The sequence below is a fragment of the Cupressus sempervirens genome, chromosome 8, assembly GCF_028749045.1.
Source record: "Cupressus sempervirens isolate cs-2001-9-10 chromosome 8, ASM2874904v1, whole genome shotgun sequence".
Taxonomy (NCBI): domain Eukaryota; kingdom Viridiplantae; phylum Streptophyta; class Pinopsida; order Cupressales; family Cupressaceae; genus Cupressus; species Cupressus sempervirens.
In genome coordinates this window covers 116022027-116087699 of record NC_143125.1, presented here as the reverse complement: position 1 = coordinate 116087699, position 65673 = coordinate 116022027, and the positions used below count along the sequence as shown (strand labels likewise).

The 65673-nt window shown below is 33.4% G+C and overlaps 1 pseudogene; it reads right to left on the bottom strand.

Moving 5' to 3' along the window:
* Positions 1–4939: 4939 nt before the first annotated feature.
* LOC149541862 (uncharacterized) lies at positions 4940–62634 on the bottom strand (annotated as a pseudogene).
* Between the last annotated feature and the right edge of the window lie 3039 nt (positions 62635–65673).

Sequence of the window (65673 nt, the reverse complement as noted above, 5' to 3'; positions counted from 1 at the left end):
GAATCTGAATGTGCTGAAACAAAACTTATTGAAATCTAGAAAAAATTGAATGACACCTCTATTCTATTGTGCCAAGGCACTTATTGAAATTTGAAAAATACCTCAAAAACATTGCTTGAGGTGAATCCAATTAACTGGGATTCCCAACTCCTCTCCTTCAAGTGTAGACAAATGGAAAGTATTATGTGGTGTACTACCTGTTATGATATATGGACCAACCTACATGGCATCAAACTTTGTATGCTTCCTAGGCATGGTTTTCAATTCAACCCATTTCAATACTATATCTCCTAGCTAGAAATTCTTGGGAGATGCCTTCTTATCAAATGTTCTCTTCTTTCTCACTTAGATTTTTTGTACATTGTAAATTTTTTTTGTTGATTGTAGGAGTACTTTGTAGCAGAGATTTTTTCAGTTCATTATACAGATTATTGTTCCTTCTCATTGATTCTTTTTTGCAATATTGTGGGTTCTTTTCTTTTATGTCATGCTCATCCTTCATTCAAGCTATATTCCTTATTGCATCTTAGAATCTTGATACTTGTAATTGTAGGTCTTTGTTTGTGTCCTTATTCTTTTTGCATAAAATTGATAAAGCCTAGTTTTTCCTTTCAAAGCAAAAAATTTTGGGTCCTTCCATAGAAATACTTTTGTAATTGCATGTTTGTCTGGGTATTGTGAATCATTTGTATTCTTGATAATTTGTATTGATTTAATTGAAGCTACATACAAATAATTGGTGTATCATCTCATTTAGGTTTAGTATTCATTATTTTCATTCACTTCTTACCCCTTTTCCACATACAATTAAGTTTTAAAGGTAATTACTATATAGGAACTGACCTAGCTCCCAAAGATTCATCTCTCATTTTAAGGACAACCCACCACCCAAGAGAGTTTCCATGCTTCAATAGGATAGCTAGATTTGCATCTCACTATAGGCACAAATCCAATTGACAACACTTCCTTCAGTAAAGTTTATTCCTATTTCTGTGAAGTTTTGGTGTGCTAGATTAAATTTTGTTTGAAAGTACCCTGTCACTAGTTGAGTGAGGGGTTGTTGGAAAAACAAGCCCCTAACTCAAGATTCCATCATGGGAAATTAACAACCATTAAAGAGCTACAAGTAGGGCTAATGTACTTTATTTTCCCTTTGGTAGTTTGCAAGAAAATCTTGTTAATAAATTTTACATGCAAGCCCTAGGCAAGAAAACAACATTATCTGGCTAGGTTCTTGATATAACAATCAATGTAACAAGCGAGAGTGGATTCACTTGTACTAGATAATGGTTGGAGAGTGTTTCCAAGAGTTGCAAGAGGCCATGTGACTAGTTGAAACCACTGATTAAATCCATCTCATTATCCATGTACAAAAAACCTCACTGTCATACTTTGTGCAAGCAAAATAGGCTGTTAGAATTGTTGTTTTTAACTTTGTTATAACTTCTTAACAGTTTTAAGTTAGCTCTCGAGGTAATCTATTTATTCAGTCTTACACATTTTTCATTTGTGTAGATGAAATATGGATACAAAGGTGATAAATTTTTATGCCCTGAAGAGTCTAAAACGAGATTTTAAATTTTTTTCTAAAGAGCGATGTATATATTTTGAGAAACACTTGAAGTTGTAATAAAAAATGTAGCCTATTGGAAACCATTGAATGATTATAAATATTTTGTGTGCATTGGTTTTGGTGATAACATTTTGAAGAGAACTTGTTCGCTTAAGTCTGAAACTGATTTTCAAGGAAGGCAAGTAACTAATTTTAAAGTGAGAATCAGGTATATCAGTTAGAAAATTCCTCTTAAATCTATTTCACTAGTACTCTATTTTAAAAGTGTTTTCAAATCTATACTTACTATAAAGTATGATTATCATTCTATCGAATCCATTAGTAAATTTGTTTTAGTGTATGGAGAGATTTTATTATTTTAGATTGAATTCAGGTTCCAGGAGTTGCATCAATTTATAGCTTGCACATAATTTTGCTATGACACCGTCTCATCATTGGCTTTGTGAAAATACGTTGAAAGAATGTTATATCGAAGAGATTTCTTATTTTTTGAATTCATCACTATTTCTTTGTTAGGTAGAGCTCCCTCTGTGCAATGGAATTCTAGAGGCTCTACTTTAATGTAGAAGTGTTTGTATACATCAACTTCTTTCCCCACATTCTAGTCAACAAAAAATTGATAATCCAACCTTATATTTCCTATGCCCTAGTATTTTCTATGCTAAAGGAAAACAATACATTCCCAAGCATCTTGTGAATAACTTAATTCAACAAGTTTAGTGCAAGTTGAATTCAAAAATAATCCAATTCAATAAACAATGCTTGTGGTTTATTAATGGTTAGATGGTCCCTAAAAAAGTTAAAGAAAAAACAACTTTGAATAAAAGCTATAATGCAATTGTATTATGCTTCCATTTTGAAGTAACTTTCTCTTTAAATTTGAATATGAAGGAGAAAATTCTGCCCCAAAATATTTGAATTTGGCATTTCATAAATTTTTCTTTGCTATTTTAGTAATTTATCTAGGTTTTTTTTATACACTTAAAAAAAAAAAATACAATATTATAATATCACATCTGCTTGTAGATTTTGTATGGGGCTTATTTAGAAGAGAGGAGGATGAACATTTATTATTGCTCTGGTCAACAATTTGATCATACTTTTAATTAACAGGATATGTTCCGCTACAAAACACAATGGTATTGTTCCCCTAGCTCACTTTTTCCCATTGAAGTGTTGGATGAAGCTTGCTATTCTATATTATAGATTAAGGTTTGTATGAATTGGTGGACAGAGAGAGTAGTCATTACTAGCAGTATCAGATATAGAGTTGTAGACAAATTAGACTTGAAACATATAATTCTTATGCACTTGGTTGGTGCGCATCGTATGAATTTGAAAGAAAATTTCTATTGCAATGCCATTTTATTTATCTATTTACTCTTTTTAGTTCTTTCTATTTGGAATTTGATTCATTTTCTTAATCAAAGTTCACCCATAAAAAGGTGCAACCAAGTCACTATGCAGAAATCAATTCATCTGGAGGGAATGCCAGAATCTAATTTTATTTTCTTCAATAGTATTCTAGGGGAAACTTAAAAGCCACATTGTGACTCCATTTTCATTAGGAGAAACCAGAGAGTTAATTACATATTTCACCCTTAGATAAGTTTAACATTGAATCATTTATCTCATTAAAATAAAAAACAAACAAAAAATGATGTTACATGAATAAAAAAAGTCAATCCGAGGACTAGCACATGTAGATGATGCTTTTTGACTTCATCAAATATTCATGCAATCCTTCTACATTCAACATTCTTAGACATAAGCATCCAATATAATAAAACCATTAAGTAGAAAATTGCTATTCAACTTCTAAATCATATAGAGATCACATAGAATGATTCACAACAAAAAAACACATAGCTGAGATAGCCTAATTTCTGACTTCATTAGAACCAAATTTGATAATATTTGAATCTAAGTTGTCATGTTATAGTGCACTTCCAAAAATTGAATTTAGACACAGTAAATTGCAATGCCTCTCAACTAGTGACAATATTGACTTTTTTAACTATCTTGAAAGCCCACAAATCTACTACTGTGCAAGGTTGCTTCAATTGTCCAACCAAGGGGAAATTCCTTCACTGATGAAATGCAACATTTAAAGGTGATGGAAATCAATGTTTCTTGATATTGCAAAGAGTTCGAGAATGCTATTGTGAAAGCCATGGGCTATAGAAAATACCATGCTTAAGGCCCACTTTAGGCCATAAGGAGTCTTCACTAGTCTTCATACCTAATGTTCTTTGCGTAATTAGTGCTCTTTACCTAAAACTTCAAAATGTTGAGGCTAGGTCATGTATGCTTCTTCCTCCAAATAATTGTTGAGCTACAATATCATTTGATTAATAGTGTTCTTAATTAGGGAAAGTTGCAAATTGAAAATATTGATACTAAGATTAATCCAACTAATGCATTGACAAACATAATACCAAGGGAGAATTCAAAATTTCATAGGACTTCTCTTGGAAGTGTCAAGCTCTAACAATATGCCCGAAGTGGGAAAATGTCTTGAAAGGTTTGTGGCAATGGTTATGTTTCAAGTGATAGATTATTAGATAATGAAATCCAAGAGTTCTCAAACTCTAAGGGAAACATAGTGCAATGGTTATTTAACAATAATATGAGTCTTGTAAGTTTGGAATTGTTTGCAGAGGTCAATAGTTTACATAATAATCTCCCTTTAGGAAAAGCACTATGAGGTTGTCAAGATTAGAAATCCATGTAGGTAGCATGCAGTTGTGTCAGTGAAGAATTTCTAGTTGGCTCATGAGAGATAGGTAGTCAAGAAGGAAAATGAGTGTATGATTTATTGATGGCTTAAGCATCACACATTTAAAAGCATAAAGTTGACTTACTTTTTTCAAACTTAATTTCTCATTTAAAATGTGATACTTATGAATGGCCAAAGAAAAACTTCAACATCTCATTGAAGATCCCCTTGATAAGACCTTGGAAATTTCACATGCATTAACTTTGCAATAGACCTTGACAATGATTTGATGGATGTATGTCTCATGTCTAACACCCTCAGACATCTCAAACATCCAAATGCCATATTAATAAGGTAGAATTATGGAATTTAATCTTAAAAGTGAAGAGAATGCATGCCAGGAAACTTTGACCCATCTAGGTAAGAAGCAAGGTACTATGAATCAAGTATACATCTACATCTAGAAATAATCTTTTCCAGTTGGTCCACCCATATCCAAAAATGCACTTATTCATTGGGTGTAAATAAAAAAAAAAATGATGATAAGACAATTTTCTCATGTCACAGACACCATTAAGCTATGTATTGTTCTGATTGATAAGGATAAGACCACCTTTCAAAAAAAGGTAATATACAAATATTTTGATTTAGCATGGGATGTTATCCAATTGATACCCATCCAAATTGAAATCACCATTTGCTAGATCCAACCCTTCCTATTGTTGTGCATTTACATAATCAAACCCCTAGAATTATTAGTACAATAGTTTGACAAACAAAAGAAAAAAAGGTTTCATCAATGACAAAATACCAAATATTGATATATTTCAGTACTATCCCTATCCATAAATAATGGGACCATGATCATTATCTCATTATGCATCATTATTAGTGATTAATTATGTCTAAACCTTTCACACCCATCATTTTCTATCAGTAAAATCATGAGTATGTATATGAATAATCACAAAAAGTGTCTCCATAATACCTTCAACCAAATTCAATTAAGTAACAAAAAGAAACTATTGTTCTATTTCACAAGATCCCCTGTGAAGCATGTGGGAAACTCATGCAATGTCAAGACGCTATCTTTAATATATGAAATGAAAGTGTGAATAAAATCCTTACATAAAAAAAGTAGCCATCATTCCACCATGCAAATGTGGATCCTTTTAAACAAGATCACATGTGTGTATCATAAAGTAAGAGTGTCAACATATTCATTGAAAGTATGGCATACAAAGTGAATACCAATATCATAAAATAATATTGCTACATAATCTAGATGTGTGGATGGCTAAATCCTAACAGAAGCTCAACATACATAAATTTTCCATTAATACTGCAACTTAGAGAATTAATTTCAAATTTCATAATACAAATAAAAATCTTAAAAATAATTTGCACACCTGTCTGAAGAAGAAGCTCATGTAATCATCCGAAGAATATTGCTCAAAATGCATGCTGCTCAATTTTTTTAAATTCAAAGAAAATTCTGATACATCTTTAGCCTTTACTCACAACCCAGTATCGGTCCCTAATAGCTCAATCTAATTTTTTGTGTGATTAAAAATCCTAGGATACCCAGCATTTGAGGCCAATCTGCTTGGAAGACTCTAACTTTTCCCAAAAAATCCAAAACTTCTAACCTATCTTGAATCATGCATCATAGGAGTAGTCAAATCTTAGCTCCCATGAGGAGGAGCCTAGTTATGATGTGGACCCAAGACAACATTAGCCATTTGACTAAAATCAAGGTTAATAGATACATTTTGCATTTGCCAACCTTTACTCCCACTTTGACCAGAATTCTATCTAAGTTCATTTGATGAACCAAAATTAATTGTAGAACTAGTTCATGATGTACTAACTATGGCATTCATGTCACCAAGCCTCTTAATTCCTAAAATGTTCAATCTACTTTTAGTAGCAATAGATGTCAAAGAAGTAACAATTGTAGCATTGGGAATCAAAACATCGGGCTTGAATTTTGTTTAAGCATATGAAGTAACAATTCTTTCAAGTACGCCCGATGCACTAGAGTTAGAAACATCCAAGCCATATTCCATGGTTGACATATGCTTTGATTTCTTCGAACCCAAAACAATGTTATTGCCAATGCTGCTATTGCTATTGCCTAGAGATGGTATAATATTTGACATCCCTTTATTTTCATTTGGAACAGCTTGGGATCCAATAATATTGGGGAATGACATATCCATATTTTGTCCACTCACAAGCTGAGCACCTTGAAGTTGTTCCCTAGGTTGCTTTTGTGCTAGTGGTGTTTGTAACTGTAGTAGTTGTTGTATCAACTACATCACCACAACATTATTTTGATAATTCAATGCTAAATTATTTATCCCATTCACTTGGTCTATAGTACCAAATCCCATAGTTGTACTGAGTTACTATTGTATCATGGAAAATCCTTAGGTTGAATCATTCATGGTTTATTGTATAGTTCCAAAGGAAGGAATATGCTATTGTAGATGAGCGTATTACTTTAATTCTAAACCTCTAGGTAATCCCTGAAGTGGGTTTCCTTAACCATTAATCAACAATTGACCAAATCTTACTCTATTTATAGAATTAGAATTTTCATCACATGAATAAAGATGCCTATGGAATTGTGTAAGGATTTTTCTATAGACTTCTTATAATTTTTGTAAAGACTCATCACTAATTCAAATTTCTAACGGTTCAATGTTCAACATCACAATATACCAAACATAGTTACCATGATTTAGGAAATTACTAGCATGTGAGGTAATATTTTGTAACATCAGGAGATATCTACCAAAGTGGCTATGAACAAATGGTTCTTTAGAACCACATAAAATTTCTTGGTGCTAAAGATTTCTTTGGGTTGTTTCTTGGGTAGTTATCTTCAATTAAGCATCAATACCTTTAGTACACAACTAGCCATATGTAGTTTTTATTTAATATCCCTCATATGCCTCTACAAAATTATCTATTTGAATATCTATTATTTCTACATATCTACATGCATTTCAATTTGAGACACCAAACATTCATTTTTGATTCCTAGGTTAGGTATTCTTATTGACGAGTGCCGATAGATGTCCACAATCCTTGAGATTATTGCAAGCTATTCTAGATTTAATTTTTTAGGTATTTTTGCATCAAGATTTTAGATCATACATCATGATCCATCATCAAGATGAATGATATTTTATCCTTTAGCTCTCTACCATTAAAACTGATTGTGAATCACATAAAGTGATAAAAAACTTTAATGCAAAAATACCTACGTAATTGAATCTAGAAATAGTTTGCAACATTCTTAAGTAATCTTGGATTATGATCTTTTTGGTGATTTAAAGGTATTTATTCTTTCTCAAGTGTGTTAACAAAACACAATTTATTCATTCCATCGTACCATATAGCATAAAGAAATTGATTCTACTAGTTGAGAACTTAATTAGCATGCACCATGTAATCATCAAAAGTATGTTGCTCATCTTGTACTAAATGTAGAATCTTTGCATAATATGTATTAATTTCATAATATCATATATATAGAGCTCAAACTTCTTAGTGTACTATGTTTTTAATAAAGGAACTTATTTAGTTGAATATGAGACCCAATGTATTGATTTATCTATCATGATTCTATTTAATTTTGATCCTTGTATTATGAGTAGGCATTTGTTGAAAGGAAATATTATGGTTTACATGGTGATCACGTTAGAAAGGCATGTAGTGGATACCTTTTTTGAGGGGGTTACATGTTATTAAGAGAGTTACCTTCAAGTTCTCTTAGACTCAAATTTTATCACTTTGAATTTGCCTTAACATGAATAAGATTATACTTGAAAAATAGTTCTCAACCTTATTTGTGTTTAATTAAATGATAAAAAAATTCACTCCTATTGAAGTGGGAATGCTTCTTTGGTTTATTTGCTAATACTATTCAAGAAACTAAAAAATGTAACTAAAATTTATGCAATTCCATCATAATTATTTTAATGAGAGTTATTTTAGGCACAAGAACAAAAATGACATAGTTGATTCTACCAAACGAGAAATTGAGGTGGATAATATGTACTGATTAGTTCCCCACAACTATCAATTTATTGATAATAAAATGTCATCCAACTTGTTACTCCATGCTTGGGATGAACTCAAAAGATAAGAAAGACAATGTAGAATGTTACACATTATATGATCATTCTTTAAAGGGTGCTAGCTCAATGGAAGAGCACCTACTTTACAAGCAGATGGATGGTGGTTTGATTCCATCGTGCCCTATTATGACGAAATACACTATTAAAAATACTACTAAATATTTGATCAAATATACTACTAGATATGCTACTAAATATACCACTAAACATGTGACTAAATGTACTAAATATGTGACCAAATATAAGATTAAATATGCTACTAGATATATTGCTAAATATGTGACTAAATCAACTATCAATATATATAACTAAATATGTGATTAAATATACTACTAAATCAACTACTAAATTAGTTACTAGATATACTACTAAATATACCACTATATATACTACTAAATATACCACTAAATCAGTGATCAAATAAATGACTAAAATTTCTTGTAAATTCAGTAGTGTTATAAATGACTAGATATTAACTACTATTAGTCATGTGACTAAGTTTAGTACATATATACAAGTTTTAGTGGTTTTTTAGTCACATATTGTTGATTTTATACTAGTGAACTCCAAGGCGATAACTCCAAACTCTATGTGCAATTAGGACAAGGTTGTCCAATATGTCCCAACACATCCCCAACCATGCGAACCATAACTCCACAAATTCAAGCTCGAAGCCCTTGCATACATGATTGCTAACTTCCATAGGATCCTCCTACATCAAACACCTAAGGTGAGAAGAAAATATGCTCTTAATAGATGGAAGAACATCTTTCAGGATTCAAAACATAAACCCCAAATTAGTTCTTCACATACATGTCCTCCAAGTCTTCAACTTGCACACTCTTGCCTTTTTTCTTCTTCTGCAACTTCTTTTCGGCAACTATCATCTTCACATCTATCTTTGGTGCATGATAAGTTTTCTTTTCACACTGATCTCTAGCCTTTTCAAAATATCGCAACTTAACTTAGCTACCAAAACTCAAGTTCTTATTGAGCTCTTCATTCTACAAAGGAATTAGAGAATGCTTCCTGCATCCTTCTCAACAGCAAAAAAAATCTTGACATAATCATGCATAACTCTACAATCATACTACCAAGGTCTACTAAGTAATATGTGACAACAACTCATGTCCACAATATCATACAACACTTGATCCTTATATAGCCCAATCTGGAAATCAACAAGACATTTCTCCCTCACTTCCAAAGCATGTTCATCTTGTAACTAGGCATACCTATAAGGACAAGGATGTCTTACACTCTTCAAAATTTCTTCGGCAACTAGGTTATTAGTACTACCACCATCCACAATCACACTTAATATTTTACCTTTAGACTTTCAACGAGTCTTGAAAAAATTCCTCCTTTGACAAGGTTCCAATGTCCTCTTTCCATGAAACACTCTACGAATCAACAAACTATCTCCATTCATTTTAGGTTAATTTACTAAGTTTTCAATATCTTGCACCACGCCAGTTCTTCTATCACCAGTCTTAGGACATTCAAAAGATTTGTGACCTTATTCACCACATCTATAGAAAGTACCCTTAAATGCACCTTTGTCTATCCTCTTCTTCTATTCAAAAAATTTTGGTTCATCTTTGGTAATCTATTTATTCTTCATTAAGTTATCCTACTTCTCCTTCCCTCGAGGATTACCTTGATGTCTCCTCTTCAACTTCTCTTATGCTCTCAAATCATATTGATAATCATCCTCAACATAAGAAATATTTAACATACCAATCTTATCCTGAGTATTAAATCTCAAGCTATTAATATATCTAGCCACCTTTTCCTTAGGTAGTTCTCTATGTTCAGACTGAATAGTCAACTTGAAGAATTCCTAGTATAATCTTTCACAAACAAATCCTTTTGTTTTAGATTCTACAATCTCTTAAACAACTCAAGTTCATAATTAGCATAAATAAACTTAGCCTTCAATTTAGTCACCATCAATCTCCATCTAGTGATCTTCATTTCACCTTCTTCTTCTCTATCTCACTGTAATTCTTTCCTTCATAAAGAAGCATTTCCTTTCCACTTAGTTTGTGCCAACCTCACTCTGAGCAGATCTTCAATATCATCTAGCTCAAAGTAGTCTTCTAGTTTTCCAATCCAATCAATCAGGTCTTGAGGATTCAAAGTACCTGAGAAATTATAAATCTCCATCTTATGCTTCAACTTCAACTGAGATTCAAATCTATCAAACTAATCAACCTTATTTTCCATAGGTCTCTTAACTCAATCAACTCTAGCTTCACCACTTGATCCAACAACTTCAAAGTCTTCAAAAACTTCCTCATAACTATCTTTGCTACCTAGATGTTAAGGCACACCATCTATAGCACTTATGATCTCAATGATCATATAACTCTTCATCAATGTCATCTCGGATTTGAATTCTACTTTAATCTTCTCTGAGATCCTTTGGTGCAGGGGCCCTAGGTCCTGAATAAGGTGGTCAAACACCAAGGAGGAAAATATTGAAGGTAAATAAGTGTCCAAGATGACATAAGTTAGTTGAGGCATTCTTATTATGCATTTAGGTAATTTGATTTCATGTTATGCTAGGTTACAACGAAAGTCAAAGAGTGGTCAACAATTGGTCAAAAATGGGGAGTTGACTAAAAATCATCATTTTTAAAAGTTTCATAAAGATTTTTCATGTGTTTAGTATATTTGGGTAGCCTTTGTGATGTTTTTGTGTTAAGATTTTGGAAAAAATGTAAAATTGTAAAAATTGTAATAAAAGTTGTCATGCAACTTTTTTGCAACTTTTCTTGCAAAATTCTGGAAGCTCAATAATCAGAGCTTTTTTTGGATTAAAAATGGGTAGGTGAAGTTGTAAGGTCATAGAAAAGGATATTTATATTGTTTATCTTCCACTTGGAAGAGGTTAATGTGAGATGTACAGATTTGGAATGATAATATACAATTTTTGGGAGTAAATTATGCACAGTCAACAAATAACTTTTTTTATTCAATTGCAGGGTGATAGTAAGTGACTAAGCCATTCTTAGAAATTTTTTATCTTGTTCTTAAATGAAGGGAATGCTTTTTTTTTTTCAAATTTGAATAAGCAATAGTTAGTTTTGGTTTATTCTTTACTTGTTGTTTACCCAAGTCTAGGTTAGGGTTTTGTATGTACATATTGCTTTTCTCTTAATACCCATAGTGAAACTTTTTGGTACTCAATGAGAAGGAAGGTTTGGATATGTAGATGACATATAGGGTGAAGCTATTGATGCCCTTTATTAGACTGAGATACAATAGCCACATGCAAGAGTTGTGGAGTTTGGAGCTTTGGTGGAAAATAAGAAAGTATGATGCCAATGTTGTTGGGAGAGAAAAAATTATCATGGGTTTTGAGGTTGTGAACCTACAATACTAAACAAAAATTTCAAGCCATAAAGCCAAGAAACTAGGGCTCGAGAGGAAAGGGCCTTATATTTGAGATCTCAAACCCATATTTGGGATTTAGATATGTTTTTTCATGTGCTAAGAGATTCTACAATTTTTTTGGGTGATTGTTTAGAAGTTTATGGAGTTTAGTATTATTTTGGGTAAAACAGGGCTATAAGGATTGAGCCCCTTTTAGGCCTCCTAGTGTAACTTGTAGTTTTGGGGTAGTGGGAAGCCCTAGACCTATAAATTGGTGAAGAATATTTGTAGAATAGTGGATAATGATTGTTAAGGTATATATAAGCTTAAGATCCTAGAGGATGCAGGTGAATTGAGGTGTGTGTGTGTGGTTTTTGCTTTGGGGAAGGTTCTAGACTACTTGGAAGATAGGTTAAATTGATAGGTGAAGTTAATAAGTGTATAAAAGACCATTTCACATCTACCCTAGTCTTGAGTAGGTATTAGGAAGGGATTGTGGGCTATCCTTTGGAGTATAGTTCAGCTTGGAGCTTGTAGTTTGGATGTTTGTACCTAATTAATGTTCTACATTAGGGATTAAAAAAATGGTGATAAATGTGGAATTGGCCAAGGAACTACAAGAGTAGAAAGATGAGAATCATAAGTTGAAGGATATATTATTGTAGTTGGAAAGTGAGATAGTAGTAGTGGAAAGAGTTATTGAGAACATTGAGTAAGACCTCAATAAAGGTGAAGAAGAGACAAAAAAAGAAGAAGAACAATATGTTGATGATGAGTATAACCACATGCCTGTAGAATACGTAACATTTGTAAAGGTTCTAGAGACTTCAAAGAATAAATCAATTAATACTCCTATTTTTGGAGGGAAGATGGACCTAGATTCTATTATGGGTTGGATGGAGGCTCTTGAGAGTCACTTTGCATGTCATGGAATTTCAGAAGGGAAGAAGGTGAGGCTAGCTCAATCAAGGATGAAAGGGGCAACACTTACCTAGAGGAATTTTATTTAGGAAGAAAGAGTTAAGGAAGGCAAGAACAAAATTACCTCTTGGAAGGTAATGTCTAACATGATCAGAGATACCTATATTCCAAAGGGCTGTGAAGTCCAATTGCACATGAGGAGGCAAAATATAAGGCAAAGGGAGTTAACTATAAGTGTATACATAGAGGAGCTTCATAGGCTTTGCATCAGGTCAAGAATGGTGGAGCCAAATAGTGTGGAGGTGGCTAGATATCTGACTGGTCTGAGATATAACATATAGGAGGAAGTTTCCATCCTATGCCCAAACATAATAGAAAAGTGTTTTTAGTTAGCAGTTAAGGTGGAAGAGAAGATAAAGAGGAGACAAGAAAGTTCTAGTAGGGGCAGAGGAGGAAGAACTAATCAACAAAGGGGAAGATGAAATTTCCAAAGGGGATCAAAAGACAATCAACAAAGTGGTAAAATTAGTAGTTGAGGTGAAAGTTCACAAAGAGGAAACCAAGGATTTAGAGGGAAAAGGAGGTCATTTAATAGAGGTAGAGGTTATGAAGGTGGAAAAGGTAGGGCTCATGGATCCATCAAGTGTTACTCACATAGACAACTAGGGCACAAAATGACTTAATATCCACTCAAGAACACAAATTCCTCTAATCAGAAAAAATATAGGAGAAATTAGTTTGTAAGAGCTAATGAAACTTGTTGTAGGAGTAGTTCCACACTAGTTCAGAGTGCAACACCAGTATTTGATGGAGAAAGTATGATGTTGAGGAGGACTATGCTAAAATTACCTTTGAAGACAGAGCCACAATAAAGACAATCTTTGTTTAGAACTCAAGGTAAGGTATATGGCAAGTTATGCAAGATAATTGTTGACTCTGTATCAAAATAAAATGTTGTATCCTTAGAGATGGATAAGAAGTGCAAACTCAATAGGTTACCTCATGTGGCTCCCCACAAAATCTCATGGTTAAACAAAAACCATAGTTTCACAATTGAAGAACAAGCATGGGTAGAGTTTGAACTTGGAGAGTATAAGGATAGAGTCCTATGTGAGATCATTCCTATGGATACCTGTAATGTGATCCTAGGAAGACCATGGCAGTTTGATGTAAGGGCACAACATAATGGTGAAAATAACACATATTTGATAGAGAAGAATGAAAGACAATTCAAGATGGAACCTTTGCCTGATCATATGGTGAAAGACCAAGATGATAGTGCAGTCAAGCTAATCAGAGGTAAAGAGTTCTTACAATTAACTAGAGAAGATAATTTTCAAGGGTATGCTTTGTTTGCTAAGCCAATGGAGGAATTCAGAAGTAAATAACCAATACCTATAGAGGTGGTTGAATTACTAAAACAACACCCTTCCATATTTTCAGAGGAGAAGCCATAATCTTTACCACTAGTTAGAAGCATAAGTCATAAGATTGACTTAGTGCCTGGTGAAACCTTGCCCAACAAGCCTGCCTACAAGCTCACACCACAGTAGAATGTAGAGGTAAGTAGACAAGTTGTAGATTTGCTAAATAAAGGGTTAGTGAGGAAAATTTTAAGTCCATGAGCATGTGCATTAGTTATAATACCCAAGAAAGATGGAAAATGAAGGCTTTGTGTTGATTCAAGGGAAATTAACAAAATCACAATCACATATAGGTTTCCCATTCCTAGGATTGAAGATCTAATGGATTTTATAGGATAATCATGTGTTTATTCTAAATTGGATTTGAAATTAGGATATCACCAAATTAGGATCAAACAAGGAGATGAGTGGAAAACAAACTTTAAGACTAATGAGGGACTATATGAGTGGCTAGTGATGTCATTTGGCTTGAGCAATGCACCTAGCACATTCATGAGATTAATGAATGAAGTGTTGGTATAATTCATTGGAAAATTTGTAATAGTATATTTAAATGATATTCTAATTTTTAGTAGGAATATAGAATAGCACTTGGAGCATCTTGAAATGGTGATGAAAAAGTTGCATGAGGAGAAGCTACTTATCAATTTGGAAAAATGTGAGTTCTTTAAATTTGAGTTAGTTTATCTTGGTTTTTTTATTTCCAAAGGATGCCTTAAAATGGATCCTAGCAAGGTAGAAGTTATTTTGAATTGGCCAAGTCCTAAGTTAGTAGGGGATGTGAGAAGTTTTCATGGCCTAGATACCTTATATAGGAAATTCATTAGAGGTTCCAGTGGGATAGTAGCTCCTATACTTGATACCATAAAAAGAGGAGTCAAATGTTAGTTTAGGTTGACTAAAATAACAGAGAAGAGTTTTTAGTTTTTGAAGAAGAAAGTGGTAGAATTACCTACCTTAATGCTACCTAGTTTTGACAAAGTGTTTACTGTGGAGTGTGATGCTAGCAAGTATGCCATAGGAGCAATTCTTAACCAAGAGAATCATCCCATTGCATTTTTTTCACAAATAATGAATGAGGCAAAGCAAAAATATTCTACCTATGACCTTTAACTATACTCTATGGTTTAGACATTAAAGAAATGGAAGCACTACCCCATTCCCAAGGAATTCATAGTGTATACTAATAACCATGCCCTCAGTTTCCTAAATAGGCAAGATAAACTCAACTATAGACATGTTAAGTGGGTGGAGTAGATTAAGGCATTTACATTTTCAATCAAGCATAAAAAGGGAACAACTGACAAAGTAGAAGATGCTTTGAGTAGGAGGGTACTAGAAGTCCAAGAAGTCAAACTACAAAGTGTGGGATTGCAATAGATCAAAGATATGTATAAAGAAGACTCAAATTTTAGAGAAGCCTACAAGATTTGTTTGGAACATGCTAACACATTTCATGGTGAATTTGTTGATTATGTTTCCTAGGATGGTTTATTGTTTAAGGGTAGTAGGTTATGTATACCTAAGTCATCTGTGAGGGAAAATATCATCAAGGAAAAACACAATGGGGCTGTTGGAGGACATTTTGGAGTAGATAAAACATTAGAACAAGTTGCAAGGTTCTACTATTGGCTTGGATTATAGATTGAAGTTAGGAGATATGTGGAAAGTTGTCTAATTTTCCAAAGAGCCAAAGACACATTTTCTAATGTAGGCTTATATCAGCCTTTGCCAATACCTACAAAACTTTGGGAAATCATAAGCACATGCCTTAGGTTACCTAAAATGGCTAGAGGAGTTGACATAGTTTTTGTAGTAGTTGATAGGTTCACAAAAATGGTTCATTTTATACCTTGCAAGAGCAACCATGATGCATATTAGATTACAAACCTTTTCTTCAAAGAAGTAGTTAGAATTCATGGTCTTCCCATGACAATAGTGACTGATAGACACCAAATTCATTGGGCATTTTTGGAGAAAATTGTGGAAGAAACTTGGAACACATTTGGCTTATTCATCAACTTATCACCCTCAAACTGATGGCCAAACTGAGGTGGTGATTAGATTGTTGGGAATTCTACTTAGATGTCTCACAAAATAACATGGTTTGGTTTGGGATTAGGTAATTAGTCAAGCTAAATATGCATATAATATTTTGGTTAATAGATCAAATGGAAGAACACCTTTTGAAGCAATATATGGTTTCCATCCAAGAGGACTCTTGGAACTAAGAGATTTGCAAGACATGAAGTCTAGAAGTGCCACAGGGGAGACACTTGTTGAATTGATAAAGACAATACATGATCAAGTCAAGGATCATTTGGAGAAATCAGTAACTAAATACAAGGACAAGGTAGATCAAAAGAAAAAGAAGATTCATTTTAAGGTTGGTGACCTAATGATGACTTTCCCAAACAAGGATAGGTTACCTAAAGGACCAGACATCAAACTACAGATAAAAAAGATAGGTCTTTGCAATATTTTACATAAATATGGGAACAATGCTTATGAATTAGAACTACCACAAGGGATTGGCATATCACCCATTTTAAATTATGCTGCAGACCTAAAATTATACAAAGGGGACAACAAAACATGGATTCTTATGACAATAGCAAGGTAGATACTGAGGTAGAATGGATAAAGGATCTCTCACCAAAAAAACCATTAAAGTTGGAATGTATTTTAGAAACCAAGACTATTAAGAAGACTAGGAAAAAGACATACAAGGAGTATTTGGTGAACTGGAAGGGCCTACCTAAGGTGTAAGAAACATGGATGACTAAGGGAGACATTATCAAGCATGGCACAACTCTTCAACATTTGGCAACTTAAGGGACTTGAGTTTCTCAAATGACGGGAGTATGGTGCAGGGGCCCTAGATCCTGAATGAGGTGGTAAACACCAAGGAGGAGAATATTGAAGGTAAATAAGTGTCCAAGATGATACAAGTTAGTTTAGGCATTCTTATAATGCATTTAGGCAATTTGATTTTATGTTATGCTAGGTTACAAGCAAAGTCAAAGGGTGGTCAATAATTAGTCAAACATGGGGAGTTGACCAAAAATCATCATTTTTTAAGTTTCTTAAACCTTTTTCATGTTTTGATATATTTGAGTAGCCTTTGTGAAGTTTTCGTGTTAATATTTTGGAAAAAATATAAAATTGCAAAAATTGCAATAAAAGTTGTCATGCAACTTTTTTGCAATTTTTCTTGCAAAATTTTGGAAGCTCATCAGTCAAAGCTTTGTTTGGATTAAAAATGGTTAGGTTAAGTTGTAAGCTCATAGAAAAGGATATTTATATTGTTTATCTTCCACTTGGAAGAGGTTAATGTGAGATGCACAAATTTGGAATGATAATATACAGTTTTTGGGAGTAAATTTATGCACAATCAACAAGTAACTTTCCTTATTCAATTGTAGGGTGATATTAAGTGACTAAGCCATTCTTAGAAAGTTTTTATCTTATTCTTAAATGAAGGAAATGATTTTTTTTTTTCAAATTTGAATAAGCAATAGTTAGTTTTGGTTTATTCTTTACCTGTTGTTTACCCTAGTCTAGGTTAGGGGTTTGTATGTACATATTGCTTTTCTCTTAATACCCATGATGAAACATCCTAGTACTTAGTGAGAAGGAAGGTTTGGATTTTTAGATGACATATGTGGTGAATTTATTTATGTCTTTTATCAGATAGAGATACAAATATCCACATGCAGGGACTGTGTTATTTGTTTCTAAAATGTTGATTGACGAAGAACATAGTACAGAGGTTGTTTTATGAGCTATGGATGTTACAGATTTGGTGGAAAACAAGAAATTATGATTCCAATGGTGTTGGGAGAGAAAAATATATCATGGGTTCTGAGGTTGTGAACCTACAAGACCAAACAATAATTTCAAGCCATAAAGCCTAGAAATTAGGGCTTGAGAGGAAAGAGCCTTAGAGTTGAGATCCAAAACCCATATTTGGGATTTAGATATGGTTTTTTGTGTGATAAGAGATTGTGTAAATTTTTTGGATGATTTTTAGGAATTTTTTGGAGTTTATTATTATTTTGGTTAAAACATGGCTACAAGGATTGAGCTCCTTTTAGGCCTCCTAGTGTAACTTGTAGTTTTGGGGCACTGGGAAGCCCTAGACCTATCGTTTGGTCAAGAATATTTGTATAATAGTGAAGAATGATGTGTTAAGGTATATTGAAGCTTAAGATCCTAGAGAATTTAGGTGAAGCGAGGTGTGTGTGTGTGGTTTTTGCTTTGGGGAAGGTTCTAGATTACTTGGAAGATAGGGCAAATTGAGGAAGTGAAGTTGGTAAGTGTATAAAAGACCATTTCACATCTACCCTAGTCTTGATTAGGTCTTAGGAAGGGATTTTGGGATATCTTTTGGAGTCTATACCTCTTACTTGCATCATCCTTGCTTCCACAAAATCACAAAGATCTTCAATCACCCTAGGGTCCAACTGTCTCTGAGGCATCTTCCAAGATGTTTGCAAACCTTCTGCAAAAAAAAAACCAAATCCAACCTTCGCTCTAACACCACATGACATAGTGCAAGGTAGGAGAATATCAAAAGAAGATGTCCTAGCCCCCAACAAACAACCACATAGAAGAATATAAACAATAACATAGAGATTTAGATCCACATAAAATGCCAATTCTCATAATAATATTTTCTTCCAACATGCCTGGTTGTAAGGCCTTCTAGGTTATGGCCAAATACATCAATAGTTATAATAAACATTCAAAAAGATCTTGCAAGATCCAAACCACTAGCTAGCCCAAATCTGCAACCTGGTAGAGAACTCTAAGAAGAATCACAACTTGTGCTCGCAAGCCACCAAGCAACCTTCTTGTTTCGCAAACCACACTTAGCTACTAGCTCTGCTCAAATTTTGCTCCTCTCAACTACTCCTTCTCTATGTTGAATGAACATGTTTCTACACTCCACAAGACCATCTATTTATAATAAATCAAGCCACAAGTTGGCCTAGCATAATAGACATTAAATAAATACTCACATTAAATACACCCTAAAGCCACAAGTTGGTTTAGATACAAACATTAAATACATAACATAAATTAAATACTTTGAACATGCCCCAAGTTTGCAATACATAACTAACTCATAAGACCACATAATAATACACACACTTAGATATAGGTCCACATACCATCCAATAAACTAAATCTAAGAATGCACATGCCAACTCCCACATATTGAAATTGATGAATGCAATCTCCAAAGTCTACCAGTAAATCAGGAACACGTGACCAACAGACACCAAAAAGGCTCTAACTCTAAGAAGATAACTAAAAACTCTACGTGTACTTAGGAAAAGGTTGCCTAATATGTCCCAAACAGATCTCCAACTACACAAACCATAACTCCACAAATCCAAGCCTAAAGCCCCCAAATACAAGATTGTTGAATTCTCTAGGATGCTCCTACATCAAGATTCAACTTTCTCCTAAAAAATTCTCCTATTTTTCTCTTTCCATATATCCCAAATTTTTATCAATGGGATAATAATCCTAACACTAGCCAACATATTCCTCATCCTCATCTTAGGCTAAGAAACAAAAAAATCCTTTAAAGTGTGCACTCATGACCCCTGTTACCCCAAATTGTTCTACACTTTTCTCCAGCAAGCAGACACAATCTCACAGTTCAACAACATGTGATCCATTGATTCTTCCTCATTGTTACAAATCACACACTTTGAGGGTCCCTAAAAACCTATTCTTTTCCTTCTCTCTTTTATAAGAATTCTTCCTTGCACTTCTAGCCATACAAAGGATCCCACTTTCAGTAAAACATCCTTATGCCAACATAAAACCCATGCCTCAAATGCAGTTTCCTCTCTTTGGACCAATAAGGCATATTCTATCATTGAGTACTCTCCTAATATAGAAGCACACCATCTAACTATATCCTCTTATTCAGTTAAAATAACTTTCCTAGCATAAAATAAAGCTTTTAGAGAAAGTTGTTGTTGATGGGAAAAACCCTCCACTCTCTATTCCTTCCAAATACATTCCTTTTCCAATGTTCCTTGAGATTCTTGCATATAATCTCTAACCTTTGAGCTCCATTTTTTACACAAAACTTGTTAGAATTATTTAGAATAACTAAGAGGGGGGAGGGGGGAGGGTGAATTAGTTACTCAAGGTCAATATGTACCACTTGAACAATAAACACTTCACTATTTGGCTTATCTTGTTGTTGCTCAATCTCTACTATAAAACTATCATAAACATAACTTGCATTGAATAATGAAAACATTATCAAATGTAAATACATGTAAAACATTCATCACAGTTATGACACTAGGATTTTACATGGAAACCCAATTTGGGAAAAACCACTAGCAACATGTCACTCTTTTTCATTCTTTCAAAGTGTGCCTTGTTAGGAGCCAACCTTGTTAAAGGTTACAAAACAAACTGTTAAATTTGACATGGTTAGAGGATTCAATAACCCTATTAGGAGTGGCCTTGTAAGAGGACATTGATCATTCCATTTAGAATGTCACCTAGTTAAAGGATTTACATAGACTATTAAGTCTTCAAATGACTATTAGGTCAACCTCTATTAAAGGGATTTCAATACAAATTGCTTGCAATGATAAGAAAGAAAACAATAGGTTTTGATTTGTGATTACAACTCACTTTTGCAATTTCATATCTATGTTCAATCCTTATGTTGGTTTAGTGATAGGCCTTCCATTAATATCTCTGATCTTGATTTTCTTGGACACCCTTCAAGTAATCAATCTACTCTTCTCAACAACACTTAAGCCTTCTACTCTGATTCACTTATCACTAACAACATAATATTTGCAAGCTTTCTCCTTTAGCTTTGCATTCACTCACACTCTTGTGCAATTCTAATCTATCTCTGTATATATATGCCTTGCACTAGCACTTCTCTAATCTCCTAATTTTTTGATTGATCTCCTCAATAATTTTTTCAACTTTGTACCTCTTTAAATAGGCAATTCTTTCTTTACCATTTTTCATTTCCTTCATAAATCTTAGGGTTTATGATTAGGTTCAACTTGATTCAATGTATCTATCCACCTTCTTGATCATCCTCTAGAAACTTCTCTAGAATCTATCTATTAGGTATTTACCTAATCTTATCCTTGAATTTAATGATCCAACTCATCAATCTTATCTTCAACATGATTTACATCTCCCAAGAAATCAACTGAGTCAGCTAGATCTTACGATTTCCTTGAATTTATTCTCTTACTGTCATTCAACAATCTCTAAATTTTGACACTCGATCATCATTGAAATACTCAATCACTATAAATCTTTCTAGCTTGGCATTAACTAACTTGCTCAATTAAAACTAATTCTTGATCAACACTAGATTTTCTTAGCACTAACTATGGCTCAGTTGACAATAGCATTACTCGACACTCCTTAGTATTTTACTCTTATGCTCATCTTGGCTTATCTTTCTTGACATAAAAAAATACTTTGCTTTATCAAAATCTATCTATAAAATGTCCATTGTAACTCCTTTTTCATAACTTCAACCTTTTTATGATCAACTTCTCAAATCCTCTTTATTAATAAAATAGATATGACATCTAGATTAGGTAGCACTATGTCTCATTAATAGATTCAACATCAATGACATAACAACAATTATTCCAATTGTAAGTTTCCAATGAAGCCATATTTATCTCTCCATCATGATATTCCTCATTCAAAACCTTATATCCTTTCCAAAAATCATCCCAAAAGTTTCTTCCATCTCCAATCCTCCAAGAAACATAATCTAAAATAACTTTCCCAGAAGAGACAATAAAATTCCATATTGTTGATCCAGTTATTGGGTTCTTAATTGTTAAAATTCTCTCCTCATTGTTTGAATCCAAATATTTTTCCCTCAAAATATTTATCCATAACTGCTCTGAGTTATTATAAACTTTTCACACTAAATTTGTGCCTAAAGCAATAGTCATAATATTCCAATCCCTTAAACTTGCTCCCCCCAACTTTAGGAAGACAAATTTTGTCCTAGGTTAGTAAAGGGATTTTGTTATTCTCCCCAGACCGACTCTAGAAAAACTTCCTCATTTGTTGTTCCATGATTTTTATTACCTTCTTTAGGATATTTAAACACATCATTTAAAAAATAAGGACAACAAACACAATAGACTTTAACATTAAAATTTGTCCTACAAAAGTTAACCACCTTCCTTTCCACCCTTCCATATTATTCATACACTTTTCTACTAATCCTTTCCATACATCCACCTTATTTTTCCCTTGAAATAGAGGAATCCCTAGAAACCTACTTGGCAAAGTCCCCTTATTAATATTTATGATCTTCCAAATTGCTTTTTGTTTACTAGAGGGAGTATTGAATAAGAAAATTTCAGATTTACTCCAATTTATCTTCTATCTCAACACCTCTCCATAAACATCCAAAATATTTTTCCTAACTCACACCTCCCTTTCTAAGGCTTCCACAACCAAAAAGGTATCATCAACAAACTATTGATGTGATACCACATCAACCTGATCAACAAGTTTTGCCCCTTTCCATTGCCCTCCCTTCTTCTCTCTATAATTAGAGCTTTTAACGCCTCTACCAAGATAATAAAGAGAAGGGAGAAAGTGGGTCCCCTTTTCTTAAACCTTTACCCAACTCAAAAAAATCTTGGGGGCTCCCATTCACTAAGACTTAGAAATGGGTTAGATGCATCCCTGCACCCATTTTATCTATTTTGACTTGAATCCAAATTTTCCCAAGACTTTAAGCAAAAACTCCCTATCCACTTCATCATAAGTCATCTTGATATCCAATTTAACTATCATTTTATTCATCTTTTTCAACCTTAAATAGTGTACCATTTCATGAGCAATAATGACACGTTCATAAATATATCTTCTTGGGCAAAAACCACTCTATTCTATAGAGATCACCAAATTTAAACCCTCTTTAATCTAGTTACAATCACTTTTGAAATAATCTTGTATATTGTATTACATAAAGCTATAGGCCTAAAATCCTCAAAAAATTCACAAGCCTCCTTTTTTGGCACTAATGCAATATAGGTGTTATTTAAATCCTTCAAAACAAACCCACCTTTCCTTGACTCTTCCACTACCTCCCATATCTCATTTTCAAGATAATCCCAAAAGGATCTGAAAAACCTAGTCGAAAAACCATCTAGCCCTAGAATTTTATCCCTACCCACTCCTTTAATTGCATGAAGCACTTCCTCTTTTTACACATCTGTATAAAACATTTTATTTTGTTCATCTATGACAAATTTTGGGATGCAAGCTAAAACTAGAGGCGGGTCTACTACTTCACTTTGATCTACCAGACCTTTCCATTGAAAGAAGGATAGTGCCTCCTCATTAATCTGCCCCATATCTTTCAATAAGAATCCCTCACTATTTTCAATAGAAAATATTTTATTATGAGCTCATCTCACTTTGACAGAATTGTGAAAAAAAATTGTATTTATATCCCCCTCATTTAACTATGTTTCCCTTTATTTTTGGTGCCAAAAAACCTCTTCTTTGGTCAAAACCTCATCATATCCTTCACTTAACCTCTTCTCTTCTCTAAAGTCATTTTACATCATCCCATGTTGTATCACTTTATCATTTAAAATTTTTAAATATTCTTCTAAGTCCATTTTCTTCTTTAAAATGTTCTAAAAAGACTCTCTATTCCAAATCTTCATCTGCTCTTTTAGGAATCAAAAATTTTTAAAGAACACAAAGGCTATATTTCCTTTAAAACATGGAGCATTTTTCCACCATTTCTTCACCAAATCCTTAAAACCATCAACCCTAAGCCACATTGATTCAAATTTAAAAGGAAATATGTCTAGAGAGAATTCCTGTTGAAGTAGAAGCCCATTTGGGAAGTGATCTAGCCCATAAATAGGTAAGATTTTAGTTTCCCCATCCAATTTACACTAGACCAATCTCCCCCATAAAAAATCTATCCAATTTCTCTATAATATTAACAAAACCTGGTCTCCTATTTGTCCATGTAAACTCTCCTTTTTAAAAAGCAAGAGAAGTCTTCTCTTCCTAATTAACAGATCTCAGTCATTTCCCCCCTCTTTTTTCTTTAAGATGAAGAATAGCATTAAAGTCTTCCGCTAACACAACCATTTCATATTACATAACCTCCATCACTTTTTTTTAAAAGTTTGCCACAACAGTTTCTTTCCCCTAATTGGTGTCGGTCCATAGATATTTATCACATTGAATTCTACCTCTAGTTGCTTTGATCTTATTTTTAACTATTTCCAATTTCCCCCTTGTTGCATAACCAAAACTATCATTAAATCCTCCTTCCACATCACCTCAAGCCCCTTAGGCATTCCTATTGCCTCAACCCATTCACTCTTCCATCTACCAAACCTTTTTTTAACACATACTATACCCTCTATTTGTATCTTTGTTTCCTTAAACAATAAAAAATATGGTCTCACTTGATCAAGTGGAATTTTTTAGTGGCATTACAACCCATAACAGTCCACAAAAGGAACCTCATCTTCTTTAGGAAGAGGCACACCTTCTTCTCAATTTTAGCTTTCTTTGTCCATTCACACTTCCTGCTATTTGAATCAGAGCATTTGTAGTCCTTCTTCCCCACTTTTGGCTTTCCCTCACCTTTATTTTTTTAATTTTTTCCTTTCTAACTGAGATAGTGTTCTCTTTTCCTTTAAAAAAAATATTATTAGACAACCCAAAAAAATCCTCCTCACCCTTTGCCTGTTCATCCTTTTCACTTTCTCCCTCCTCAATGTCCTCCTCAGAGCTACCTTCTTTATTAAAGGATCCTTCTAAGTTCCTAAAGGGGATATATCTGTATCCTTTATTTTTTCATCATTCAACCCATAAGAAATTTCTTCTTGAACCAATTTGGGACTTAGTTCCTCTGAACAGGAAAAAGCATCCATATCTAGTTTCTCCATTATGTCCTTCAAACATATCTCCTTCCCTTGCTCTATTGTTGATGCCTTTTTCCTTCAGAAACATCTCCTCCTAAGGTTCAAAGTACTCATACCCCACATCCCTTCCTCCATCTCCAAGCATTACTTTTTCATGACAATCCCCATTTTCCTCCTACATATTGTTCATCCTTGCATTTAGGATCAATTCACTTTCTTTTTTAGCCAACATAGCTAATATCTCCCCACTTTTTCCCTATTGAGGCAAAGTGAAATATGACAATTGAATAACCCTATTTAACAATAGTTCATCTTCTTTTCCCTTCAAGTGTCTCTCCATCAAACATTCCTTTGAATCATGGCCTTCACTTAGACAAGATTCACAAACCAATAACTCTTCTTCTATACCAAAGCATGTCTCCCAACTCCTTTATTAGAGTACAACTCTATCATCTCTAGAAGTGGGTGAGAATCATTTCATATTATGCAAATTCGGGGAAATATTTGACATGTTATCTTATCAACTATTTCTATAGCTTTAACAAATGTTCCAAGTTTATCATTTGACAACAATCATTCATCTAATATTCTTTGGGAATATTTCTCAATCCTATCCATGAAGGGAAATATTTTATAACCTCCTTTGTTGGGTAAAAATTTGGGACCCATGGCTTCATATAAAAACATATCCCCTCAATAAAATAAGGGCCTCCATTCAATATCTAATCCCTATCATGGGCACTATCCATTATTATAATACAAAACCATTTTCTAAAGTTTTGAAATCTTTTAATTGACCCCATTTTTCATTACACCACCTCTTGAGATTCCCAATAGGTGGCCAAGAACCCCCCCCCATTTTAAGAAACTTACCGACTCCTTCTAGGGATTCAACTCAACCTTTACTTTCTCCACAATGCAGCTTTCCATGTCTAGATCCTCAATCTTTTGCTTCTCTTTATTTTCTACCACCTTAGGTCTCCTCAGTCTTTGAGCTATAGAAATAAAATCCACATTGCCTCCTAAATTTTTTGAAATAAACCTCTACATTGGATAGGGTGAACTCAGATAGTTTATGGTCTACCCATTCCCATTTTGGATCTTGTTCAGTTCCATAGGCCTTGACACATTTCCCCCCTTTCTAATTTCCTTCCATTATTCTTTTGATCCTCCATTCCTCTCAGTAAATGGCCAACATTTTTTCCACTAAGTTGTGTAGGTAAAACTCGCATGCCTTTACAATTGTTCATTTCTTCTTTGTTGTAAACCTTGTCATCCATCACCTCTAAACTTTCCACCATTCTATTGGAAATGTAAGAGGAGTAACTAAGAGGGGAGGGGTGAATAAGTTACCACAAAAAAAAATCCAAGATCCGTTAAGATGTCAATACAAAAAAAAATCAAACTCTTTTGAATACGCTTTTGTAACTCGGTTACCATTGAAACACTTGGTTAACATAGTAACTTAGTTTACACTAACAACCACTATCACTCGGTAAACACTTAGTTAATACTGAATAAATGCATTATTACTTTGTTAATATTTAATATGCATATCGTATGATATTAAGTGTGATTAACCTTAAATGATTTAGTTTCATAATCATAAAGAAAATAACATGAAAACAAGGGACACAAAGATTTAACATAGAAACCCAATTTGGGAAAAACTACCAATTGCAACTAGTTACCATTTTTCACTCTTCTGAAGTGAGCCCTATTAGGAGCCAACCCTATTAAAGGTTATAAAACACACTGTTAGGTGTGACCTTGTTAAAAAATTTACTTCACTCTATTAGGAGTGACCTTGTTAGAGGTCTTTAGAAACTTCAATCTAGAAATGCCACCTTGTTAGAGGATTTGGAAAGTAACTGTTAAGCTAACTCTATTAAGAGATTTGATTCACTACTACAATTATTAGTGAGTAATAATGATATGACTTGATTGTTGATGCAAACTATATTTGCTAATTTTATATCTTTTTTCTGGCTTGAATACTTGATCCTCCTTGATTAGAATTTTCTTTGCAGTTCGCTCAACTCACGTCCTTAATTTATCTTTTCAATCCCATGCTTATTCTTCTCATTCTCATAATTCAGTCCTCAAATTGACTTTATACTTATATGTTTTGCCTTGTCAAGTTAGTTTGAATACAATTTCAAACAAATGAAATTCATCCCATGAGTCGGCTAGAACTAACCAACAAAACAAATACAGGAAAATCCTTCGTTAGCCAACCCAACTTGGTCAACACTAACTTAGAATGATTTTCTTTTAGAATTCCTTTGGTAATCGAGTGAGCTAAGTTAATATTGGTTTGATGCCAATTTTTCTTTGGCTACTAAGTGAACTTGGTAGACCCTATCTTCCTACAAAATCCCTTTGGTAGCCAAGTGAGCTAGGATAACACTCGCTCTGAACTTGGTTAACACTAAGACATTTGTCATACTCTGCAACCTCCTTTGACTCCTAAGTGAGTTTTTTATATATTGATTTCTTGATACATACTCAACATTTTTGTAACATCAAAGACAACATACAATTAAATGATTGTATCCAAAAATCTCCCTCTTTGGCATTGATGGCAACACAACATGTCATGATACATAGAAATTTTAGAGAAAAATAGAAGTAAAGAAAATATTCTTAGTTTCATTCTAATTCTCATCCATGAGAATTCCCTCTATTAATGTGAACTCCCTTTGTCATCAATCTCTGATTATAATGATTGTAATATCAAAATCTCCCTCTTTGATTATCAACTAAAGTTCATTCTCCCTCTTTGACATCTCAAACATTCACAAAAATTTCTTTGATATATGACAACAAACTCTCCATATCAGACATAAAATTTCTCTAAATAAAAATTCTCTAAGGTATGATAACAAACACTCCCTCTTTGACATCTTATCCTAAAGACAACAATCAATATAGTTTTCATGTACCTTGGTGTACAGATTCATATGCAATCTTCTCTAACAATACTCCATCAACTTGTTTGATCTTCAACATGCTTGATTGATGCATCACTAAAATTTGATTAGTGAGCTTTAGATAGGGGAATGACCCCTAGATTACCTCTTAGGTACAAAAATGCATCCGTAGGCAATGGCTTGGTGAATTCACATATTCCAACCTCACCTCTTTGTCCTACACCAATTCTCTCAAGAAATGATATTTTATTGCAATGTGTTTGGTGTTGGTATGCATCATTGGATTCTTGGATATGTTGATTGCACTTGTGTTATCATAGAAGGTAACAACTGGGTCCTTGATCTCCTCCTTCATACCTAACACAGTTACTTGAATCACACAATGTTGGAACAATTGATTGTTGCAACAACATATTTTGCTTCTGTTGTAGACTAAGAGATACATTTATTCTTCTTGCTTGTCCAAGATACCAGCCTCTTTCCAAGAAAAAGTGCTCCACCAGTAGTGTTCTTCCTGTCATCAACACTTCCTACCAGATTTGCATCAGTGAATGCCTTCAAATCAAAGTTTTCTCCTTTCTTATAGCACAAACCATAATCTTCAATACCTTTCATATACCTCTTGATTCTTTTGATTGCCATCATATGATTTTCTTTGGGATTAGCAAAGAATCTAGCCACCATACCAACTATTAATGCTATATCAAGTCTTGTGTCTACTAAGTATTGAAGCTTTCCAATCATTGATATATATGTAGTATAATCTACCTCCTTGGAATCATTATTTTTGGAAAGCTTATGTCTAGTAGAGATAGGTGTTCCTATTGGTCTAAAATCCTCCATTCCAAATTTCTTCAGTATCTCCTTGATGTATTTTGATTGAGTAATACAGATACCATCCTTCATCTATTGAATTTGTAAGCCAAAAAATAATTTGATCTCTCCAAACATTGACATTTAAAATTCCTTACTCATTTCCACATTATTTTTTTTGCACAAATCATCATTTCTAGTAAATAATTTATCATCCACAAAGATTTCTAACACAATCTTCTTATCTGGTCCTTCTTTGATATTTAGGTTGTTGTTATCATTAGTTCTTTGAAAACCAATATTTATGATATAATTATGTAACCTTTCATGCCATGCTTTGGGGGCTTGTTTGAGACCATACAAAGTTTTGTGTAGTTAGCATACCATGTCCCTTTTTCTAGGATCAATGAAACTTTCTGGTTGCTCAATGTAGACTTCCTCTTCTAAGATTCCATTCAAGAATGCTGATTTCACATTCACCTAATATACTTTGAATCCTTTGTGTCTTGTGTATGCAAGGAGTATTCTAACACCTTCTAGTCTAGCAATAGGAGAAAAAGTTTCTCCATAGTCAATACCTTCCTCTTGAGCATAACCCTTACAAACTAATCTTGCCTTGTTTCTTGAAACTTCTTTAGTCTCATTCAACTTATTTTTGAATACCCATTTTGTGCCAATTGCATTCTTGTTCTTGGGTCTAGGAACAAGAGTCCAAGTTTTATTCCTTTCAAAATGATCAATCTCGTCATTCATTGCCTCTATCTAGCTTTCATTTTCTAATGCATCTTTGACAGTTCTAGGTTCAAATTCAATAAGAAAACATGTACCTTTTAATTTTTTCCTCATGATTGTACCATTTGACCAATTTCCAATTATTTTCTTAGGTGCATGATGCCTTCTGACATATCCAAGAAGTCTGGGCTCCTTCTTTTTGAATTAACTAGGTTCACCATGATCTTCTGAATCATGCTTGGGTCCCACTATTTGTGACTTGGGTTCATCATATGAATCAATTTGTACTTGTTGAAACTCAGGTCCTTCTAATTGTGACTTAGGTCCTTTAGACTATGACTTAGGTTGTAATGGCTGCAACTCAAGTTGAACTAGGGATTTGGGGACTCGGTTGGTGAAGACTGTTGACTGCAATTTTCTTGAACTTCAGGTAAAATATCAAGATCATAGTAAACAAAGTTTCTGTAGACTTTAGGTTCCTTCCTACTTTGTTCTTCAAACTCTTCTACAAACTCATCGATCTTTACATGTGCACTTTCTATAACTTTGTGAGTAGATAGATTCAAACATTTGTATGCTTTACACTTATTGGAGTATCCCAAGAATATACCTTCATCACTTTTTACATCAAATTTTCCTTTTCTTGACTCCTTCAAAATATAACATTTACTTCCAAATATTTTGAAATAACACACATTAGGTTTATAGCCATACCATAATTTAAAATGTGTTTGATTTGAGTCCTTCTTCAATTGAACTCAGTTCAAGGTATGAACTATAGTATTGATTGCTTCTTTCTAGTATTTGATAGCAACATTCTTCTCTATCATCAACATCCTTGCACAATTCATGATTGATCTATTCCTTCTCTTAGAAATGCCATTCTTCTAAGGTGTACCAAGTGTAGATACTTGTCTTTTAATTCCTCTCTCATGCATAATTGATTGAATTCATTTAAAGAGATGAATTCACCTCCTCTATCTAATCGTAAACATTTCAATTTCTTTCATGTTTCCTTCTCAACTCTAGCTAGATACCATTTGAAAATTTGAAAATCTTTTGATTTGTGCTTAAATACATAACTGTCATCATCCTAGAGTAATCATCACCAAACAAAATAAAGTACTTATCTCTAGTGTAGCTTTTTATTCCAATAGGTCCACAAAGGTCTGTATGAATTAGCTCTAGTACTTCTTTAGAATGATAGTTTTTTCTTTTAAAACTTGTCTTTCCCATCTTTCCAATTTGACAATTCTTGTACATGCCCATATCAGGTTTCTTCAGGCTTTGAATACCTCTAACCCTTTTGTTCTTGCTTATGTTGACCAGGTTATCAAAATTCACATAACAAAACCTTTTATGCCATAACCATCTTTCTTCTACCTAAGCTATGAAACATGAATTTATAGTTAGATCTAGGTAAAATAGATTACCTCTTGTTTGATTACTCGTCCCAACTAGATTTCCATCTCCATCCAGCAGCTTGGCTTTCCTATTCATGAATTCAACCTTGAATCCAATGTTATTCAATTTTGCCACATTAAGCAGATTATGCTTTAGTCCTTCAACCTAATGAGCATTGTCACATCTGAGATCATTGGTTAGTGCAATACAACCTTGTCCTTTCACATAACATGGTTCATCATTTCCAAATCTGATACTCCCACCATCATACTATTCTAAGTGCTAAAATTTAGATTTATCACCAGTCATGTGGTGAGAACAACCACTATCAATAATCCATGTATCATTCTTACTAACATTTGAGATAAGGGCCATCTTTTCATTCTCATCATTTGATTCATCCTTGACAACAATATAAACCATTTCATCTTCTTCACTACTATTACAATCTGTTTCCATGTAATAAGATTTCTTACCTTTGTCCTTGTAGTCTTTGTAGCTTTTGAAATCTTTCTTGCCTTTGTACTTTTCATGTTTTTTTCTTCCTTTTCTTCTCTATTTGGACACCTTGCAGCAATGTGACCAACTTCTTCACAAGAAAAGTAGATTAGAGGAATTTTGCCTTTGTATTTACCTTTGCCTTTGGGAATCTTCTTACTAGCAATGTTTTAATGAATTCAAGATCATCATTAGAACCATCTTCATCTTCACTGTCAGACTTTTTTCTTTTAGACTTTACAATCTTCTTCTTGAGTGATAGCTTTTCCTTGAATGCAGACTCAAAGTTACTAGAGTTAGTAACATAATTATCAAAATTATCTAACTCAAATGATGTCAACCTTCCCACTAGTGCATCCAAGGTTATATCATTCTTAGGATCACATCTCATTTCTTGAACATATGACATTCTAATTACATAAATTGGAAGAAGGGTTCTGAGTACCTTGCTTACCACTGTTACATCATCAATTTTCCCACCTGAGGCTCTGATTGCACACACTAGCTTTAATTCTTTCACTATACTCTACAATGTTCCCATCTTCTCTCATCTTCATCTAATCAAATTATCCTCTAAGACTTTCAGCCTTAGCTCTCCTCACATTATCATGACCTCTGTAGATAGCTTTCAATTTGATCCACATCTCATAAGTAGTAGCACAATATTTTACCTCATCAAATTCAACATAATTGAGAGTGGAAGTAATGTTAATCATCATAATGTTATGATTCTTCTTTTCTATAATTTCTTCCACAGTCATAATTCTAGGAGGTGCAACATACTTGGTGTTCAGATACTTTAGGTTTGAGCCTCTAATTTTTTCCAAATGCAACTTCATGAGTTCCAACCATGCTTGGAAGTTATATCTGTTTAGCTTAGGAATCTCCCTTCTGTAAGACATCTTGATCTTTAGCTTAGGTCCTTGAAACCTTCTCTATAAGCAACAAAAGCTCTAATACCAATTGTTGGAAATGTAAGAGGAGTAACTGAAAGGGGAGGGGTGAATCAATTACCACAAAAAAAAATCCTAGATCCCTTAAGATGTCAACACAAAACAAAATCAAACTTTGCTAAATATGTTGTTGTAATTGGTCAACATTGAAACACTTGGTTAACATGGTAACTCAGTTTACACTAATAATCACTATCACTATGTAAACACTCGGTTAATACTAAATATATGCACTGTTACTTTTTTAATATTGAATATGTAGATCTTATAATATTAAGTATGATCAACCTTAATTAACTTAGTTGCATAATCATAAAGCTAATAACATGAACACAAGAGACACCAAGATTTAACAGGGAAACCCAATTTGGGAAAAACCATCAATTACTACTAGTTACTATTTTCACTCTTTCGAAGTGAGCCTTGTTAGGATCCAACCCTATTAAAGGTTACAAAACACACTATTAAGTGTGTCCTTGTTAAAGGATTTAGTTCACCCTATTAGAAGTTTCCTTGTTAGAGGTCTTTAGACACTTAAATCTAGAAATGCCACCTTGTTAGAGGATTTGGAAAATAGTTGTTAAGCTAACTCTGTTAAGAGATTTGATTCACTACTACATGTTATCCAAATTTTCACCAAGGCTCAATTCAGATGCAAATCACGGAAAGAGAGTTTATGAGTGTCACGAGCCCGTGCTTGAACCTCATAAAATTTTCTTTTGAATATTATAGAAAGAGATAACTCAGCATTCAGAGGTTGTGACTTGCTGCAGGAAGGCTGCATGAAAGTTACGACTTGTTGCAGGAAGGTTGTGACTTGCTGCAGGAAGGCTGTGACACGCCGCAGGAAAGTTAAAACTCATTGCAAGAAGGTTTTATGACTTGCTGCAAGAAGGTTATACGTGGAAAGCAAAAACACTTTTTTCACCTTTTGCTCAATACTTAGTGTTTTTTTAAAATTTTTTTGCAAAGATTATATTTTTATTTAATTCTTTTAAAGGGTTTTAAAATTAAACATTTATTTCTTGCAAAAATAATTTATTATAATATAGTTTATTTTTGTTATTTTAAGTAAATATTGATTATTCTGATAAAATGTTGAGTGATTAAATATTATCACTTAATATTTTATATAAAATAATTAATATTTATAAAACAAAAAGAATAAACTATATTATAATAAATTATTATTTAATAAATATTAAATGCCTTATATTTTGTTTACAAAATATAAATCATTTAATAATTATTATTGTGCAAAGAAATAAATGTTTACTTTTCTTTTAAAAGGTTAAAAATAGATATTTTGTAAATCATTATGACTAAGTGTTGAGTCAAAAAGGTTAAAATAGATATTTTGCTGAGTCAAAAAGGTTAAAACAGATATTTTGCTGAGTCAAAAAGTTAAAAGCAGATATTTTGCAAATCATTCTAACTAAATGCTGAGTCAAAAAGGTTAAAACAAATATTTTGCTGAGTCAAAAAGGTTAAAACAGATATTTTGCTGAGTCAAAAAGTTAAAAGTAGATATTTTGCAAATCACTATGACTGAGTGTTGAGTCATAAGGGTGAGGATTTTTGTCTTTAAAGTGAAGTTATTGCAATTTGGAGATCTTTTGGAGTCTATTGGGAGATGTGACTGCATTTATGAGGGGTAGTTGTGAAGATATTTTAGGCCATGCCTTTTGGGGGATTTTGTACACCTTTTGGAGTTTTTTCAAAGACTTAATTTTGGCCTTTGGGGGCTTAATTCAACCTAGCATTTATGGCTTTCAAAATGCAGTTGGGTGAAAGGTGGATAAGTATGAGTTGAAGGCTCATTTTGTAGAGGTTCTTCTTTTTCTCTGTCTTGCTGTTTTGTAAGTTTTCAGACTTCTTGACAGTAGTAGAGATCTTTTTGTAACCCATTATTCAAAGAGATATACAGATTTGCAACACTTTTGGACAGTGATTTTAGCTTGTGCCTTCTCTTTTTTCTATAATTGTGTGTCATGTTGATGCCTTCTACAAGATTTTGTCAGTCTTTTGCAGGTTGAAAGTTGTGTTACAGAGCAGTTTTAGATCATGAGTAATTTATTCTCCTTTAGAAACTATTATTTTAGCCTTCTTATCAGTTATTGCTACAGGGATTCTGATTATTGAGTCGTGCAAAGGAGTTTTGTTGTTACCGTTTTACTATGTGCTGGTTATATGTTAGATCTCAAAGGATACTTTTCTGGTGCATCACCTTTAGGATTTAGAATTTTATTTACTGTTATCCTTCTTCCCTTTTTCTCCATAAAAAAAATTAATTTCAGGCAGTGTAAAGTGATTTACTAGATAGGAAGCCGACCTAGAATCCAAAGATTCATTCCATCCACAGTTCACCCACAACCTTGGAATGTTTCCATGTTACTCCAAAAGGTTAAGTTTTCTACAAACTTAATAGGGTGTAATTTTGGTAGATAACACTACAAATATGAGAGAGTAACAATTATATGACTTAATTGTTGATGCAAGCTGTATTTTATCATTCCAAATCTCTTTTTTGTCTTGAATACTTGATCCTCCTTGATTAGAATGTTCTTTGCAGCTCGGTCAATTTACTTCCTTGATTTATCTTTTCAATTCCATGCTTCTTCTTCTTCTCATTCTCATAATTCAATCCTTGACTTTATACTTATATATTTTACCTTGTCAAGTCAACTTGAATACAATTTCAAACAAATGAAATATCATCCCATGAGTGAGCTAGAACTAACCAAAAAAAAAGATATAAGAAAATCTTTTGTTAGCCAACCCAACTTGGTCAATACTAACTCAGAAATGATTTTCTTTTAGACTTCCTTTGGTAACTATGTGTGCTCAGTTAACACTCGTCTGAACTCGATAGGCACTATCTTCTTGCAAACTCCCTTTGGTAGTCGAGTGAGCTCGGTTAACACTCACTCTAGACTTGGTTAAAATTGAGATGCTTTTCATACACTGTAACTTCTTTTAACTCCTGAGTAAGCTCACCATACATTGATTGCTCAGTATATACTTGAAATTTGTGTAACATTTGGCATATACTTGACATTTGATTTATTATTAAAAAAGAAAGTAATCTTTTTTTTATTATTAGTGAATGAGAAAAGCCTTATAAATTATATTGATAAAGTAAAGTTACAAGTATCTCATGTATCTCCATTCAAATGGGTACTAGTAGGAAAGAACAAAGAAAAAAACCTCCAATCTTGCCTAGGACCAATGTCCTATATTATTACATAAATGAAAGGGGCATACCCCAATTACAATGTTTTCATGGGAGATTCCACTTGTATTAGATGATAGTTATTTTTTTAGAAGAATAAAAATTTAGAGTAAATATTTATTTAATTTTTAATATAAAAAAATATTAAATTTACTATTCAAAGTTTTGAAGATATTATTAAAATTTCTTTTCTTTAAATGTTACCATTGCATTTATATATATTTTATTTTATTCATTCAAGAATATTATTATTTTTAATTAATAAAAAATAAAAAATTTTAATAATTATTTTAATGGTTTAATAATTTTTTAAGTTTTTTTTTGCTCAAAAATAATTAAACGAAAGAAATAATAAACTTGTCATACTATAACCAATTTCAATGTTACAATATTAATTTTAATTTTAGAATAGCTTTGCCTAGCAAAAATGACAAAAAAGTTGAAAAAAGCATGAAACACGATTAATCCTAAATGTAGGCCTCCCGCAATCTACAATGCAAATAAAAAAAAAATTATTAGAGGGAGTGGTCTATAGGTCAAAAATCAATTTGAAGTACTCTTAGTAGTTCAGGAAAAACAACAAATCATCAAACCATTAGAAAGGGAAAACAATTTTGAAACCCTAATCTGGCTTCACGTAGAATGGAATGAAACCATTCACAAATATTAGAATTGCAACAACTAACATGGGTGGAAGATCATCCAAAATAGAAAAAATAGAAAGTATGGTGGGAAAAAATAGATCTCAAAAAAATATACCAGAACCAAAGGATCAACGCTTGAAAAATCAAGAGGTCTTCTTTAAAAAAACCAAATATAATAGCAAAGAAGAAAATAATAACCAGTCATTGTCGAAACAAAGATTAGAAAGCACTCAAATTTCTCAACCTATCCAGATCGTAGAACCTAATAACATACCTCTAGGTTCTTTGAAACCACATCCATCACAATCATCTATCCCAGTAGAAAAGCATAAACCATTTGTATCAATATAGAAAAACTTTATTGATAAACCTACTCAGAAGGCAATAAAGACATTTGCAGTATTGACATATATTTCTCCCAATCGAAAAAAGTAGTTTGACTCAAATAAAAGAAGTAAAGCTACAAACCCTAATCAAAGTACCACAACCAATGTTGAAAACATTGAAACAATCATCATCAACAACAAACATAGTAAATAAAAATGGTAGGAATGTTTAGATCTAGGTATCCATGCAATTTGGAACAGTCCAACAAAATACAAAAACACTTTGGAATGGAACCTAGAAAAAATCTATGGAGCAAAGGTAAGTAATATTACTCCTCATACAAATCAATATTGGTATTTGCAATGTTAGGATACTAAATCTAGGAATGAATTATTAGAATTATCCAATTATTTTTATAAAGGGCATCCTTTTTTTTAGCATGGCAGCCCAATTTTAATGAATATTATAATAAATAGAAGCATGTATTTAAATGGATGGAATGTGAAAACATTCCATCAGGATTAAATGATATCAACATAATTAGAAGAATAGGACAATCTTTAGGAATTTTAATAGGATTTGAGGTTAATAAATTTAAAACAAGTAGGATAAGATTCTTATTAAAAATAGATCAAAGTGAATCCATAAATAGAAAAATCATAAGAAACAAATCTATATATAGATTAACCTTTATAGAATATACAGGGGAAATAAATAAAATCATAGGAACAAACTTTAATAATATAAACATAAAAAATAACCTAAAGAAAATATTAAGAGGGAGGAAAAGGAAGAAGGAAACATGGATAAAAGAATTTTAGAGAATAAAGGAAATCAAGACCTAAAGGAATCAGAGATAGCCCAAGAAGATCAAAATGAAAATGCTGGAAAAGAGGAAGAAATAAAACATAGATGGAGGATAAATACGGATTTCCAACATTCAATAGAGAAATACAGAAACTGTACAGACTATAGAATGGAAAAGGAAACACTAAAAGAGATAGAGATCAATGTTAAAAAATTAAATATGCTTTACCATGAGGTTATGCTCCTACAAAATGACTTGGAAGACCAATTCATTGTAGCAGATATTAGACATCAAGAACATAAAGATAAGGCTGCCTTGAAGTTAGACTCAGAAAATGAAATAGGAAAAGGAGGTAATATAAAGTTAAAATCAATGGAAGAAGAAATAAATATGGAACAGAATGGAGAAAATTGGAACAAATAGTTAGAGATAGAGGTCCCCATAGAAATGGAATCCAAGGAAGAAGTGATTCAAGAACAAAATCATATAAGGAAAGGAGAAGAATCATTGGAGAGAAATGATCAAAGCTTTAATATCCTGCCAACAAAATCAACTCAATGGAGTAATGTCACTACTAGGAAAAAATCAAAGAAGAGAAGTTACAAATTTTGGAAGACACTGAGCAATGAGAAGGATGTGTTTGGTTTGGATAAAGAAGAGTTGAGAAGGGCAAAAGACAGAGGTGAGAAAGAGGTTTTAATGTCGATAGAAATAGAAAAAATATACATAGGAACATAATAGAATAGGGAACAAACAAGCAAGCGGGGAGAAGAATAATGACCAAAGAGAAGAATACCCAACATGGGAAGATTTTGGAACCATGGTAGAAAATCCCATTTGGGAGGAAAGATCAAGAAAAGATAGAGTGGAAGGTCAAGGAGAAAATTTAGAAGCAGAAGAAGAACCAATAAACAACTTACTAATTAAAGAACTCTTAACAGAAGAAGATTAGGAAACAAAAGAATAAAAAATTGCAACAAGAGTAAGAAATCAACTATATTTGGAGAAAATGTGTATAGCCATTAATCTAGAAGGTCTGAAGACATCTAGTTGTGGAAAAAAAAAATAGAAATAGGGAAGAAAATCACTCAAAGAGCTTAGGGAGGCAACATGACAAGCAAAGGAACAAACTAAGATTATATAGAAATTCTACAAGGCGGGAAGGGGAAGAACCTTCCCAAGGAACAATGAGAATCACCACATGGAATGATAGGGGCCTAAATGCCCATAGTAAGAAATGCTTGTTGAAGTGTAATCTGACATTATTTGACACAGATATTCTATTAATGTAAGAAACAAAATTAAACAAAGAAGAAGGCAATAAGTTAGGACAGAAACTAGGAACATGGAAATCATAATTCAACACATCAAATAGTACTTCAAGAGGTCTAGGAATAATATGGAACCAATGAAAAATCAATCTAGAAATTATATCCTCTAATTCAAATTGGATGGATAGCAAAGTCTCAAGTATAAAAAATGATCTCTAGATAGTTGTAATAAATGTCTATGGGCCCACACAAACAACAAACAAATTAGTAGTATGGAATGAGATCAACATATTTCTTAGGACATTACAGAATGAGAATATGATCATTGGAGGATATTTTAATGCAATATTAAAAAGAGATGAAAAAAATGGATGGATTCAGGCAATATCAAGAGCCACAAAAGATTTGAGAAATTGGACAGAAAGAAATTCTCTTATAGATATTTTAACAAAAAATGGAATATACACATGCAATAATAGAAGAAAAGACTTTAGCTACATAGCAAAAAGATTGGACATATTCTTCTTTAAAGGATTACTAAGTAATTTGGAAAGAGAAATCAATGCATAATTTCTACCATTGGCATGATTAGATCATTTCTCGGTAAAGATAAAAATCAAGGAACCTTCCAAACCAAGCAAAAACCCTTTTAAATGTGAGAAAATGTGGTTCATGGATGAAAATTTCATGAATAACATAAAAAATTGGTGGCAAGAGGATAAATTTCAAGGCTAAAAAATGTTCTGCTTTGTATCCAAATTAAAAACAATAGAAGAAAAAATATTAAAATGGAATAAAGTACAATTCAAAAATATATTTAAAGAAAATTTAGATATAGAAGAAAAACTAGAAAAATTAAATAAAGAAGTTATCAAAAAAGGAATGAATAATGAAAACTATCAGTTCGAAAAAGAATACCTACTAAAGCAAGAAGAAATTTTAGCTAAAGAAGAGGTGTTCTAGAAGCAAAAATCTAAGGAGAAATGGCTGGCAGAAGGAGATCGCAATACAAAATTCTTTCATACTAGTACCCTACAACATATAGCCCATAATAACATAGTAAAAGTCAAGAACTCACAAGGTGAGTTAATAGATAATCTAGATATAGCAACAAAAAATTTTGTTGATTATTTCAAAGATATCCTTAAAAATTATGAAACTTCTAACAAAATAGAATAAGAGGAAATGCTGAAGGCAATACCAAAGGTTATTACAATAGATGATAATAAATTCTCAATAAACCATTCACATTGCAAGAAATCAAAATAAGTCTCTTTAATATTAATCTGGATAAATCACCAGGACCGGATGGATTCCAAGCATTCTTCTTCCAAAAATGTTGGAAATAATTGGAGTAGACCTATGGAAAGAAGTTGAAGCATCAAGGAATGGGGGAACACTCCTAGCAAAAATTAATCACACATTCCTAACTCTAATTCCTAAGAAAAATAAGCCTGAAGTACTAGGGGACTTCAGATCTATAGCACTATGCAATACTATCTATAAAAATTTCTCAAAAGCTCTAGCTAACCAACTTAAAAATTATCTCCTGAAACTAATATCAAAAGAACAAATAGGATTTGTAATAGGGAGATCTATTCTAGATGATACATCAATCATTCAAGAAATAATTCATTCAACATCAAAAAATAAAGAAGCATGCATGCTATTAAAACTTGACATACAAAAGGCATATGATAAAGTAGACTAGAGATTCCTATGTAAAACACTTGAAGCCTTTGGATTCTCAAATCAATGGATCAACATTATTTTCCAATGCATCTCAACCCCTAAAATCTTGCTTCTTCTTAATGGAACTCCAAAAGGATTTTTTAGTATATCTAGGGGGCTCCGACATGGTGATCCAATCTCTCCCTTCCTATTCATCATCATGGCAGAAACTTTTGAGAGATCAATAAAATTAGCACATCTTCAAAAAAAAATTAAAGGTATAAAAGTCACTAAAAATGTGGCTAATACCAAACATCAAAAATTTGTCGATGATACAATTCTAGCTAGAGCAAGCACTAAAAAAGAGACAGACTACATTAAAATATTCTATACACTTATACAAAAGCATCAGGCCAAAAAATCAATGTAGCAAAATCTGAAACATTTTTCTTAACTACAAAAGTAGATAGGGAAGAATATATATGCAATGCACTAGGACATAAGAAAGGGACCTTCCCATGTAAATATTTGGGAATATATCTAGATAAAGGAAATACAAATAATCAAGGCTGGGAGCAAGCATTGGATAAAATAGATTATCAGACAGAAACCTGGAAAGGAAAATGGCTAACCAAAGCTGGGAAAGCAACCAAAATCAGATCCGTTGTATTAGCTATACCTACTTATCAACTACCATGTTCACAATTACCAAAGAATATCAATTATAAAATTGAAAAGAAGTTGAGAAACTTCTTCTGGAATGATATAGAAGACAATAAGAAGGCAACATTAATAAGATGGGGAAAAATATGCAAGCCAAAAGAAGCAGGAGGACTAGGAATAAAACATCTTCACTAGTAGAATGAAGCACTAGGAACAAAATGAATATGGAGATTGTATCAAGAAAGAGATAGCAAATGGGCTAGGATTTGTATAACAAATATCTTAATGCATCCGACAGTACATCACTATTTAGAACCAGCAACCCTCCAAGAGATTCAACAACATGGAATTTCTTATTAAAATATCATCCCCTAATAACCATATATACAACATGAGATAGAGGAAAAGAGGATAAAGCTCTATTTTGAGAATATTCCTAGAATGGATTTCCCCCTATTGACCTTTTAGATTTAACCCATAATGCAAAAACTCATTTACAAACAATCTAGGGTACTAAGGTAGCATATTACATTCAATTGGATCAATCTAATGAGGAAACAACTTGGAAGTGGAAATCTTTAGCAAACTGTGGTCTCAATCAGGTAGATTAGGAGATCCTAGAAGATATCCTCTAAGAGTGCCCAATTAACTTCAAAAATAGAGAGGACAAACTAATATAGGTAGCTACTAAAGATGGTATATATAAAGTTAATAAGGGTTACAATCAAATTATAAATTCACAAAGATGGGAAGTAATAAATATCCTAAATAACCTATGTTGGGATTCAACAGGTCTTCCAAAGGTAGGTATCTTTCTATGGGCAACCTTCCAAAAAAAATCCTAATAGTAGATAGAATTAGGAAGATGGGATTTGAAGGTCCATCAAGATGCACTCTCTATAAAGAAGAATCAAAAACCACAAAACATCTTCTTTACCAATGTAAATTTACAAAGGAATGCTGGTTATGGCTCAAATTGAAACTAAATTAGACAACTCCTCTACTAGAAAATGGCAAGACCATTTGATAGGATGGCCAAAGATAGAAAACAAGAAAGTTTATGGAAATCTCTAGAATATCACTTTAGTAATCTTAGTTTTGGTAATATGGAAGGAAAAAACTAGATGAATCTTTATGAATGAAGAATTGCATCTTCCAACTCTTTGCAACAAAATTGAGGCTAGCATTGTAGAAGTCATCAACTGTCATCTTAGGAAAACACCAAAAGAAGAAGGCTCCTTCTCAGAATGGGATGCTGAAATAAAAATAAATTGGAAACATCTAATCAACTCACCCCTTAGTTATAAAAAAAGTAGTAGTGCAGCTAGAAAAGAATGCAAATGAGAACCTCCACTGAGAGCCTAAAAGAAACTCAACTTCGATGGAGATTCTAGAGGTAACCCCAAAATTGTAGGATTAGGACGTGTAATCAGAGATGAATTAGGAAACTAGCTCACAAAAAGAGCAAAGCCTCTAGGAATACACTCTAACAATATGGCAAAACTAGAAGCAGTAGAAGAAGGAATAAAACTCTGTATTAAACTTAAAATCAAAAAAGTTATAATCGAAGGAGACTCACAAATTTTCCAAAATGCACTCAGGAAAGGAAGAACTCCTAATTGGATATTAAATTCTAGACTAGAAAAAACCATAAGATTACAAGAAGAATTTGAAGAAATTAGATTAACACATATATTTAGAGAAGGCAATATTGAAGTAGACAATTTAGAAAACAAAGGTATAGATGGAGAAAACATAGTAATTGTTAATCATAGTTAGTAAAGGATAATTATTTTAAGATCTAGTCCCTTCATGCAATCTCCCTCGATACTTGGATTTATAATTATCTCCATTGATGCAAATATTGGCTCACGTATCTGCACAAAATTGAATATACCTCTTAGATATCGTGACTATTGGCATCATATTAATTATGATCTCAAGTGGAGGAATAATTAACTAGTGTCATGGAGATGGCATCACCACCTGACTCTCTAGATGCTTCCCTTTTGTTATTTTATAAATGTGGGCCAAATTTACTGTGCTCCATATTCTCCTTACCTCATCTAAATTAGGTTTTGTATCACCCCCAATTTAATGGATACCAATATTTGTTTGTATGATATGTCTAAAAATAGAACCTTGGCCTTTTGTGGTTTGGTTAAACCCGAAAGATGGAACCAGTTACTTAGGCCCATAGATGACATGAGTAGGGTAGCGGTCAATAGGGTTTTGGGCGAAGGTGTTTTCAACTATGACTATTCATGGCACACCAATAGTAACATCCTGGGTTCATGGATTGGATTCCTAGCTAGGGCTAGAGTAGAGAAGTGGGATATTATCAGACTTTGTTATAATCTATTTGATCTGAGCTAGTTAGTAGGTGTAGAAGAAGTGGTCTTTAGCATTGATGAAAAACTCAAAATCCTGTTGCTAGAAGCCTACATGGCTCACCAACCGGGTAGCTTTGAACTTGCTATTGTCCCTAAGCACCCCTACTTGGTAGTTAGAGATAACATTCTTTTCTTTTGAGAATGGCTGAGGATGGATGCCAGTTTGAAATTCCTACTATGATGGAGAGGCATTAAAGAGGACCCAGCAAGGGAGTGGCTTATGACTTATCTGTAGGCCTTTGACGCATATATTTACCTAGATATGGACTTCTTTGACCTAGAAGCTGTTGAGTTCTACCTCCACAACTTCAAAAAATCAAGAAAAATGAGGAATACCTACAAGTTGCCTCCTAGCTCTAGGGATAAAAACATCTAGGAAGACTAAGAGATCATTATGGTATTCAGGAAGTAGACTCATGAAGATTAGTTAGGATTTTGGGCATGCTTTATTTTTTTCCTCTACTATGGCTTTGGTCTTGAATCCTAGATATATAAGTTTAAGTTTATATTTGGTTTTGTCCTACTACATTTTCCCTAGGTAGCTAGTAGAATATATATAGTCTAGGGTTATAATAGGAGTTGACTTGTTGCATTTTATCTAGGCAACAAGTAGAATATATATAGTCTAGGGCTTTCTCAGAATTTGACAGATTATGGCTTGCTTACTTATGTAAAATTCTATTCATATTAATAGTAAACCTTTATCTTATGTAAATTTTTTTCAAAATTGATGGGCCTAGGATTAGTCCTTTGTATGTAATCATCCTTTATGCCTATATATGGTCATTAAATCTGATTAAATAACCAAATCAAATCTTTCTCCTACTTTATTTATATACTTAAAGATTCATTTAGTTTACATTCACTTGTAATTCATTAATTTAGAATCTCAACACAATGGATGAAAGGGACAAATTTAGCTCTGGCATTCTCATCTATCACCCCATTATTGATAATCAATTCTTAAATTTCAAAGGGTTGCTGAGGCTTATATGGATTTTCAATAAATATCATATTGAATTAGCTATTAACAAAAAAATTATTAATAAAGTTAAATTTCAAAATTTGTAAAGAATAAAAATAGGCATAATTACATCAATACAAATCTTAAACTGGATAAAACTTAAATTCAGCCTGGAGTCATTAATTATTTAATCCAGAACTATTCACTAATCCATTGAGATAAGGTACTTCTCATTTATTAGAAAAATAATTTGGATGCCTTTATCTCCTAACAAGTTTATCCTAAATTAGGTTTATGCTTCGATCCTTTTATTTGATTAATGTTTAACCCTTTTGGCTGTTAGTTTTGCTGCTGTTCTTTTCTTCTCGGTAGGATTCTTGCTCCTCCCCAAGGAATGTATATTATTTGGTGCTCATGGATCCTTTCTTCTCAAGGATTATCTATTGGATAATGTTTTCCTTGATGTCACACAAATGTCATATCAGTCATTAGTCTCAAGTTCACCGAGCTCAGACAGTTTTCAATGCAATCTACAGTACCAACCGAGCTCACTCGATCATCGAAGGAAATGTGGAAGACAGTGTTAACCAAGCTAACTCGGTCAACAAAGGAAAGGTGAAAGACAGTGTTCACCAAGCTCACTCGGTCAATGAAGGAAATGTGGAAGTCAGTTTTAACCGAGCTTCACTCGATCTCCAAAGGGTAGTTTCCACCAAGCTCACTCGATCATCAAAGGAATCATGGAGAAGTCAGTGTTAACCGAGCTTCACTCGATCTCCAAAGGGTAGTTTCCACCAAGCTCACTCAGTTATCTCAGGAAACTCAGTACTTACCGAGTTCTCCAGGCGATTGAAGGATTGTCACGAAGTTCATTGTATTAATCGAGCTCAGTCGGTTAACATAAGAATTATTTTCTAAATAAAGTTCACCGTGCAAGGTCGGCCAATATAGGGATTTGCTAATTAATTACTTCTACCCGATTGTTGTAATTGTTTGTTTAGTCAGTGATTTGAGCCGACTAAGATAATCTAAAAGGTATATATGGTCATTCAAGTTATGAATTAAAAGGTGTGTGTGATTGTGAAAAAGAAGTTATGAATGCGAATTATAGTATGAAATGAAAAGGCGAATGTTGAGAAAAGTCTAATGAAGGATCATATGTGTTGAAGTAGCTATAAAGTTGTATTTGATCAGTAAGGATCCAGTCAAGCATAACAAAGATCTATAATCAACAAAGATAAGTTGCACATTATATCAGGTCACTTCATTGTTGCTTTCTAACCATTATAACAGTGAATTCAAAATCTCTTAATAGAGTTGGTTTAAAAACCATTCAATAAATCCTCTAACAAGGTGATAGTTCAGTTGAATTGTTCTAAAGACCTCTAGCAAGGCCACTCCTAACAGGGTGATTAAATCCTTTAAAAGGGTCACACCTAACAGTGTGTTTTTGTAACCTTTAACTGGGTTGGCTCCTAACAGGGCTCACTTCAGAAGAGTGAAAAATAGTATCTAGTTACATTGATGGTTTTTCCCATATTGGGTTTCCACGTTAAAACTGGTGTCTCTTGTGTTCTTAATTGCTGAATTGCTTTGTGCATGATAACATATCAGTTCTTAATATTTATCATTTGTTGCATTATCAAGTTTCAACATTTTATATTAATAAGATCAAGGGTATATTCAGACATCTTAGGGACTGTGGAAAGTTTTGTAGTAACTGATTCACCCCTCCCTCCTCTCAGTTACTCTATTCTCATTTCCAACAATTGGTATTAGAGCTTTTGGTGCTTGCAAGAAAAGATTTCAAGGATCTAAGCCAAAGATCAAGATGTCTTACAAAAGAGAAATTCCAAAACTCAAAAGAGATAACTTCTCCACATGGCAAGGATTGATGAGACTTCATCTGGCTACTGTTGGTAATACTGGACTGAAATACCTTGAAGAAAAATATGAAGAACCTTCTGGCACATTGTCTGTCAATGACATTGCTGAAAAGAAGACTCACAACAATATGATGATAGACATAGCATCTACTCCTAGTTATGAAGAATTTGATGACATTAAGGACTGCAAAACTGCCTTTGAGATGTGGAACAAGCTAAAAGAGATCTATGGAGGAGATGATAATGTGAGAAGAGCAAAAGCAGAAAGTCTAAGAGGACAATTTGATCAAATGAGGATGAGAGAGGATGAAAACATTGCAAAGTATGTTGAAAGAGTTAAAGCATGTGTGAGTGCAATCAGAGCATCTGGAGGTGATATCAAAGGAGAAACAGTTATAAGCAAAGTTCTTAGAACCTTGCTTCCCATTTATGCAATCAAAGTTTCCGTAATTCAAGAAAGAAGGTGTGAAGCAAATCACCAGATAAATCTTGAGGCCATAGTTGGAAGACTGACTGCATTTGAACTAGATAACTTTGACAACTATGTTCCAGCCTCCAAGAACATTGAATCAGCATTTCAAGCCAAGCTCTCACTCAAGGAGAAAAAAAAAAGGAGAAGGAATCTCAGTCAGAAAGTGAAAATGAATCAAGCCAAAGTTCAGACAGTGACCTCAAAGTGATTGAAGCTCTACTAGCAAGGAGATATTCTAGAGGCAGAGGAAAATACAAAGGTAAAGTTCCTCTAATCTATTTTTCTTGTGAAGAAATTGGTCATGTTGCAGCAAGGTGTCCAAACAAGCAAAACAATGATGAAAAGAAAGATTACAAATGGAATGGCAAGAAAGACTTCAAATCATACAAGAACAAAGGTAAGAAATCATGCTTCATGGCTGAAAATTCTAAAGATTCTGATAATAGTGAGGATGAAATTGTTTATATTGCCGTTAAAGATGATTTTGACAGTGATGACGAAGATAAAATGACACTTGTTTCTCATATAAGTAAGAATGATACATGGATTATAGACAGTGGTTACTCACATCATATGACTGGTGATAAAACTAAGTTTGATCAGTTTGAAGACTATGATGGTGGCAGTGTAAGGTTTGGTAATAATGAAACTCATTTCATAAAAGGAAGAGGAAGAATCTGTCTAACCAAAGAATTTGTATGTAATAATGCCTATTGGGTTGAAGGTCTTAAACATAATTTGCTAAGTGTGGCACAGTTACTCAATACTGGATTCAAGGTGGAATTCATGCATGGAAAGGCAAGACTGTTGAATGAGCAAGGAAAGCTGATAGGATCTGGCACCCAAACTAAAGGTAACTTGCTCTATCTAGAACTTGGTGAATGCTCATGTTTTATTGCTCAAATTGAAGAAAGTTGGTTATGGCATAAAAGGTTGTGTCATGTCAATTTTAATAATCTCGTAAAAATAAGCAAATTCAAGAAAGTAAGAGGCATTCCTAACATTAAGAAACCTGAGGTTGGTGTATGCAAGAATTGTCAGATTGGTAAAATGGGAAAGACTAGTTTTAAGGGTAAGAACTATCAGTCTGAAGATATATTAGAAATTGTGCATACTGATTTATGTGGACCCATTGGAATAGAAAGCTATACTAGAGAAAAGTTTTTCATTTTTTTTGTTGATGACTACTCAAGAATGATGACTGTCATGTATCTAGGGAATAAATCAGAAGCATTTGAGAAATTCAAATGGTATTTGTAAAGAGTAGAAAAAGAAACAGGAAAAAGACTAAAATGGTTAAGGTCAGATAAAGGTGGTGAATTCATCTCACATGAATTCAACAACTTCTGCATTGAAAAAGGTATTAAAAGACAAGTCTCAGCACCAGGAACTCCTAAACAAAATAGAATAGATAAAAGAAGAAATAGATCCATCATGGATTGTGCAAAAACCCTGATGATAGAAAAGAACATTGCTATCAAATACTGGAAGGAAGCCATCAGCACTGCAGTTCATACCTTAAACCGAGTACAGTTGAAGAAGGACTCATTCAAAACTCCCTATGAATTATGGTATGGCTACAAACCCAATGTAAGTTATCTGAAAGTATTTGGAAGAAAATGTTATATTTTGAAAGAATCTAGAAAAGGAAAATTTGATGTAAAAGGTGATGAAGGAATATTGTTAGGATATTCTTGCAAAAGCAAAGCATATAGATGTTTAAATCTATCCACTCACAAAGTCATAGAAAGTGCACATGTCAAAGTTGATGAGTTTGCAGACAAATCTGAAGAAGAAAGCAAAAAGGTACCTGAAGATTATAGAAGATTTGTTTACATTGAACTAGATACTATACCAAGCATACTATTCACTCAAGAATCCTCAAGTCCTGAGTCATCAGTAATCGAGTTGCAAAAAGTTCAAACTGAGCCACAACAACATTCAAACTTTACCGAGTAAGTGTCTACCAAGTTTGAAGTGCTTGAGCCAATTCTTACCGAGCGAGAACAACCTGAACATGAAATTGGAGCACAAGGAGATAGAAATGAAACTCATTCAAGAGGCAAAGAACCTGTATTAGCTAAATATGTCAGAAGAAATCATGCATTAGATCAAATCATTGGAGACAAATCTGAAGGAACCTTGACAAGAAGCAAGCTGAAAAATACTTGTTTACTTGCTGATTTTGAACCTAGAAGCATTAAAGATGCATTGGAAAATGATAGTTGGATTGAGGCAATGAACGAGGAAATAGAACAGATAGAGAAGAACAAGACATGGACTCTTGTACCCAGGCCTAAAAATAAGAATGTAATTAGAACCAAGTGGGTATTTAGAAACAAGTTGACTGAAGATGGTAAGGTATCTAGAAACAAAGCCATATTGGTATGCAAAGGATACTCTCAAGAAGAAGGCATAGATTATGGAGAAACCTTTGCTCCTGTTGCAAGATTGGAAGGAGTCAGAACCTTACTTGCATATGCTGCTCACAAAGGATTCAAAGTTTATCAGATGGATGTCAAGTTAGCATTCCTCAATGGAATACTAGATGAAGAGGTTTACATTGAACAACTTGAAGGTTTTGTTGATCCAGATAAAAAGAACATGGTCTGCAAATTACACAAGGTACTGTATGGTCTGAAACAAGACCCTAGAGCATGGTATGAAAGATTGCATAACTATCTTATTCAGATTGGTTTTCAAAGAACCAATGATAATAGTAGCTTGTATATAAAGGAAGGACCAGATAATAAGATTGTCTTGGCAGAAATATTTGTAGATGATACTGTTTTCACAGGGCATGCCGATCTTTGCAAAGAATTTTTAGAACAAATGAACAAGGAATTTGAAATGTCTATGTTTGGTGAAATAAAATTCTTTGTTGGTCTTCAAATTCAACAAAATAAGAATGGCATCTACATCACTCAATCAAAATACATCAAGGAGATATTGAAAAAGTTTGGTATGGAGGACTATAAACCTGTTGGAACTCCTATGTGTACTAGATTGAAACTTACCAAAGATGATGAATCCAAAGAGGTAGATCAAACATTATATAGATCTATGATTGGAAAGTTGCAATACATAGTTCATACCAGGCCAGATATTGCCCTTGCAGTTGGTATTGTTGCAAGATTTTTAGCAAAGCCAAGAGAAACTCACCTGATGGAAATCAAAAGAATAATGAGATATTTGAAAGGAACTGAAGATTATGCCTATGGTACAAATTTGTAGGTAATTTGGATTTGAAAGTGTTTACTAATGCTGATTGGGCAGGAAACCTTGATGATAGAAAAAGCACAAGTGGAGGAGCATTCTTTCTTGGAAAAAGATTGGTTTCTTGGACAAGCAAAAAGCAGAATTGTACATCCCAATCTACAGCAGAGGCAGAGTATGTTGCTGCAGTAGTAAACTATTCAAATATTGTTTGGTTTAAGCAGTTATTGCAAGGAATGAAGATGGAAATCAAAGAACCAGTTGTCATGTTCTGTGACAATACTAGTGCAATCAACATATCTAAGAATCTAGTGATGCATTCCAAGACCAAGCATATTGCAATAAAATATCATTTTTTCAGAGAATTGGTGCAAGACAAGGAGATCAGATTGGAATATGTCCATACAAAGGAACAAATTGCTGACATATTCACAAAGCCTTTACCTAAGGATGCATTTTTGTATCTCAGAGGTAAGTTAGGGGTCATTCCCCTATTTGAAGTCCACTAAAAATAAGTTCTAGTAATGCATCAACGCATACAAGATTGAAGATCTATCTGTTGATGCAGTTTAATCAGAAATCATTGCATGTGAATCAGTACTAAAGGTACATTACAATTCACTTAACTTCTATTGTCTTTGGAATGTGTTGTCAAAGAGGGAGAGATTTACTGTCATATTCTTCTGAAATTTGTGAGATTTGAAAAGTTTTCCATGAAGTCCCTTAATAGAGGGAGATTATTGAAGTAGGGAGAAGTCTGTTATCTTGTTGGACTTGTTTTCAAAATTTCATTCTATTATGACATGTTGTGTTGCCATTAATGCCAAAGAGGGAGATTTTTGGATAATGTTGTCCTTGATGTCACACAAATGTCATATCAGTCATTACTCTCAAGTTCACCGAGCTCAGATAGTCTGCAATGCAATCTACAATGCCAACCGAGCTCACTCGATCATCGAAGGAAATGTGGAAGACAGTGTTAACCGAGCTAACTCGGTCAAGAAAGGAAAGGTGAAAGATAGTGTTCACTGAGCTCACTTGGTCAATGAAGGAAATGTGGAAGTCAATGTTAACCGAGCTTCACTCGGTCTCAAAAGGGTAGTTTTCATCGAGCTCACTCAGTTATCTCAGGAAACTCAATATTTACCAAGTTCTCCTGGTGATTGAAGGATTGTCACAAAGTTCGCTGTATTAACCGAGCTCAGTCAGTTAATGCAGGAATTATTTTCTAAACAAAGTTCACCGTGCAGGGTCAACTAGTATAGGGATTTGCTAATTAATTACTTCTAGCCAACTGTTGTAATTGTTTGTTTAGTCAGTCATTTGAGCTGACTAAGATAATCTGAAAGGTATATATGGTCATTCAAGTTATGAATTAAAAGGTGTGTGTGATTGTGAAAAAGAAGTTATGAATGTGAATTATAGTATGAAATGAAAAGGTGAATGTTGAGCAAAGTCTGATGAAGGATCAGATGTGTTGAAGGAGCTGTAAAGTTGTATTTGATCAGTAAGGATCCAGTCAAGCATAACAAAGATCTGTAATCAGCAAAGATAAGTTGCACATTATATCAGGTCACCTCGTTGTTGCTTTCTAACCATTGTAACAGTGAATTCAAAATCTCTTAATAGAGTTGGTTTAATAGCCATTCAATAAATCCTCTAACAAGGTGACAGTTCAGTTGAATTGTTCTAAAGACCTCTAGCAAGGCCACTCCTAACAGGGTGATTAAATCCTTTAACAGGGTCACACCTAACAGTGTGTTTTTGTAACTTTTAATAGGGTTGGCTCCTAACAGGGCTCACTTTAGAAGAGTGAAAAACAATATCTAGTTACATTGGTGGTTTTTTCCATATTGGGTTTCCACATTAAAATTGGTGTCTCTTGTGTTCTTAATTGCTGAATTGCTTTGTGCATGATAACATATCAGTTCTTAATATTTATCATTTGCTGCATTATCAAGTTTCAAAATTTTATATTAATCAGATCAAGGGTATATTCAGACATCTTAGGGACTGTGGAAAGTTTTGTAGTAACTAATTCACCCCCTCCCGCTCTCAGTTACTCTATTCTCATTTCCAACATTATCACTGCCCTACTCTTCGCCTGAGTATTATAACAATATTTTGATTTTTTCTCTCACTAGGGTATGCCCCTTTTATTATATGTATAATAAAGGACTTTGGTCCTAGGCTAGACTGGAGGTTTTCTTACTCCATTCTTTCCTACCAATGCCCATCAAAATGAAGAATCTTGTAATCTTTTTACTTATCTAATATAATATAAGGCTTCGACCATTTATTGATTAAAAAAAACTTGTTATACTATAGTTTATGAAAAAAGAATACACATATTTTTTACATAAAAAATTAATTTTTAGGTTTTATACAATTAATTTTATCCATTTTGTTATGATTTTATACAATGTTATTGTTTATTTTAAATTTCAAATTGATTAATTTAAAAGCTAATTAATAATTATTTTACTAATTAAAAATAGATAAGAAGAGTTTTTTCAAATAAAATTAAAAATATATAATGTTGGACATCATTTTCTTAACGTGGAAAAATTTTGTGACTACCATAAAATAGTTTTAGAGGTTTCTAAAGGTTGTTTTAAAGCTTTTAAAGTAGTTTTATAGTGTGACACAATTTTTTTAGGTAAAAAGTGCAAAGTCAATCCCACATTAGAAGCCCATCGGCTAATAAAATAATAGCCAATTTGAGAGATGATATATATATATATATATATGTAGGTGTATACTAGATACTAAGGGTGGGGGGTGAATTAGAATCTTTAACACTTTATACTTTTCTTAGATTCATCCACATCTATCAATAACTTGTGCATGTAAAACTTCTAATGTAAACTTGTTGTAACATGCAAATTAGTTCAATCACATGCATGAAATTAAAAACACGTAACACAATATTTGTTACCTATAAAACCTCCAAGGTGAAGGTAAACTGGGGTGGGGATGACACCCACAAATCTTCACTACTGCAGTAATAAAGTTAATCAGTTATGGTTACAATGTTTGACCATAAAATATGATCTACCCTATGAGGAGTCTATCCTGTTAAAGACTTAAGATACTATTAGGTCTTACCTTTTTAGAGGATTTAACACTTGCAACTAAGTAAAGACTTTTTTAGGAGATTTACAAAGATTTGTTAAGACCACTATGTTAAGAGATTTACCCTAATTCAAGTCTATTAAAACTGATTCAGTACCTGACTCTTAGTTTGCTCTACAAGTTGATTTTGAGTCTTCTCCTTACTAACTGATCCTCTCCTCTAATCTAATAATAGTTGTCTTTCCCTTTCATTTTACTGCTTATGAATAGGTCACTTTCTTTATTAGATGATAATAGAACCCTTGAATGACTTCTAGTCTTCTCAATCCTTCATAGTATAATGCTTCATGTTCACACATATACTCTTATTCTTCTCTCTCATCATGTATATGATCTAGGTTAAGATCATCGCTATTTAAAAAAATTTGTAAAGAGTTTTCTAGAAATTTCCATGTTTTGCCTCTTGATCTTGATCATTGAACATAAAACATAGGGATATGTGATCCATGTCATGTAAAATAATCCTTCCAAGTTGGCCTGATAAACATTTTACCTCAAACTTTGTTCCATTTCTAACTTTAATGTAAACTCTAGATTGCTCGGTCTTTACCATCTCTGATGCTCGACATTACTATTTCTTAGCCTTTGTTAACCTTCTGATGCTCAACATATATTGTTCTTAACACATACTATATCATTTATTACTTGCATACTTGGAATCCACTCAGTCAATGATGAATTTCTTGGTCATTGATGAGCTTGGTATATATAGAAAATTACTTCGTGACCATACCCTAAATCTGCACCTATAGAGCTGCTCGATACATACTAGCTTATGTACATGAGTTGGCCTATGTAGAGTATCTCAATCATAGTGATGAATATCTAACTCTACCTTGTAAATGACTAAGTGGTTGACACTAATAGACAACAATGGTTAGAGATACCAACAATCTCCCCCTTTGACATTAGTGGAAAAACGCTTTGCAATATTTACTTCACTTTGTCATATTGAAATCTGTATGATATAATCTGATAAATATGAGCTCTCCCCCAAGTCTCATGACTTATGAATAATGAATAAAAAATCCATTTAAACCTTTACACTTTACCTGTATACATTTGTCTTCCCTCTTTGACAATTTTCTTTCCCTTTTGACAGTTCTCTTTGTCCCTTGATTTTGAACACTATATGTCACTATTGTTGGGGTTGAATGTTTTAAAGTAATCCATATGTTTCAATTAATTGCTTGTGAAATCTAGTAATCATGGTTAGTGCATGATCCCATGTGGTTCTTGATGCCTCTAAAATTTGATTCTGTAACTGTAGTCTTGCAACTAAATCATTTAAACTCTTAGCCACTAATAATTTATAATCTTCTATGATAAGATCTTGGTCTATTTTTAGTTCTCTCTACATGACCTCCAAATGAGGTATCATCATTGCCTAAATTGAGATAAATTTATATCTCATGTTGTTCTTAGTTGCCTAAAGCTTGAGCAATGTGCCTTGAGCATTTAATAAAGTATTATAGTGATCAATGCTAGATCCCGTTGACTCTGAAATAATACTACTGGATGCCTTCATCTTAACCTGAGTCTTATCTATTTGTGCCTAAATATTATTTGTAAACCTTGGCACATCTGACATAATTGTGTACAAATGTTGTACTCTTTGTATAAGTTCAATCATAACCTATGCTTTCTTTTGCAATATTACTTTCTACTCAGTAATAGTTATGGAAACTTTATCCACAACCTTGGTTTAAAATCTACTTGTTGACCAATCCATTAGCTTCTCATTGGATTCTAAATTTTCAGCATTTACTTGATCAATTTTATTTACAAGTTGATCAATGATTGGTGTCCCTTCATAAAAATTTTGAATGTCAAAAGCATCGACAAAAATATGCTTTACATCTTGTAATGCCTATTTCTACTTTAGCTCTTTTCATAGCTCTTCTTGTCTCTCTTTCTTCTTCAAAATTTCTTGTAGCAATTTTTTCTCCAAGGTGAGATTTGCCAAATCAAGTTGTGGCATCTCAATAATTTCATTTAGACTAACCTCAATATCTGGTGAAACATATTTTATTCCTTTTCTCTTCCTATTCAATGAAGGGGTGTTGCTGCTTGAAATTGCCTTAGGAGTAGGTGAGGGGGTGTCACCACTCAGTCTTTCATGTGCATCCATGCTTGAGACAGCAATATTCACACTTGGTTCAACCTTATTTGATTCTTTTCTTTCCTCAATATGAGGTGCTAAAACAATCTTATCATTTTTATTTCTTTCTCTGTCTTCACCATCTTCCTCTTCATTTGTGAGCCTTGACTACTCAACTTCTGGAGTGTTAGGGGTGTCAGCATGTATAGGAGACATGTTGCCTTATGGACTCGACAACACACTTGAGCTTTCTCCACTACTCTATTCATCATCAGTGTTTACAGTCTCTACCTTCTTTTTAGTTAGTCCAAAAATGCTCTTCCACAACAATTTGCTTTGTTGTTGTACAAATTCCTCCTTATTTATTAATATAAAAAATTTCTATATTTGGGGACAAATCTATTACTGTACTAATCCAAAAATGTGTCCTTTTGATCTTGTGATAGATCAGGCATAACTTTGACTAATGTGTCAGTCCTTATCTATTTTTCTACTTCCTCTGCCTATTGCCATTTTGTCTTTAGTCTTTCAAAAAGATCTTGAATTATCTATCTATCTATTTCACTAGGAGCTAGCTTGAAGTTTAACATCATTTCTATCATAGCCTCCTTAATTCTATTCTTGTCATCATTATCTAGAGCGTCATATTTCACAAATTTAAAACTAGATAATCCTAGGGAACTTTTAATGTTTGAACATACCTCATCAATAGAATTTTTTTTCTTCTGAGGTGGTCCTCTAACCAATCTCCTTTTGGTTCTAGGTGCACTTAGCTTAGTAGTCTCTCCTACTCTCTGCTTTTTAGACTACTTGACATTAGTAGTTGCCTCGATCCTTGGCTTATTTGATGGTGGAGGTGCCACTTCCTACTTCTTCTTTGTTCTTTGAACCTTATTTCTCTATGGCATGACAACAACTAGGAATTTAACCTTGTCACATTCCTCTACTTCGTATTCCTCATCACCACTTTGTTATTCTTCAACTTCCCCAAGACCTTGTGTCGATTCCAATGGTTCTTTTCCCTTGCCTAGGGTGCCCAACTTACCTTCTAGGTCTTCAATAATATTCTTCCTTTTCTTCTCCTTGGAAGCTATCTTGATGTTCAGAGTTATCCTTGCTTTTGCTTCTTCATACCTTCCAAAAGGTTCAGTCTCAAAATCTATTTCTTCTTTTAATAATGCATCAATTTTTTCACTTACAACATCACTATCTATCTCATATTCAAAGCTTTGTAACCAAGCCTTCCTTGGCTTAACTTATTGTACAAATGTGTTGTCTGTATCAACAAGAAAAATATGTCACTATAATATTTTATGACCAATTCTTCTAGAATTCTCATTCTCCTTTTCATCCTTTGCTTGAATTCATCAAAATAAGAATTCATTACATTTTCAAATTTGTTTCCCAATTGAGTAATAAAATCATTGATTTTCCTTGTCACTGGTTTTTGTTGTTCCCATAGAACATTGACTATACCAAGAAAATACTTCTGGATATAAAATAATATACAAAAAATTAGGGAACCAAACTTACACATTGAATTCTTTTCCTTTCTTATTGATGACAATTTTTTTGCTAGTTGTAACTTTTGTAGCTCAACAATATCATACTCATGATCTTTCATCACAATCTTCCGCACTTGATCCACAACCATACATGACACACTATTCAATCTGCTTGATTGCTAGAATTTGTGAGTGCAATGACTCTCACTAAAAATTCTACAAGTGGATCAAAAATGCTTGTAATGGACATACCACATCCATTCCACTAGGCTCATGTATTTGATTCAATCTTCTTGGCTCAAGCATTGCATGGTTTTCTTCTTATCTAGGGTTGGATAGCCTGTAATCCTATCTATCATTTTTTCTGTGATCTCCAATGGTCCATTTTGTAACCATTACTTCATATTATGAACTCTAATCAAAATAACTTTAATCCATTCAATTATGAAGTTCCTTAGAAATTTTAGGGCACGGGTTAACCCTTTCCTCTTAATAATCTGAAACTCATCCTTCAAAGTTCCTTCATTACATAACTTCTCATAAGCTTCCCTAATTTCATAATCTATGAATTCTCCAATTTTGCACATATAACAACTTCTAACATCATGGATCATAATGACTTTAGGTGGTATTGACAATAACACACCCATTGAGTCTCCTTTTACAATAATATCTGGAATAGCACAAAACTTAGGTGGAGGAAGGGTGTCACTCTTGACTAGTTAAAATTTACTAACCTCTTGGCTAATTCTAGTGGTTGATGGAGTTTCCCTAATCATAGCTAGGGTTTGATGTTCTTCCTTCTCTAGATACTTGACACTCATTCATACTCTTTACTCATTCAAACTTCTTGATCAAATTGCTCTTGAAATCTCTATTGGTTGCTTGAATCACTAATTCTCTCTATTCTCTTCAAAAATCTGAATGCAAGGTATGAAATAATGTCTTCAAAATTTGTTATATACCTCCCTTTTGATTGATTAAGGTCTCCATTATTGTTGTATACTTCATTGAGTGGAAGCCAATTGCCTTGGTTGATACTAACATCTTTTCATAATACCCTGATCTCTTCCATAACCTTCAGTTTCTATCATATCATTCATTCTCTATTAGAGTGCTTGGTCTATGTTACAATGCTTAATCAACATAGAATATTTTTCTCATACTCAAATACCTTTCACAATATGTTCTTATGCATCTTGTATATGCATAAATGAACTTTTGGCACATTTATGTAAAGAACTGATGTGTGATATATCATTTAGGTATACAGTTCCACACCTACCTCTTTTGCTTAGTTAGGGATGATATGGTCACCTTCTCCATTGGATTGGTTGACCTCAGCTCCATTAGCTCCACTATTTTCATCTTCTATTATATTTTTCCATTTCTGGTTCATTTCATTCCTCACTTTCTCAATGTCCACCTTACCTTTATCTTTATCCTTTTTTTGATTTTCTAAATGTACTTGAGTCTTACACTTCTTGCTTTGATGTCCAAACTTGTAACACTTGGACCATGTATTGCTAGGTGCAAAATTATTCCTTCTCTAATTTGGGTAGTAGAGTTCTGTCTTTGATCTGCATTTAAATGCTCTATGCCCATATTTTTGACAATTATAGTAGTATACTTTAAATCTAGGTGTAGTAGGTGTATTCCTCAATCTTGACCTACACTCATGTATTTGATGTCCTTTTTTTTTGCAGTAAAAATAGTAAGTAGTAAAATTAGGTTTATAATTTTGCATACCATGTTTTCTTCAACATATATTTGTAGTATGACCAATTTTTCCACAATGATAGCATGTTGGTTTGTCCTTTGGCTTTATATTTCTCATTTCTTAATTCCTGTATGATTCTCCTTTCTCAATGCAAGAATGTCCTGACCCATTAGAACAACTTGATGAATTCATAAGTTCTTCAAAGTACTTCATTGATTCCTTTGGTTTATTAAATTTCTCCATAGATTCCTTCTCATTCTTCAATTCATTCTTTAGTATGTCATTGTGTGAATTAAGATTTATAATTTCTACATCCTTGTGATTCAGTTTTTGATTTGCAAGCATTAGTTGATTCATTAGATCCATTTGAGTATTTGTGAGCTTTTGTACATTTGATATCCTTTCTTCAAGTCTAGTAACCATTACCCTTTTTTCTTTTCCTACTATAGTCCTATCTTCTTCAACTTTCTTTCTTTGTTCAGTCACTTCACATAACCTCACTGATTTAATTTCATGTTCTCTTTTCAGTACTCTTATTTCTTCATTTAAGAGTTTGCTCATATCAGGTAGATAAATAGATGCTTTGTCATTTGGATTGATTGGTTCAAATAGTCCTTTAGTCTCAACGTCTTCATAAGAGTATTGCTTTATCTAGATGACAATTTCCTTTCTCCTTTTTAGGAAATCCTTCAAATCTTGTCTTGCATTTTCAAGTTTCTACAGTGTGAGTTGGATGTCAATCACCTGATTGTCAATAGTCTTGTCTAGTTTGAAAGCCTCCATCTCCAATATCTAATCTCCAAGCCTTTAAGATTCTTTTCAGAGAACCAATTCTCTGATACTAATTGTTGATATATGGAGGTGTAAACTAGATACTGAGAGGGGGGGTGTGAATTAGAATCTTTAACACTTTATACTTTTCTAAGATTCATCCACATCTATCAAAAACTTGTGCATGTAAAACTTCTAACGTAAAATTACTATAACATGTAAATAAGTTCAAACACATGCATGCAAGTAAAAACACATAACACAATATTTGTTACCCATAAACTCTCCAAGGTGAAGGTAAAACTAGGGTGGAGACTATTGGTGTTTTGAAATGTTACAGGTTTCAAATTACCCTGATGAGAATATGGTACATCTAGGGGTATCTAACTCCCATCTTTGACATATTATTTCAGACATCGGGCCAATTATAAAGCTTGACCTTTCTTCTAATTCAGGCTCTGTAAAACCTAGGCAGGTGGACCTTAGATTCAATTATATGGTACCAGAACAAAACATATTCCTAAATTTAACAAAGAAGATACAAACCATTATATCTCCTAATACTTATGAAATAACATAGATCTACAATAGCTAAATGAAAATCTATGAAATTCACAAGCTGACTTAGGGCATTCTTTTCAGCTCTTCAACATGAAAGGGAAATATAATTGACTAAAGATGTTGAATATCAAGACAACCCTAAATATGCAACAGCAAGAAAAAATGATCCTATATTTGATCAATGCCTTATTTATTGGGAAATTCCATGAATCAAACACATACATATGGATACCTAAGACATATTTACATATTTACATATTTGATCTATCCATTCACCTTGTAAATAGACATCTATGTTCACAAAGATCTCACTACTTATTGGATATCCTCCTGATGAAACCTACAACCTTGTTAAGATAAATAAGCATTTACTTGGCTCTTTGTTCCAATAGAAAACTTATCTAGACATACAAGCTCAAGGGATTGCAAACGAGTTTAAGCTCTTTGTTCTCAAACACAAAATATTGCAGACAACAAAGGAAGGAGACGAGAATCAGAATGAAACTAAAGATATTTTTGCTCAACTGTATTCATTTCCTTGAAATTATACATTCATATGCATGAAATCAAAACATAGAAAACCCTAATAGATTTGAAATTTCTATATTTATCTTCACTATTGTTGTTCATATAAGAGAGATTGCTGAAAGAATGGTGTCTTAGTAGTGAGTAATTTTTCTCCTCAAAACTGGAACACTTACAATGGATGAAAGAAAGAAAGACATAGACAAGGAGTGAATTCTTGGATTTGATCTAAAGATGACATGTGTCCACTTGAAATTCCATCCCTTGTAGTTGCAAAACCTCTTTCATCTTTCTACCCCTTTGATCTGATATGGTTTCATCATTATCTTGTAACAAACTTGAAAAATATCTCTGCTAAATGTTGAAAACTTTTATGTTACCAAAAATCTGAACTGCATCATGAAATGCTGGTAATAATTTTGGGTTAACTCATTTGAATGTGATCAAACTTGACCCCAACTGCATTTTCACTATCTTTTATGTTCATTAAGTTCATTACCATGCCAAAAATCAGTTTTGAACTTCAATGTCTTAATATAGTTGCAAGTTAGGAATTTGGGACAAAACCTCATGTAGCTTGAATAGATGGCTTCTTGTGTGAAAAAAAATTCTAGAATTGGAAAGTTTGTCTTCTCCTGATTCTGACAATATATAATATTGCTATATTTGCCTCTGAGAAATCTCCTAAAAGTCATTTTGAAAAATATGTTGTTCTACTATAAAACTATGGCTTGCAATTTGAGTTTTCAAAATTATAAAATTTCTAAAGTATAAACTTTAGAAAATACTTCTTTAGATTTAAAATTTGTACGTGCATTCACCTTTAAAAAACAATTTAAAACAATTATTTTTTAATTTTTTCTAATTTTGACCAAGCAACCACATGATAGCATCTGATTGGCCCATCTGTCCATCTAGTCAACTGCCACCTCATCTTCAACTTGGGCCCACTACCACATGGCACCCAAGTGCATTCCCACTTTGCTTAACCTCCCTGCATCTCCATAATGCAGGGAAGCGCCCACCATCCATTTTGCCATGTGGCATGATATGATGCCTCTATCATTTGAACTTCTATCTGGTGCCACATCATCTCTAGGTGGGGCCCACTAACACATGTTAGTGAGGCACTTTCTCGCATTATTTAAACCTAGTGCAACTCCATTTTTTAGGAATGTGCCAACCACTCGATCTACCACATGGCATGATCTGGTCCATCTGCCTTTGATCTCACCACATCACCACCTGCGTTAGTTTGTTTAAAATTTTCTCCTGGACGACCGACCAACAGGCATACACCTATGCACTTCATCATCACTGGGCTCCATGCGCGGGCTTGGAATTCACAAAAGCTAGTTGTCTTAAAGAAAACTTACATATTGTATGGGATAGTATTTAAACATTTAAAAATTCCCTTATCCACCCAATGGGGATAAATTGCTTAACATTATTTTTGCTATGCTTCCATGTGATTTCAATCTTTGACCTATGATTTCTCTATATAATGAATCCATTCCTCTTGCTACTCGTCCATTCTCCATTGGCATTTTTATTGGTTTGAATCTTTCCTCTAGCATGGGAGTTCTTTTGCCTTTAGTGCAAGGACCCTGCATTTTATGTAGCAACTTCCTCCTTGCTGGGCATTTTGGAGTGCAACTTTTTGATTTTGCGTGAGCATTTCCTCCATTCATAGGTCTCCTCTTTGATTGAGATGCCTCTCCTTCCTTCTATCTAGTGCTTGCCTCCATGGAGGCTCCACTTTGATGTGGTCTACTCTGACTTTCTCATGCAGTGACTTCTTTCTTATCTTCATGATTTTTAGGGAACACGAGAAGAGAATACTTTGAACCATGAGGAAGTGGAAAGACATGAATATGATCAGATGCATCAACATTTATAACTTGGTTTAAGGACTGCAGTTCCTCAATAATCACATCTATTTCTATCATATGATGTTCATCTAATCCAATAGAATGTGCAACTTGTTCCAAGCTCAACCCTATGTCACCAACCTTCTCAATTGCATCCAAAGCTGACTGAAACCACTGGGGTTGAAAAAAGGAAGGTTCTTCATGCATTGCTTTTGAAGACAAAATCTCCTGTACAAAACTAACTAGAGTTTCCAATAGATGTTTATGAGATTCTATGCTTTGTTCCTTTGGAGCTTCTAGATGATCATTATTGTAGTTTGGAATAAGGTCACAACTTATAGTGACTCGGATCAAATCAACATCTAAATTAGATTGACTGGAACATCCAAATGCATCATCTTTGAGCTGGCTCTTTTCATTCAACTCCCTACTGAGAATTTTAGCCATGGGAATTGTCACTGATGCACATTCACTTGAATCCTAGAAAACCCCCTCTCTCAATGCGTACAAAGCTCCACTTCTCTTGGCCATGGGAGCTTCAACTTTGTAGACAACATATCTCATTTGAATTTCTCTTTATCAATTTTACACTTCAAGCCTCTGGGATTATCCACATCACAATATATAGTGATCAACCTCATACCCCAGTGTCACTTGAAAAGGTTACAAATTCAAAAGATAACATTCCAAGATCATTTAAGTACTTAGATTTTGATCATCACAATTCTTTAATTGAATATACAGGCTTGAAAACATCAATTGGACCATACTCAACAAGGCAATGAACTTTGCCATTGACTATCTCTTCAATTTGATGAAATTAGCTAGGCCCCAAAGAAGATCTGGCTAAAAAAAATTTCATTTTTGAACAACTGATCCTTCAAATTGGCCTATTGAACATTTGGCACTGATTTGAAACCAATTTGACTACTGGCAACAACTTTGAAACACACTTTATACCTGTCTGCAACTTGTCAACTGACACTTGGGGGCACAAAAATTGGGGTGTTAGATCACTATCACGAGGAAAAAATAAATTTGGGATTAGGGCTCATGAAAAATAACAAGATACAAATGGCAAGTGGTCAAAGTGGGCTACTCAGAAATCACTGACTAGAAACAATGACAAAAGGTGATTTTTTGCGAATGGAATGGACCTGGGAAAGTGTGCAAATGGATTCATCAAGATTTGAATGTTGGCACACTTGATTTTTTTCAAAGTATGACACAGTGGTATAATCCATTTGATCTCATCTATCATAGATTTAGAGATATGACATCACAAACAAGGGTACTGAAAAATCTACACTTCTTGACACCAATAAAAAGTTAGAAATTGCATTTGAAAAATTGATCAAATGGATTCCTGATAAGCTCAAATTAAGAACATAGAAATTCTCTAACCCCTAGAGTATGATGCAAAAGGAATTTTCTTATTCAGGTCAACAGGTCAAAAGTTATGATAGGTCAAACAGGGCCTTCCAAAATTTTGCACAATTTGCAAATGCATGGAAATAGTAAACTACCAACTTTGAGGGATTCAAAACCTAGTCAAACAAAATTGAAATGACTTGAAATCTGAAACATAGGTTCTTGGGTATAGACACTAAATACTCCTAAATCAGTGAGTCATGAAACATAACTAGGTGTGAGATATTCAATTGCAAACAAGGCCTCCTGTCATTATTTGATACTTAGGCAAAAATGCAGAATTGGACATTGCTCAAAACAAAACTTCATGAAATGGCTCGAAATGGAAATTTTAACTTCATGAAACACATATGCATACTGAATGCAAGGTGCTACAAGCATTAAAAACCTCTTGGGGCTCAAAAGTATAGCCAGGTACATATGCATCAAAAAACATTTATAGGGCTTAATTTCTCAATGGTACTCAAAATTGGGGCTTCGATTCTGAGTCCCAATAGGGATGACACCCAAAAATCTTCACTATTACAATAATAAAGTTAACTAGTTAAGGTTATAATGTTTGACCATAAAATACCCTATGAGGATTTTGTCCTGTTAAATACTTAAGAGACTGTTAGGTCTCACCTTATTAGAGGATTTAACACTTACAACTAAGTAAGGACTCTATTAGGATATTTACAAAGATCTGTTAAGACCACTTTGTTAAGAGATTTACCCTGATTCAAGTCTATTACTACTGATTTAGTACTTCTCTGCAAGTTAATTTTGAGTGTCCTCCTAACTAATTTATCCTCTCCTTAGATCTGATAACACCTATCTTTCCTTTTCACCTCATTACTTATGAATAGGCCACTTGCTCTGTTAGATGATAATAGAACCCTTGAATGACTTATAGTTTTCTCAATCCTTCATAGTATAATGCTTCATGTTCACACATATACTCTTCTTTTCTTCTTCTTCTTCTCTCTCATCATGTATATGATCTTGGTTAAGATCATCGCTATTTAAAGATTTCCATAAAGAGTTTTCTAGATGGTTCCATGTTTTGCCTCTTCATCTTGATTGTTGAACATACAACATAGGGATATGTGATCCACATCATGTAAAAGTTTTGTAATAACCTCTTCCAATATTAAATAATCCTTCCAAGTCAGTTTGATAAATATTTTACCTCAAATTCTATTCCATTTCTAACTTTTATGTAAACTCTACATTGCTTGATCTTTAATGTCTCTGATGATCAACCTTTGTTAACCTTCTAATGCTCGACATATGTTGTGCTTGACACATACTGTATCACTCAGTACTTGATGCAGGAGCATCTAGAGGTATAAGGGCAATCTTGTGTCAACCAAAAAAAAGTACTTAGACTTAGTTTTTGTTTCATGTGTTTTCATTTCTGGATACCCATTTGGGTCAAATAAAGGTTCCAACTCTCACAGTTCCACTATCAGTGTTCTAGGATAGAGTATTTGAACACTTGGGATACGTGTAAATGCCAAAAAAAATAGGAGTATGTAATTGAGCCATCATTTTGGTGAACTAGAAGGCATAAATTGGCCAGATGATTGTAATTATAATTTAGAACATTCCAGAAAAAGAATTAGGTCAAAAGGCCCCACGGTTTGAAAGTTATTGCAGTTTTTCAATTTTTGGAGACCTCCTAAGAATGCTTCAAAGTCAGGTTAGGGGCATTAAATGACCTTGAAAAGAGCTGAAAAATGGGGAACAAGAAAATCTTGTCCATAGAGCTATAGAACGGTTCTCGAGCTTTTTAGAAATGTAAATGGTTCATCAATCGGAGCTACGGTTCAAAAGTTATCCCTCTCGAAAGTTCGGTTACCATTTCTGGATTCTTCTAGATTTGTGTCGACTTCTAACACAGCTTTTGGAGCCTTCTTTTTGGTTGGTGGATGCCAACTAGCACTTTCTAGAATGTACTCCTAATCCTTAACCCTCCGAGGTCTATTTAAGAACATTTTTGGCATTGTAAAAGGCAGTTCGAAGTGGAGTTTGAGAGGAGGTACTAAAAGGAGAAATTATCTCCAAATTTAT